This window comes from Oncorhynchus kisutch, linkage group LG12, assembly GCF_002021735.2.
Source record: "Oncorhynchus kisutch isolate 150728-3 linkage group LG12, Okis_V2, whole genome shotgun sequence".
Classification (NCBI taxonomy): Eukaryota; Metazoa; Chordata; class Actinopteri; order Salmoniformes; family Salmonidae; genus Oncorhynchus; species Oncorhynchus kisutch.
Genome location: NC_034185.2, coordinates 37186983 through 37258447, shown reverse-complemented (window position 1 = coordinate 37258447; position 71465 = coordinate 37186983). Strand labels below are relative to the sequence as shown.

The 71465-nt window shown below is 42.7% G+C and overlaps 4 protein-coding genes across 6 annotated transcripts; 2 read left to right on the top strand and 2 right to left on the bottom strand.

Annotated features, from left to right (window-relative positions):
• Positions 1–15579: 15579 nt before the first annotated feature.
• On the bottom strand, positions 15580–20541 carry LOC109900951 (ADP-ribosylation factor 6). 3 transcript variants are annotated; one of them, XM_020496867.2, is made up of 4 exons: positions 20452–20541; positions 20201–20278; positions 18315–18495; positions 15580–18142 (listed from the first exon to the last, which is right to left on the bottom strand). In XM_020496867.2, the coding sequence occupies exon 4, from the start codon at positions 17337–17339 to the stop codon at positions 16812–16814; it is 528 nt and encodes a 175-aa protein (XP_020352456.1). In that variant the 5' UTR covers positions 17340–18142; positions 18315–18495; positions 20201–20278; positions 20452–20541; the 3' UTR covers positions 15580–16811. The 3 variants fall into 3 exon arrangements, with proteins under 3 accessions (XP_020352456.1, XP_031693337.1, XP_020352457.1); XM_031837477.1 differs by lacking the exon at positions 18315–18495; XM_020496868.2 differs by lacking the exons at positions 20201–20278; positions 20452–20541 and having other exon boundaries at positions 18319–18463.
• A 13537-nt stretch (positions 20542–34078) lies between these two features.
• On the top strand, positions 34079–49411 carry LOC109900950 (pre-mRNA-processing factor 39). The gene is made up of 15 exons (XM_020496866.2): positions 34079–34231; positions 40533–40681; positions 40936–41490; positions 41639–41764; positions 41964–42082; positions 43043–43210; positions 43410–43593; positions 44096–44203; positions 44552–44716; positions 45196–45322; positions 47521–47789; positions 47937–48121; positions 48268–48342; positions 48502–48604; positions 48816–49411. Exons 1-15 carry the CDS (start codon positions 34219–34221, stop codon positions 48906–48908), a joined length of 2439 nt encoding a protein of 812 aa, XP_020352455.1. The 5' UTR covers positions 34079–34218; the 3' UTR covers positions 48909–49411.
• Positions 49412–51590: 2179 nt separating this feature from the next.
• Positions 51591–53812, top strand: LOC109900949 (ubiquitin-like protein FUBI). Its single transcript, XM_020496865.2, has 5 exons — positions 51591–51773; positions 52429–52510; positions 52682–52826; positions 53337–53392; positions 53579–53812. The coding sequence occupies exons 2-5, from the start codon at positions 52436–52438 to the stop codon at positions 53702–53704; spliced, it is 402 nt and encodes a 133-aa protein (XP_020352454.1). The 5' UTR covers positions 51591–51773; positions 52429–52435; the 3' UTR covers positions 53705–53812.
• Positions 53813–55453: 1641 nt separating this feature from the next.
• On the bottom strand, positions 55454–61479 carry LOC109900948 (peptidyl-prolyl cis-trans isomerase FKBP3). Its single transcript, XM_020496864.2, has 7 exons — positions 61341–61479; positions 57434–57535; positions 57224–57322; positions 56893–57028; positions 56673–56740; positions 56296–56393; positions 55454–55993 (listed from the first exon to the last, which is right to left on the bottom strand). The coding sequence occupies exons 1-7, from the start codon at positions 61443–61445 to the stop codon at positions 55939–55941; spliced, it is 663 nt and encodes a 220-aa protein (XP_020352453.1). The 5' UTR covers positions 61446–61479; the 3' UTR covers positions 55454–55938.
• Positions 61480–71465: the final 9986 nt, after the last annotated feature.

Sequence of the window (71465 nt, the reverse complement as noted above, 5' to 3'; positions counted from 1 at the left end):
AGATGCGATAGATCCCAAATTAATACAACCACTAGCATTAAAACACATGTTTTTATGCAATGTGGCTGACGTAACAGATCCGAACGTTTACGTTAAAATGTTGATAAACGACTAGGCTATTTCTTCACATTATACTACATAGTAGTAGGCTATAAGCGCAAATGTTTCATTCGCGGAAAACACCAATTATGCATGTAATGCTTTTATTATAAAAGTGCATTTTTATGGTGGAAATTAGCTTCCCCAAACTTGAAACTCACGTGCTGTTTATATATTTGCCAGTTAGGCTCTACACTCCTTGTAAAGCGGATTAATGTGCTTCATTTATTAAGTTATTTGGCCGCTTTAGATGTGATACAAACCTTATTAAAACATTTAGGCCAATGGGCTAGGCTACATGAGGTGTGCGACTATGATTCGAAAAAGTCGCAAAAATAGGCATCACAAGTGATAATATATTATTTATTTATTTAACTAGGCAAGTCAGTTAAGAAAAAAATCTTATTTACAATGATGGCCTACCCTGGCGAAACCCTAACCAGGACGACGCTGGGCCAATTGTGCACTGCCATATGGGACTCCCAATCACGGCCGGTTGTGATACAGCCTGGAATCGAACCACGGTCTGTAGTGACGCCTCTAACACTGAGATGCAGTGCCTTAGACCACTGCGGCACTCGGAAGCCCATAATTCACAAGTGATAGGCTAATATTGTCACCCATCTGACTTTCCTTGATTTCATTTTTAATACGTATACTAAATAATATATGTGTGACATTTGTTTTGATTTAGAATGGACCATTATCATGCACCTGTATCAAAACAAGGGCAGCGGGAAAAAAGACATGTCATCTTTGCACTTAAATAGCGAATGGAGGACGCTTTTCCCCATGGTTTATTTTCATGCCAGCCAGGTAAACTGTACTCCTGTTGTAAATATAAGCAATGTGCTTAAAATCTCGTAAGGATCCGCCACTTTTTTTCAATTGACTAAAATGACATCCCCAAATCTAACTGCCTGTAGCTCAGGACCTGAAGCAAGGACATGCATATTCTTGATACCATTTGAAAAGAAACACTTTGAAGTTTGTGGAAATGTTAAATTAATGTAGGAGAATTTAACACATTAGATCTGGTAAAAGATAATGCAAAGAAAAAAAACATGCGTTTGTTTGTATTTTTTTTTAAATGCAAGAGAAAGGTCATAATGTATTATTCCAGCCCAGGCACAATTTAGATTTTGGCCACTGGATGGCAGCAGTGTATGTGCAACGTTTTAGACTGATCCAATGAACCATTGCATTTCTGTTCAAAATGTTGTATCAAGACTGCCCAAATGTGCCTAATTGGTTTATTAATACATTTTCAAGTTCATAACTGTGCACTCTCCTCAAACAATAGCATGCATGGTATTCTTTCACTGTGATAGCTACTGTAAATTGGACAGTGCAGTCAGATAAACAAGATTTTAAGCTTTCTGCCAAGATCAGATATGTCTATGTCCTGGGAAATGTTCTTGTTACTTAATGCTAATCACATTAGCCTACGTTAGTTCAACCGTCCCACGGGGGACCCACCGATCCTGTTTAATATTAGGAAAGTTGAGAAATAAATATAGTAGGCCTAGCTTATAGAAAGCTGATGGGATGCTTGTTTTTTTTATTAGCGGCCATCACTCTGTTTTCTCTCGCAATTGCATAGCCTATAGAAATGTTGCACAACATGAGTGTTTGATTAGATTTTCGAATGCATTCTCATTGATGTCAGAGTGATTAGGGTGCTGAGTATCAGGTAGTTAGCTAGTTTGGTAGGCTACTAATGACCAGCAGCATCAGAGTTTGGAGAAGCTTAATTATGTGACTAAATGGTCATGTGGAATTTGACTTCCTTCATGACCACCGGTGTGGCGGTAATATGGTCACCTAGTCACACCCTTTATGCACACATCCAGTTGATGTTGAGGTCTTGGAGGATGTTTTGAACCACACACAAAGCTTTCAGTTTTAGATGCATTTAAGACCAGTTCATTATTAATAATCCATTCTGATACTGAATGACTCGTTATTTTAAATTTCAGTGATCTCACTGGCTTTGGGTGCTGACATGTAGAGTGTGGAATCATCCGCATACATAGTCATTCTATCTTTGTGTAAGACCAGAGGCAAATCATTTGTAAAATTAGAGAATAGTAATGGCCCAAGACAACTGACCTGAGGGACAACTCACTGTACATACAGTGCATTCCACATTTTGTTACGTTACAGCCTTATTCTAAAATTAATCAAATATTTTTCCCCCCTCAATCTACACACAATACCCCATAACGATAAAGCGAAAACAGGTTAAAACATAATTATTCAGACCCTTTGCTATGAGACAAAAAATTTAGCTCAGGTGCATCCCGTTTCCATTGATCATCCTTGAGATGTTTCTACAACTTGATTGGAGTCCACCAGTCGTAAATTCAATTGATTGGCCATGATTTCAAATCAAATTAAATTTGATTTGTCACATGCGCCAAATACAACAGGTACCTTACCGTGAGATGCTTACTTACAAACCCTTAACCAACAATGCAGTTCAAGAAATAGAGTTAAGAAACTATTTACTAAATAAAGTAAAGTAAAAAAATATAATAAAAGTAACACAATAAAATAACAATACCGAGGCAATATACAAGGGGCATCAATGTGCGGGGGTGCAGGTAAGCCGAGGTAATTTGTACATGTAGGTAGGGTAATTTGTACATGTAGGTAATTTGTACATGTAGGTATGCATAGATAATAAACCGTGAGTAGCAGTAGTCTAAAAACAAGGGTCAACGTAAATAGTCCGGGTGGCCATTTGATTAATTGTTCAGCATGGCTTGGGGGTAGAAGTTGTTAAGGAAGCTTTTGGCAAGCGCTCCAGTACCGCTTGCCGTGTGGTAGCAGAGAGAACAGTCTATGACTTGGGTGACTGGAGTCTTCGAACATGTTTTGGGCCTTCTCACACCGTATATAGGTCCTGAATGGCAGGAAGCTTGGATGCCAAGCTGTTGCCATACCAGGCGTTGATGCAACCGGTCAGGATGCTGTCGATTTTTTGAGGATCTGGGGACCCATAGCAAATCTTTTCAGTCTCCCGAGGGGGAAAAGGTGTTGTCGTGCCCTCTTAATGACTGTCTTAGTGTGTTTAGACTAGAGGTCGACCGATTATGATTTTTCAACGCCGATACCGATTATTTGATGACCCAAAAAAGCAGATACCGATTAATCGGCCGATTTTATTTGTAATAATGACAATTACAACAATACTGAATTAACTTAATATAAAACATAAATAAAATAAATTTAGCCTCAAATAAATAATGGAACATTTTCAATTTGGTTTAAATAATGCAAAAACAGTGTTGGAGAACAAAGTAATATGTGTTATGTAAAAATGTGTGCCATGTAAAAAAGCTAACGTTTAAGTTCCTTGCTCAGAACATGAGAACATATGAAAGTTGGTGGTTCCTTTAAACATGAGACTTCAATATTCCAAGGTAAGAGGTTTTAGTTAATATAGTATTTAAAGGACTATTTCTCTCTATACCATTGGTATTTCATATACCTTTGACTATTGGATGTTCTTGTAGGCACTGTAGTATTGCCAGTGTTAACAGTATAGCTTCCGTCCCCCTCCTTGCCCCTACCTGGGCTCGAACCAGGAACACATAGACAACAGCCACACTCAAAGCATCGTTACCCATCGCTCCACAAAAGCCGCGGCCCTTGCAGCGCAAGGGAAATAACTACTCCAAATCTAAAAGCGAGTGACGTTTGAAACAGTATTAGCGCACACCCAGCTAACTAGCTCGCCATTTCACATTGGTTACACCAGCCATTAGGCTGATAGGCTTGAAGTCATAAACAGCGCTGTGCTTGTGAAGAGCTGCTGGCAAAACGCACAAAAGTGCTGTTTGAATGAATGATTACAGGCCTGCTGCTGCTCAGTCCGACTGCTCTATCAAATCAGACTTAATTATAACATAATAACACACAGAAATACGAGCCTTTGGTCATTAATATGATCGAATCCGGAAACTATCATTTCGAAAACAAAACTTTATTATTTCAGTGAAATACGGAACCGTTCTGTATTTTATCTAACGGGTGGCATCTCTAAGTCTAAATATTCTTGTTACATTGCACAACCTTCAATGTATGTCATAATTACAAAAATTCTGGCAAATTAGTTCGCTATGAGCCAGGCAGCCCAAACTCTGCGTGCAATGAACGCAAGAGAAATGACACAATTTCACCTGGTTAATATTGCCTGCTAAACTGGATTAGTAGTTATAACTAGTGATTATGATTGATTGTTTTTTATAAGATAAGTTTAATGCTAGCTAGCAATTTACATTGGCTTCTACTGCATTCACGTAACAGGCAGGCTACTCGTGGAGTGCAATGGTTAGAGCGTTGGACTAGTTAACTGTGCGGTTGCAAGATTGGAACTCCTGAGCTGACAAGGTGAAAATCTGTCGTTCTGCCCCTGAACAAGGCAGTTAACCCACAGTTCCTAGGCCGTCATTGAAAATAAGAATGTGTTCTTAACTGATTTGCCTCGTTAAATAACAGGTATAAAAAAAAACATTATATATATATATTTTTTTAAATAATCGGAAATCGGCGGCCAAAAATACAGATTTCCAATTGTTATGAAAACTTGAAATCGGCCCTAATTAATCGGCCATTCCGATTAATCGGTCGACCTCTAGTTTGGACCATGATAGTTTGTTGGTAATGTGGACACCAAGGAACTTGAAACTCTCGACCCGCTCCACTTCAGCCCCTTCGATATGAATTGGGGCGTGTTTGGCCCTCCTTTTCATGTCGTCCACTATCAGTTGTCCCCTCTCTTCCCACCAGCTTGCAACTCAGTCAAGATGATGTGTTCAGGCTCCACATGACATTTGTGACATACAGTATATCTCAATAGAGACACAGAAGAGGCCAGATCCACTGGCTGGCATTTCAATGCACAGAATTGGAGGCGATTTTGTGTAAAAGAAGTCAAATTAAAATGGATCGAATTACAGGGGTTTTCACCGCATTGCCACTGCCCACTGATGAACCACCCCGTAACAAAGGTCAACGGTTGTATGTACGGTATGTCAAACGGACACCAAAAACTTTGACATTGATCCACATCTCTTTTTCTGGTCACCCCAATAATTCTTCAATGTGGAATTGGAATCCTTGATTACAGTGTAGAATGCAGATAGCACCCAGGAGTGGAGTCACAGAGAGAGACTGTCTGGAAACCATATTTGGTGATATGATTTGAGATCTGACTGTGTGCCTTATTATTGTGATAGTAAGGAATGCATTACTTTTTGCTATCGCTATGCAGCCAGCTGTTTGGATGCAGATTTATTTCAGTCCTAGAACAAGAGCACAGAGCAGCCAGTGGACAGTTTGTTTTTGGAAACACACCTTTATACACACACACATTTACAGACACACCCATGCAAACGCACAAAGCATATACTTACTACTACCATGTTTTAACTACCAGTCATAATTAACATAAACACACAGATCACACATTCCCCCGCTCTTTCTCAATCTCACATTCTTTTTGTCATCCTCTCTCTCTTTCACACACACACACGCATACACGCACACAGTAATTATGTAATGGCTCTGGAAAGGGGGGGATGAAATATTTTGGGCGGCGAATCATGCTCCACATGCATCATCAATATGTTTCCTGGTTGTGGTTCAGTTATTGGCTGCTAATGCTGATCTAAATGATGAATGGGTCTTAATTTGGCAGACTATGGGAGAAGTAGTAATGATTCAATATTCCCCTCTGATTTAACTCAGTTCTCTTCTACAAAATGCCTAGCAGACTCAATTTCTAGTGTCTAATGCTTATGTCCCCCCTCCTCTCTCCCTCTCTCTCATGCCATACAGCAGGTGTCAGGCGATCACCAGGGAAACAAGTGCAAACAAAGTAAAGGTAACTGTATTTAGCAGTGCAGTGCTCTCACCTCGTGGCTGAGGGCTCACTAACCTAACAGAGCTTTGGATGCTTTTGGCTCTTCCTTCACATTTTATATGATTTGGAGGGTTATATGTGTGTCAGTAGTTCAGCTGATATGATATGGAGGGTTATATGTGTGTCAGTAGTTCAGCTGATATGATATGGAGGGTTATATGTGTGTCAGTAGTTCAGCTGATATGATATGGAGGGTTATATGTGTGTCAGTAGTTCAGCTGATATGATATGGAGGGTTATATGTGTTGTCAGTAGTTCAGCTGATATGATATGGAGGGTTATATGTGTGTCAGTAGTTCAGCTGATATGATATGGAGGGTTATATGTGTGTCAGTAGTTCAGCTGATATGATATGGAGGGTTATATGTGTTGTCAGTAGTTCAGCTGATAAGATATGGAGGGTTATATGTGTGTCAGTAGTTCAGCTGATATGATATGGAGGGTTATATGTGTTGTCAGTAGTTCAGCTGATATGATATGGAGGGTTATATGTGTTGTCAGTAGTTCAGCTGATATGATATGGAGGGTTATATGTGTTGTCAGTAGTTCAGCTGATATGATATGGAGGGTTATATGTGTGTCAGTAGTTCAGCTGATATGATATGGAGGGTTATATGTGTTGTCAGTAGTTCAGCTGATATGATATGGAGGGTTATATGTGTTGTCAGTAGTTCAGCTGATATGATATGGAGGGTTATATGTGTTGTCAGTAGTTCAGCTGATATGATATGGAGGGTTATATGTGTTGTCAGTAGTTCAGCTGATATGATATGGAGGGTTATATGTGTTGTCAGTAGTTCAGCTGATATGATATGGAGGGTTATATGTGTGTCAGTAGTTCAGCTGATATGATAAGGAGGGTTATATGTGTTGTCAGTAGTTCAGCTGATATGATATGGAGGGTTATATGGGTTGTCAGTAGTTCAGCTGATATGATATGGAGGGTTATATGTGTTGTCAGTAGTTCAGTTGATATGATGAGTCATTTGTCTGTTTGTATGTATGTGTGAGTGGCCCTTGCTGAGCAACGTCAGTCTCCCGCAAAGAGCAGGCATTATATAGCAGATGGCTCAGTAGATTCTTCAAGGTTGATCGTTCTCAATGGGCCCACAGACAACAGGCTCCTCTACAGGCTACACAAGGAAATGTAATTGTTTAGTGTAATTTTACAAAAACAATTATGCCGTTGATTGGTATTTCATAATTTTTTATTATAGACAATAGGCCACACAAGTACATATGCTCACAAACAGGCACGCACGCACCCACATACACACGCACACACACACAAAGTCCTTTCAGACAGAATGAGAGAGAGAGAGAGAGACGGAAAGCATAGAGTGAGGGGAAAAAAAGAGGGGGTGAAAGGAGGAGGACTCTAGAGCCAACAGGAAACAGCTTTGTGACAGTTGTGAAGAGCAGCAGTTTCACTCCAGTGCTCGGTGAAGTCACAGAAACAACCTTTGATCCCACAGCAGACGTGACCGGCGTGATCCGATCTTTAAAGCAAGGAGAAGCATGTCAATACACACACGTGTTCAATCAAAGTGACTCTCGTCGAATGGCACTAACATGGTTTAGTGTCCTTCTACTGTATAAAGATTTACTTAATAACCCTGAAACAAGAGAGAGTATACAGCAGTGGAAACTGCTGCCTTGAAATGATAAAACTGTGTGTTAATGTGTTACTCCGTGAACGTGTCTGGAATTTAAAATCTGTGGTCTTCAATGTGACCATTTACTATATTGACATCTAGGGGAAAGTAAGAGCTGCCAATGTGATGGGGGCAATGAGCTCACACACTGAGACAGACAAATATCCTTGTGGTTAAAAAGGACCTGTGGCTAGCCAACAAACTCTCCATAACATGTTTCCATAACAGACAACAGATGGCAACTACCAATACACAGTAGTTAGTTACATAACAAAAACAAGATATAACAAGATATCTCTTACTCAGCGTTGAAGATACTGTATCTGAGTTACCTCGAAAAGGTTCTCTACCTCTCAACAAAGACATCACAGCACTGTTGCATTCCATCTAGGAAAACAGCCAGTATTGTATGGAATGTAAGACTCCCCTGAGTCATCACCAGCCATGCCTGTGGGACAACAACTGCAGACTAGGCTAGAGTCAGCTGGGAGAAACAGACTGGGGACTGTGTGTGTGTGTGTGTGTGTGTGTGTGTGTGTGTGTGTGTGTGTGTGTGTGTGTGTGTGTGTGTGTGTGTGTCCAGGCTATTTAAGGATGCAGTGTTTATGTGAGGGTCTGTCTGCAGCAGGTGTGTGTGAGTGTGTGTTTGTGGATAGACCACAGGGAAAGCGACATTTAGAGTAATTGACTTCCTGTTCTCAGTTCCACAGTATCAATAATTTCATTCATAGTGAATAGAAGCCTCCATCGCTATAATCCAAGTGGCAGAGATCTGAGAACAACAATAATAGAGTGTATTAGTGTTATTGGGATGAAGGGAATCGCTGTGAATATGATATAACATAATATAACATTATTAATTAGTCTCACTTCACATATTGATTTATGTCGCATAATGTACAAGCCCGCCTCCTGACTCCACTCATTTTCCCTCTCTCCTATTGAGGACTGAATACGGGCTAGTCAACCAAGGGTCAATGTGTGAGTGTGCGTATGTGTGTGTGTGTGTGCAGAGGATTATAGTCGGCTGATTACACCATTCCGCATGGTCTTGCTGAGGTGGCAGAATTCCTCTTAAACTCCTTCCGCATAATTGCAGTCGCTTTGCCAATTAACAAAGACAAAACTGGACTGATATATTGGATCTGGATCGAGTAATTCCTAACTGTGGCATTGATTGTTTTATTTTCAGAAGTACTCAAGTAGATTAGAGAATGTCTGTCTTTTAGTAGAAGTAAGGGTTGATATCATAGTACTGTCTCTGGACCTCACAGGAGCCTAATTCCAATTCTCCTCTTTGGCTAATTTCCTCTGTAGCATTGGATTGATCCAATGTTTTATACTGTACCCTACACTGCAGGTGCACCTGAACCACAGGTGGAGAATCAAGACTGGGCTCCCTTAGGACCAACATAAAAGCTGTGAGTGAAGCTTCCTGTGAAACTGCATAGGGGAACAGGAAACACATCATTTCTTTTATATTTAGGACCTATAACAACACTTCAAAAATATATCTGTCCTTCCTCCCTTCCCTGGAAGTAATCACTCAGCATGATTGGATAAGCATTGTGTTCGCCTAACCAATTGGGTGATCAGTGACTCCAAGACTGCGTTTACACAGGCAGACCAATTATGATATTTTTGTTCACTAATTGCTATTGTGACCAATCAGATAAGCTCTGAAAAAGATCTAATGTGAAAAGATTTGAAGTGATTGGTCAAAAGACCAATTTGTGGAAGAAATATCAGAATTCTAGGAAGCTAGAAAGGAAAGGTACATTTTGTAATGAATATGAACAGGGCTCCGATTCCTCTCACATTCATTTTGGTCTGGCAGCTCGCATCACATCCTGTTTTAGAGGGCCAGGGGATGCATCCTTGCCTCAACATACTGCCACCAGATGCACTACGTCCTCTAGGCCCTGTATAATTGTTTGCATATGGTCAAAGGGAAAAGCTCTCTGTGACATTTTCTAAAGAGGCTAGTTGCAGCCTCAAGGCTGAGTGACTCTGTTAAAGCACAGCATGGTTGTTTTATAGAGCTGTGTAAAGCATCCACAGCTGACCAGACTGTGTGTGTGTGTGTGTCTCATTAGACTAAAGTGGCTTCCTGTCTTTCATCTGCAGTCATATAAAAAAAACACTGGGTATAGGTGAAATATTTCACCTATCTTGTGACTTTGCCGTCCGATTCCACGCTCAAGGCTACGGATAATGGAAAGGAGATGAGGAGAAAGGAATTCATTTAGAGTTTTCAGGATACTGGGTTTTCAGGGTACTTGCTTAGTTCTTGTCTCATATGTTAGACAGTTAGATGCTGTCTTCTGTTGCTCCTGAACAGGATGTCAGGGGAGTAGAGGAGGCAGATAATTACTATTCATTGAGCAGACTACCTGAAGGTGGAGTCTCGGTATATGTGCCTGTCACCATACAATAGGCCTTCCTTCCCACTGATTCTGATACTGAGTTCTTTCTGTTTGATGTTTTACACATCAGATTGATGTGTGTCTCTAAGAATGATAGAGTCAAAGGTTGGGACATAATTGAAAGGGATAGATGTAGGCCTACTCTCTAAAAAAATAAAATAACAGTAACCTCTAACCTCTAACTTCCCTAATGTCAAACTTGAAGCAAGGGAATAATAATGATCCATGTAAAGCGTTTATTTTTCCATCATCCGTTACCCTCAAATGTTTACAATGTAATATTTGGAGATCCAGAGACCTAGTTTACATCCAACTTCTCACTGTCCACACAGTGTTGGTGGTCCTCAAAGTGTTTTAGAGAACTTGTCGGGACACCACAACCAGTTTATGCTAGGCCCTGGTAGACGTGGTGCATATTTACATGATCCACTTCAAACACACATGCAAACAGATGTGTACAGGCACGTCTATACTAACGAAAAGCTCATCCAAACTCATTGAATACAATCTTGATGTATTCGCTGTTTGACGCAATGGAATAAATCAAGGTGATATTCTGTCAATGGGAGTTTAATTTCGTTACGTCGCTGTTCCAAGGACCCAACGCTGGCAACACTTCTCCTTTCACTTGAGTTGAGAATTCCAGTTCCTTGTTCTATAGAAAGACACAAACTAGAGCTCTGGGTACACAAAGGCATAGAAAGGTATACCAAATGCAAACTCAAAGCAGTTCAGCTAGAAGATTCAGAAAAGATACGTGTTTGAGTATGAAACAGAATCCGGTAGAGGTGTGTCTTGTCTCAACTGCTGCTTGGTTAATGCTGGTGTGGGGTTGGGGGTTCATGTGGGTGTGCGTTTGTGTGTGTGTCGTTTCACAGGTAGGCCCCAGATGTGCAAATAGACCCGGATGAACGTCATTAACACTTATTTGTAACTACAATGAAAGCAACAAACATCCCCTTAATAGCCTGTATTTTTGGATTGAAAATGTGTACTCCAGTTCAATATAATAAATCATGAATAACCAAAGTAACACTGTCTATGAATGAACAGTTCTGTTTTGTTCAAGGAAGAATTGTTGAGTGTGTGTGTGAGTGCGTGCATGTGTGTGGTTCAACACAGCAGCAGTAAGATTAATATCAGAGAGGAGGCCTGAGTAAACCAATTACAGGGAACTGGTAACAAGGTCCATTTAAACAGTATTGTTTGAGTTCACCCCCTCCAAATGAACGCAATAGATCGGTCCACCCCTACCCTGCGGCAGACAATAGTTTGGCTCAGGGCTAAATCCACCCGGCAAAACCCAAGCAGGTTTGTCTTTACTAACTACATACAGTTGAAATCGGAAGTTTACATACACTTAGGTTGGAGTCAAAATTGGAGTTAAAATTCGTTTTTCAACCACTCCACAAATTTCTTGTTAAGAAACTATAGTTTTGGCAAGTCGGTTAGGACATCTACTTTGTCTATGACACAAGTAATTTGTCAAACAATTGTTTACAGAAAGATTATTTCACAGATTCATTCACTGTATCACAATTCCAGTGGGTCAGAGGTTTACATACACTAAGTTGACTGTGTCTTTAAACAGCTTGGAAAATTTCAGAAAATTATGTAATGGCTTTAGAAGCTTCTGATAGGCTAATTGACATCAATTGAGTCAATTGGAGGTGTACCTGTGGATGTATTTCAAGGCCTACCTTCAAACTCAGTACCTCTTTGCTTGACATCATGTGAAAATCAAATGAAATATGCCAAAACTCAGAAAAAATATGGTAGACCACAAGTCTGGTTCATCCTTGGGAGCAATTTCCAAATGCCAAAGGAAGAAGTCACTGCTCCAAAACCACCATAAAAAAGCCTGACTACGGTTTGCAACTGCACATGAGGACAAAGATCGTACTTTTTGGAGAAATGTCCTCCGGGCTGATGAAACAAAAATATAATGTTTTAGCCATAATGACCATCGTTATGTTTGGAGGAAAAAGGGGGAGGCTTGCAAACTGAAGAACACCATCCCAACCGTGAAGCAAGGGGGTGGCAGCATCATGTTGTGGGGGTGCTTTTCTGCAGGAGGGACTGGTGCACTTCACAAAATAGATGGCATCATGACGAGGACAATTATGTGGATATATTGAAGCAACATCTCAAGACATCAGTCAGTCAGTTAAAGCTTAGTCGCAAATGGGTCTTCCAAATGGACAATGACCCCAAGCATACTTCCAAAGTTGTGGCAAAAGGGCTTAAGGACAACAAAGTCAAGGTATTGTAGTGGGCATCACAAAGCCCTGACCTCAATCCTATATAACATTTGTGGGCAGAACTGAAAAAGCGTGTGCGAGCAAGGAGGCGTACAAACCTGACTCAGTTACACCCACTCTGTCAGGAGGAATGGGCCTAAATTAACCCAATTTATTGTGGGAAGCTTGTGGAAGGCTACCTTAAACATTTGACCCAAATTAAACAATTTAAAGGCAATGCTACCAAATACTAATTGAGTGTATGTAAACTTCTGACCCACTGGGAATGTGATGAAAGAAATAAAAGCTCAAATAAATCCTTCTCTCCTCTATTATTCTGACATGTCACCTTCTTAAAATAAAGTGGTGATCCTAACTGATCTAAAACAGGGAATGTTTACAAGGATTAAATGTCAGGAATTGTGAAACTTACATATGTATTTGGCTAAGGTGTATGTAAACTTCCGACTTCAACTGTACATGCCTCAAATAACTTTCACTTCTAAACTCATCTTTAAGACATTAGAGGAAAGTGGGTTATTCAATAGTAGTTCCCCTAATCTTGCTGTAAAAAAATGTAGAACCAGAAAAGCAGGGAATATAGCTTCAATGTGTAAATGTGGCAGGTTTGTAACTAACTACATGTGTCTACTAGCTTCACGAAGAGGTCTTTATCATGAAGGTCTAAGTCTTAAAGTTCAAAAGCCATACTGAACGCAGCAGAACGCAAGCGGTTGAGTTTAACGTGTGGCTACAGGTGAGAATGACAGCAGAGGATGTTCACTGTTGGTCGGTGCTATCTGGGATCCTTGGGATGTCCCAACACTGATGTTACCCCATTTGAAGTTGAAATGTAAAATGGTCAAGTGTAGGGGTTAAGGTTAGGGTTTAGGATATGGACGTCGCAAGAATCCCAGATAGCACTAACTGTTAGCTATTGGCTATTTATTTTAGATCTGCCAGAGTGCAGTGACAGCTGTAGAGAGGCTTCTGAGCATCTCTAATTAAACACTACATGGCTGAGTCTCCATAGTCTAGAATGGCTTCTTCTCCTCATCTCCTCTCTGTCTTTGCTGATGTGAGATGGACTGGTGAAAGCAGTGTCCTGCTCAGCATTCAACATGGTGCTTCTCCAATGTTTTCTGTTTATTTCCAATGAAAATGAAGGTGCAGAGAGGAAAAACGGAGCGTAAGCCCCATTAGTCGATTGAAACACAGCCCGAGTTCAACTCCCCTCGCTGTGTATGCTGCGATCTCTAGTTTGCATACCAAGCAAATGGAGTCACTGCTTATTCAAACATTTGCCATACAGCGAGAGTGGAGATGTTTTACTTTTGTCTCTAGAATTGAGTTGCGTTTAAAGACCGTTGTAAAAGCATCCGTGGTGAAAGCAGATTTGATTTGATCTTTTATTGAACTAGGCAAGTCAGTTAAGAACAAATTCTTATCTTACAATGACTGCCTAACCCGGACGACGCTGGGCCAATTGTGCGCCGCCCTATGGCACTCCCGATCAAGGCTGGTTGTGATAAAGCCCAGGATCGAACCAGGGTCTGTAGTGACACCTCTAGCACTGTGATGCGTTGCCTTTGAACCATCCCAAGTGGCGCAGCGGTCTTGAGATAGCGGGCAGCTCCATTTGACCTCCCTGGTGTGGATTTCAGTTTAACTACACATCCTTCGTCCAGCCTGCCCGGGTCACAGGGAAGTCGATTTCAACACAACGATAGCCAGGTCAAACTCCAAACCAACAGACGCAGAACAAACAACACATTAGCCAACACTGTAGCCATGCCTCCATTTCATCAGAGAAAGGCATTCCTTCACAGAGACCCATAAGGGCTGGGCACTAGTTGCTGGATTATTGTGTGGTAATACATTTGCACAAACTGCATACGAAATGGAAAATATGTAATACCTTAACCTGCTCATCGTTTTTTTCCCCCTTTATCATAAAGGTCCCACTGAACGTTCATATACGCGCTCATCTATAAGCGCTAAACTGAAGCTTCACATTTGGCTGACTGCATGCTCTGGAACAACTGTGCCCCACCTCAAACAACGATCACACTGACATGCATGTCTCCCTCGAGCATTTTCTGCCTTCAGTCACTGATGTCATACCAATACTTCACCCTCCCTCTGTTTTTGGGGATGAACTTGTCCATAGACACTTATCTAATGTCAGTTTCCTTATTCCCCCACTCTAATGGTTAATGTTAGGATTTGGGAGCGGGTAAACTGATCCTAGATCTGTACCTACGGGCATAGTCTACCCAGGGCAAGCTGCCAGCCAGGCTGGCTGGGGCCTTTTGTGTGGCTGACACCCCCCTACGGTTCACATGAGCATGAAGGATGACATCACTCTCCAACCGAGACGCCAAGCAGGTTCTCATTGGTGTGAACACAAACGCATTACGGTACACTTGCCAAAACAGTAACTTACTTTGAGCAACTAAGGGCATGTTCAAATGTGACCAACCTTTTTTCCTTGCCTTATGTATTATTTACATTTGTGAATGTATAAAATTGAAAATGTCAACGTACATACTCAAATTCACTGTGTTTTTTTTGTTCTTGAGGACAAGGCTTTGAGTGACCCATTTTTTAAAAATTTACTTTAAAAATTTTTTTTATCTACCATCTCTGTACACAAGTAGACAGGTGCCAGTCAGTTCCATCCCGTCAATGTCTCTATCTGTGGCCATTTGAGGCTAATGGACAAGGTGGTGGGGGTTCAATCTGTCAGCAGTCTTCTACATTCAAACCAACACCAACTTAAGGACTAACTTTCTTAAACTTCAAGTGGGAAAATGTATTTTAGAAACTGAGTTTGACTATAACCCCTTACAAATTCACAAAAGAAAAACAGCTTGGGCATGATTTGCTTACACATCCCTAAATGTCAAAAAGCACTTTGGGTTAAATACACCAGAGACTCCTACTACAGTATTCTAATGGACTATGGGATACATAGAGAGGCCTTGAAAGTAAGGTCTAAGCTACCTGACAATCACAACCCGAAACCAGAGATCTCATCACTTATTCAAAGCCTGTGACTCACGCCATGAAAGAGAACAACGGAAACACACCAAACAGACTTCACAGTTCACACAACAATTTTTTTCACAGCCAAATTTTACTTCCTCTTTCGTGACATTCAAATAGTTTATGCATGTACATGTTAATCAACTTGTGTTGCAGGCATCATATTGAAAAAGCTCCACTTCCATGTTGATCTGGATATCTTTATTATTTAGTCAGCATAGCAAATTGAACAAAAAAATTAAACAAAGCATTTATCTATACTGACCAGAAAGTACAGTCTTGCCTGACACGAGCTGTACAGCTGATGTGAATGAGCAACGCAAAGGCCCCAGTTACTGGAGAGCAGAGCACCATTGAAGTGGTATGGTGGTGGGGGGGGGTTGAAAAGTAAACTTACTGGGGTCCAAGAGTCAGTCAAGAGTCAAGTGTGCACTTTTAGTCAAGGGGCCTATAGTATATGTCTTCCCATCCTCTCATGGATAGGGTAGTCCCCCCCACATAGACTCAGCTATGAGTGTGCTTTCCGCCATGCTGTCAGTCTGTTGGTGCACCTATAAACTCAGGGCTTCGCAAAAGCCAGCCAAGAACTGCAAATGGAAGCGCTTGGAAGAAGAGGCAAAACGAGATCAGTGGTAAAAGATTCTGATCCGAAAACAGAACAAAAATACAACAATATCCATCCATGTCAGTTTCCATATACTCCAGCATCCATATAGTGTCTTTTTAGAAAACTTCCCTAGCAGACATCATGGATGGAATCACTGTTTAAGGAGTTACGTACAAACACATTTTCTTCAATCTCAGCAAAAAAAAAAAAAAGTACTTCTTCATTAGGTCCTTACATGTCCATAATACATCATCTTAATTCTTTAAAAAAAAACATGGTGGCAGTTGAACTGATATGCTGATGCTGCCCCTTTGTTTCCAGCACAGATATGAATGGGTAACATCCTCAAAAGGGGCATTTCCCATCTTTTGGGTGGAAGTTGGGACATGAGAATACTGTATGAAAAGGCTTTCTAACGTATCTATAGAACCCTGCCATCCCCCAAAACATCATACAAGATATTTTGTTTTTGAATACACATCTTTCAAAGCTTCTGAAAGTAAAGTATTGAGTGACGAAGAACGTGAGCGAAGTATATTACAGAGCCAAGGCGGAAAAAGGTATGAAAGAAAAGCCAGCCAAAAAAAAAAACAATAGTATTTTTGTTTATAAAGAAAATGTGGGTTATAGGGAAGTCATTATCAAAGGAAAAAAGTAGAATCAAACTTTTCATTTAATCATCTGAGAAGTCATATTATTCATTAATTGCCTCAACTTGTAATTTTTTTCCATCTCTTGTTCATTTCACTTCTTTTTTGCTTGTTGTAACTAAACAGTCCAGGCTGAACATAGAAGTGATGAACATTAAGATTTGTAATTGGAGGTGAGCCAGGTCAGACCCTCGTATAGTCCATCACCGGTGGTAGCACACGATGGCTGAACATACCAATTCCTATCCCTGATCCGGGTCAGGCCCAGCTTCTCCTGGATCTCGTGGGGCTTCATGGCGTCGGGCAGGTCCTGCTTATTGGCGAAGATCAGGATGATGGCGTCTCGCATCTCCCGGTCGTTGATGATCCGGTGGAGCTCCTGGCGGGCCTCGTCTATCCGGTCCCTGTCGGCACAGTCCACCACGAAGATGAGACCCTGGGTGCCGGTGTAGTAGTGCCTCCACAGCGGCCGGATCTTGTCCTGGCCCCCGACGTCCCACACGTTGAACTTCACGTTTTTGTAGGTTACCGTCTCAACGTTGAAGCCGACAGTGGGAATGGTGGTGACGGACTGGCCCAGCTTCAGCTTGTAGAGGATGGTGGTCTTGCCAGCAGCATCAAGTCCAAGCATCAATATCCTCATCTCCTTGTTGCCAAAAATCTTTGAGAGCATTTTCCCCATATTGTAGTTTGTGCATGAACATCCACTTCCTTAGAAAAAAAATCTAAATTGCTTCCCTATGATTTCAAGAGAGCAGAAATTGATATTTTAAAAAAAGTTACAGGTTTCGTTTCTATTGCGGTAGCAGGTTGCCTGACAGCAGACGTCCACGTGACAGTCTATCAGCGGTAGGTTGACACAAGTATACTTTAAAAAAAAGACTGTGGCAGTTACAAACGACTGTTCCAGATACTATTGTGTCTAGAATGGCGGGCAAGCAATGGACAATTATTCACTGAAAGATACAAATATTCCGTTACCTTAAACAGCTGTCGGAAAATAACTAGGAACTATGAGAGGTGTGCAAAGGGAATTGAAGTGGTTGAGAATTTGACTTCTAGGTGCCGGGAGAGGGTGGGGAAATATTTTCATAATCCACAACACTATAATTCAGTCCTTTTGATTCAAACGATTGGCCTAGCAACCCGATATCATTTGAATCTAAATTTCAGGTCCCGGTGCGTACCTTGGTGTTTTCAATAATGTAGAAAGAAATACCAAAAATATAGCCTAATAGTTGCGTTTAAGAAAGTAGGCCCTCTCAAAAGCCCGTAGTAGTTCCGACTTCCTCCTTGTCTGCCGGCTGTCCCCTTGCCCTTATTCCAATCGGCGGATTCAAAATAACGATTCTATTCGGGAGTTCATTGTACCGGAGACAAATAAGATCACCCCCAGTCGTATCTTCGCCGGGACAACCAGGTCTAGAATGCTCAAAAGGTAATTGATTCATCCGACTTTCCGTTCTTCCTCTCTTCTCTCTCTCCCTGTAACACAAGAGCAATTCAGAAAAGGGAGGGGTGTCAGACAGACAGAGCACAACTTTAATCGGCTACCCTTATGTCAAAAGTGCACTGTTCCAGCCTGAAAATAGCGCGCAATATCATTTAAACGATTACACAAAAGGCGCCGCGTTGGAAAATGTGATAGGTAGCTTACCTACAACTGCGGCAACCCCCGGTCCCCAGGTTGATTCTCCCCGCTCTTGCCTCTCTCTTACAGTCGTTCAGTCAAAGCGGTGGCGGTGCTGTGTTACCGGAAAAGGTGCGGACCCAGATCACCCGCCACTTCCTCTCGATTGCTCATGCACTACGCCATTTGGCATGCGCACACCGAGAGACTTCAACAGCAAAACGAACGTATGATAGTTGAAATGGACGCCAGTTGTTGGGTATTATTACGAAAACAGTACGGTTTAATTTTGTGTTGTGATTATCTGGTTCTGTGTTTACAAATCTAGAAACCAATCTGATCTCCCTTTTGTCTACGTCATGTTCCGTGATAATGCGCCTCGTTATGACGTCATGGTTGTTCACTAGACTGAGTCTAAATAATGACACAAGTAATGCAAGATTTGTTGCAATGCCCAAATTTAGAGAATCAATATCAACTAACTACGTTTCCATCCAGTCTTTAACCGAGTAAAGTCAGACACACACACACACACACACACACACACACACAAAATCACTACAGCTGTGATGGAAAACGATAGGTTTGGTAGTTCATGCAGATTGCAGACAGATCATTTGTTCGTTTGACAAGGATCTTTTTGTGTTAAAATTAATGATGCGAGAAATGGTGGCAGAAACTTAGACATGAGATATACAGCACCAGTCAAAAGTTTGAAAACACCTGCTCATTCAAGGGTTATTTATTTTCTACATTGTAGAATAGTAGTGAATACATCAAAACTATGAAGTAACACATATTGAGTCATGTAACCAAAAAAAGTGTTAAAAATATATTTTATATTTGAGATTGTGCAAAGCAGCCACCCTTTGCCTTAATGACAGCTTTGCACACTCTTGCCATTCTCTCAACCAGCTTCATGAGGTAGTCACCTGGAATGCATTACAATTAATAGGTGTGCCTTAATTTGTGGAATTTCTTTTGTTAATGAGTTTGAGCCAACCAGTAGTGTTTTAACAAGGTAGGGGTTGTACACAGAAGATAGCCTTCTGTGGTAAAATGGCAAGAACATCTCAAATAAGCAAAGAGAAATGACCGTCCATCATTACTTTAAAAACATGGTCAGTCAATTTGGAAAATTTCATGACCTTCGAAAGTTTAAGTGCAGTCGCAAAAGCCATATGATTAAACTGGCTCTCATGAGGACTTCATGGTCAAACTCAGTCAGTGATTTATTTAAAATTCAAGGCACACTTAACCAGCATGGCTACCACAGCATTCCGCAACGATACGCTATCCCATCTGTTTTGCGCTTAGTGGGACTACAATGAGCTTTAAACAGGGCAATGACCCAACACACCTCTAGGCTGTGTAAGGGCTATTTGACCAAGAAGGAGAGTGATGGAGTGCTGAATCACACTACCTGACCTCAACCCAATCAAGATGGTTTGGAATGAGTTGGACAGCAGAGTGTAGGGAAAGCAGCCAACAAGTGCTCAGCATATGTGGGAAGATATTCAAGACTGTTGGAAAAGCATTCCAGGTGAAGCTGGTTGAGAGAATGCCATGAGTGTGCAGAGCTGTCATCAAGGCAAAGGATGGCTACTTTGAAGAATCTAAAATATATTTTGATTTGTAAAAATAAATTAAACCCTTGAATGAGTAGGTGTGTCCAAACTTTTGACTGTTACGTAGGCCTCTTGGAGGGAACACAACACCCTGCTACATCTCAACTCCCCGTGGAGTGAATAAGTATGTGATCGTAGATGCGGGGAAGGAAGACAGAAGCAGAGAAAAATACAGTTTACAGGGAATAATAAGGGAATGTATTATTCCTAAACACAGTAAAGTGGGGAAAAGGGGCTGGACAGAACCAAAGCAAAGCAAAGAAAAGTTAACACCCCCTCTCCTACCTTCACACTCCTTAGCCAACCTTTAGCACCACCTGGTGCCCTAACCAAAGTTCAGGGGGTGGTCTGCCCAGGTCTTACCTAGTGTGCAGAGACAGATTAAATACTACAGGTTATGTAGGCCAGCAGGCCTCAACACTCCCAAGGTGCGTTTCCCTTCCCCCCCAGGAACAAATGAAACAGAATGATTACCAAAACTTTAAGTGAAAAATGTCATTAACCAAAAACACTAAGTCCTATTCGCATACACATACCTCTGAAGGAGCGGCTACAAAAATATATTAAACCACTTTTACTGCCCACTGCCACAACAGCCAACACAAGACATAAAAATAAGCTCTCTTCCATGACAAATCAACACTGGCTTTTATCAAGCTGGAGAAGGAGTTAGTAATTGAAGAGACAGCTGTATCTCTGACGAGAGGGAGGGGTCAGAGCTCCAATCAGCGATGGGGCTGACCAACCAGCTGCTTTAGGGATCCAGGAAGCCATTTTCTGAAATACACACACATACAAACCCACAACACAGAAACTGGGGAAAGTAACAACTGGGGCCTGTTGCACAAAAGTAGAATTAAGACATCCGGGATAAATGACTCAGCTGAGCTCAATGAAGCCAAAACATGTGCGTCCAGGCTTAATTGGTTGCACAAAGACCAAGCCAGGATGAGCAGACACGGATTCATTAAGCCAGGTGAAACCAATCCTGGATAGGTGCGCGCTCACGGCTCACTCAAATAGACCCCGCCACAGATCACAGATTAACTGATTTACCATGGTAACTAGAGCCGCGTACTTTTCCCCGTCGGAAGCACAAATCCTCATGGAGGCATACGAGGAGGTAAAAGATATAATTAAGAAGAAAGGCAACACCGCCACAGTGATAAAGCAAAGAGAAAAAGCGTGGCAAAGTATTGCAGACCGCCTGAATGCGTAAGTAGTGCACAATTACACACTCACCGCTCCGCTGAAACATCACAATTACAATTCAAACATTTAATTCACATCTCCAAAAATGCAGTTGTACTGTAATTATGAAACGGTTACATTTTTTATTGAAATGCACTGCAGATATGAGTGAAATTGTGTAAAGTAACTCCATCACACTGTATAAAGCTATGATACATTTTTTGATATTTTTACTGAAAACAAGACAAAAATACCAAGTAATTTTTTGCAGTGTGACTCCATTAAATGTGTGTGTGTGTGTGTGTGTGGTGTGTGTGTGTGTGTAGATTAAACATGAACGGGCCAAAACGGACATGGCAGCAGGTCAAAATCAAATACAAGAACATTCTGCAGAATGGTATGGTCCCTGACTAATATTTAACAAAGCACAAGCATATATTGTACCCAGAAGGTGCCTGCTCACACATTGTCTGTACTGTTTTAGCAGTGAAAAAGAATACCCACAGACAAGGCACGGGTGGTGGGTCACCAAAGGCTGACCTTACCCCAGCAGAGGACATGGCCTTGGCGCTAAATAAAGGCAGGCCCGTCTTAGAGGGGATCTCTGGGGGGAAAGAGACGAGCATAGGTTCCTCCCAAGATGCCACCCGCTTCATTCAAGGTATGTCCTTCCATCTCTACATGGGATACAACCACATTCATATTGAATCAATTTGGACTGTCTGACTTTGGTTTACCTATTGCCTTGCAGTGTCTGGCAGCACTGTGTTCCTGTTAGAGCCACCAGCACAAGCACCAGACCAGATCCAGTGAGTACTCCATCAAAGGCATACTGTAGGCCTGGCATGTCTTGTCTACTAGCTTCAATATGAATCCGATTTAAATGTGATAGGGTGAAGGCCCCAGTGCAACAGCACATGATGGAGACGATGATGAGGAGGAGACCATCTCTCTGGATTCCAGAAGGCATGAGGTATCATGTTAAGACTGAAAGTACTATTTACTCTACAATGGTGAGGAGTCCTCATCAAAATCAAAAAATCTAATTTCTTTTACAGGACCCAGATGCTATACAGTGGGAAAACCAGCCTGGCAACATAGTGCGTATTAATAAAAGGACACCACATCCTGCCAAATTCCAGCTGCGCTAATTGTATTGTGTTCACAGAGCTCACAAGCTATCAGAAAGTTGTATGGCAACCACCTCCGGCGCCAAATAGAACTGGCAGACATAGACATTCAGTACAAGAAGAAAAAGATGGAAAATCTTGCACTGGAGTTCGAAATAAAAAAGAGGACAATTAGGAAACTGGACCTTGAAATAAAAAAACTTGAGAGGGAGGTGAGATATGCCTTCAATGTACACTGTATGCTAACTGTAACACAAATGTATTAATCATTATTTTTCTTTCCTCCCCCAGCTCCAAGAAGATGACACAGCTCAAAATAAAAATTAGGTATATTCTCGTAAAGTCAAGTGAGCCATGACATATGAGCTCTTATTGTGAGCACACAGGACGGTGGCATCTTTCTAAGTTTTTTTTTATTTTCCCAGCAATCAGTACAACCAAGTCATCGTTATAAGGCATCGCCCTCTTTTGCCCACCCCCCCAGCACCAGGTGTGGCCACTAGCCTATATGAAGGCCCAAAATTGTGTGTTCCTTTCTGCTCTGACAATGGCATGCCCATTCGTGCGAGATGTGGTGGATGAAGAAGCACTTGTGCTGAGGAGAGCCTTCAGGCGAGAAAGGGTCTTCAGGGACCGGTTGGACCCACTGGCCTTCCCTGATGACCATCTATATGAAAGATACAGGTTTTCTGCAGATGGCATCAGGTATCTATGCAGACTACTGGGTCCCAGGATTAAGCACCGCACTGCACGGAGACATGCACTGAGTGTGGAGCAAATGGTTTGTGTGGCCTTGCGCTTTTTTGCTAGTGGAGCCTTCCTGTACTCAGTGGGGGATGCAGAACAGCTGAACAAGGCCACAATTTGCCGCACAATAAGGAGTGTGTGTCTGGCTATCAAAGCATTAGCAGATGTCTTCATCTCCTTCCCTGGCCACAGAAGACTCTGTGACATCAAAGAGGAGTTCTATAGGATTGCAGGTAAGAGGATCTACAAATTACAGGACAACTGTTAACACATAGTAGGATACTCATTACTTTGTGTGACAGGTTTCCCCAATGTCATTGGTGCAGTGGACTGCACACACATAAGGATAAAAGCCCCCTCAGGTGCCCATGAGGCCGATTTTTGTGAATAGGAAATCCTTTCACAGCATTAATGTTCAGGTGAACATAACTTTTTGATATTGTCCATTGACGAACACTCTGCATTGCCAGTGATGTGCATTGATTGGTGTAATATTCCTCATCTTATGATTTCAGATGGTCTGCAATGCTGACTGTGTGATCAGCAATGTTGTGGCAAAATGGCCTGGCTCAGTCCATGACTCCAGAATCTTTCGGGCCTCTGAAATCTATCAGTGCCTATCACAAGGTAAGCCACACAACCCCTATTTATAACCATCATGGCTGTGTCAAGAATATCACTGTGTTTATGAGGTAGTAATGATGAGATTTTGTGTTGACAGGTGACTTCTCTGGTGTGTTGCTGGGAGACAGGGGGTATGGCTGCCAGCCTTTTCTCCTGACACCTTTCACAGACCCCCAGGAAGCACAGCAGGCCTACAACCATGCCCATGCCAGGACCAGGGCCAGAGTTGAAATGACCTTTGGCCTCCTGAAGGCACGCTTTCACTGCCTTCACAAATTAAGGGTCAGCCCTGTTAGGGCATGTGATATTACTGTGGCTTGTGCTGTCCTCCACAATGTGGCCTGCCTGAGGAAGGAGAGGGCCCCCAGAGTGCCACCAGCCATGGACTGGGACAATCCGGCAATCTTCCCTGATGACGACAGTGGTCGGCTGCTGAGGGACCAATATGTGTTGAATTATTTTAGTTAGTATGTGTGCTTTCAATTTTGGTTAAATATGTCCTGCGGTGGCAGAGGAATTTGGTTTTTTTTGGGTTCGTTTTTTGATGAATTTGGCCTCTTATGATTGTGCGGTATACTGTGTGTAATACAAGGCTGCAGGGAGGCTACTGCATCCATTCATTTGTCTGTTCAGTTGATGTGTATGGATTTGTCCTGCATTTATTTTAGTGTGCAGACATGCAGGGTGTGTTATATACAGACCTTTGAATGTGTATGTATAATATGCTTGGATTCTGTGCTTTCCATCTTGTAGAGTCACTGACTTCAGTTTCGAAAGGAGCTGATGGTTTACCTGCTTTGTTTTGTCCTTATTCAATAAAGGAACATAATGTTACACATTGTGTTTTTATATTCATATGGAATGTGTATTTGTTTATATGACAGAGTACTAGGGCCACACTGAAAAAGGATAAAGTCATAAATTTATGAGGCTGGTTCTTTCTGCAGAAAAGCTACATATTGTTTTGATACTTATGACAATGTGATACTTAATATTCTGGCACATCAGCATGTCTTTGTTTATGAAACCATACTGAAGTACAATTTCACAAAATGCCCCACATCTGTCATTTTAACAACTGTCCTCCTTTAAAACAACTGGTTACAATATTATGACTTGTGTTTTTTTCCCCTCTGTGGCCCTAATATTCTATCATTTTATATATAGCCTTATAGTCTATGGGAAACTGTACATTATCTAATGATAGCAACATCATCTAAAAATCATCTTTTATCCAAAATCATTGAAATTAATGATCACAAATGTTTAAATAACAGTGGGTCTAGTTATATGTGATAATGTATAGTGAGCAGTGAAATAACTATTGGTTTCCATTTGTGGTGACTGCTGACTGACATTAGGGATGAGATTAAATAGATCCTGGAATTTAGCCTGGTCTGGAGCAGGCTAGCTCCACAGAATAAATCTCCATGGTAATTTATACCATAACATATCCTCCTGCCCCCTATCCATCTTTAGTGCAACCGGATTACGGATCAATTGAGCCAGGATCACCAAGATATCCTGGCTTAATCCCTTATCCTAGTTTTGTGCAACAGGCCCCTGGTACTGTAAATTTATATGGTGTGTGTTCCTCTTCCTATGACTCGGGAAACCATGCAGTTTATTAGGCTACAGGTGAAATAAGTTATGATGAACTGTAACGATGTACGCTGAGAGTCGAGAGGCAAGTACAGGGAGTGAATGGTTAGTAAATAAATGGTACATAAAACAAGAACCACAAACACACTGACATGAAAACAGAGTCAATAACACCTGAGGAAAGAACCAAAGGGAGTGACAAGTATAGGGAAGGTAATCAAGGAGGTGATGGAGTCTCGGTGAGTGTCATGAGGCGCTGCCTGGTGACCTAGAGGCCGGAGAGGGAGCACACGTGACATGAACTTAACAGGTTGATGAAAGTGCAAGGTGATGAGCTTAATGCTCCTTTCCAATAAATATTCTTAGTCTTATTCTGGTAGCATTCAAATATTGCTCTTTTATACATAATATTCTCACCAGCACTATTTCTGAGAAGCTGTTGGCTAGAGCGCAAGTGCCAATACGACATTTTGTGAGAAAACCATCAGTAGAGTTAAATGTGATGGAAACACATTTAACATGTACTTTTTTATTTGGTACATGGGAATTTAACCGCACAAAGTAATTTGTCATCACACACAGCCTTTAATCTACAACAAGTCAATTTGACTAGATTTGTCACGTGTGCTCCTTCGGCCTCTAGGTCACCAGGCTGCTCCAAATGGAGCACACCGCACACCATGGTTATGCGCATAATGACACTCACCTGGACTCCATCACCTCCTTGATTACATGCCCTATATATGTGTCACTCTTTGGTTCCTTCCCCAATCAACATGGTTTCGGTTTCATGTCTGTGCGTTGTTGGTGTTTTATATTATGTTTCGCTTATTGATAAATCACTGACTCGCTTCCCGATTCTCGGCACACATCCTTTTAAGGTTCAGTTTGCTTCTACCAGAACTTGGATAGGAGAAGCGAACTTACATACTCCCTTAAAAACACCTTCGCTTGAAGAATGAGGGGGGGAGCAGTAATATTACTATTTGTCCCTCTTGAGACACTGTAGTAACAACATAGCTAGTGACACTTACTCAAATTAGTTAGAATTAAAAGATGAGCTATGCAGAAATCATTCCACCATTTCCTGGTTGCAAAAAATAGTTTGCTTAATTTCAGTTGGTGACAAAACCGCTGTGAAATATACACTGCTCAAAAAAAATAAAGGGAACACTAAAACAACACAATGTAACTCCAAGTCAATCACACTTCTGTGAAATCAAACTGTCCACTTAGGAAGCAACACTGACTGACAAATTTCACATGCTGTTGTGCAAATGGAATAGACAACAGGTGGAAATTATAGGCACTTAGCAAGACACCCCCAATAAAGGAGTGGTTCTGCAGGTGATAACCACAGACCACTTCTCAGTACCTATGCTTCCTGGCTGATGTTTTGGTCACTTTTGAATGCTGGCGGTGCTTTCACTCTAGTGGTAGCATGAGACGGAGTCTACAAGGATGGCACATCAATGCACATCTGTCAGCGTAGTGTCCAGAGCATGGAGGTGCTACCAGGAGACAGGCTAGTACATCAGGAGACGTGGAGGAGGCCGTAGGAGGGCAACAACCCAGCAGCAGGACCGCTACCTCCACCTTTGTGCAAGGAGGAGCAGGAGGAGCACTGTTAGCGCCCTGCAAAATGACCTCCAGCAGGCCACAAATGTGCATGTGTCTGCTCAAACGGTCAGAAACAGACTCCATGAGGGTGGTATGAGGGCCCGACGTCCAACACCGTGCAGGACATTTGGCATTTGCCAGAGAACACCAAGATTGGCAAATTCACCACTGGCGCCCTGTGCTCTTCACAGATGAATGTAGGTTCACACTGAGCACATGTGACAGTCTGGAGACGCCATGGAGAACGTTTTGCTGCCTGCAACATCCTCCAGCATGACCGGTTTGGCGGTGGGTCAGTCATGGTGTGGGGTGGCATTTCTTTGGGGGGCCGCACAGCCCTCCATGTGCTCGCCAGAGGTAGCCTGACTGCCATTAGGTACCGAGATGAGATCCTCAGACCCCTTGTGAGACCAAATGCTGGTGCGGTTGGCCCTGGGTTCTTCCTAATGCAAGACAATGCTAGACCTCATGTGGCTGGAGTGTGTCAGCAGTTCCTGCAAGAGGAAGGCATTGATGCTATGGACTGGCCCGCCCGTTCCCCAGACCTGAATCCAATTGAGCACATCTGGGACATCATGTCTCGCTCCATCCACCAAAGCCACATTGCACCACAGACTGTCCAGGAGTTGGTGGATGCTTTAGTCCAGGTCTGGGAGGAGATCCCTCAAGAGACCGTCCGCCACCTCATCAGGAACATGCCCAGGCGTTGTAGGGAGGTCATACAGGCACATGGAGGCCACACACACTACTGAGCCTCATTTTGACTTGTTTTAAGGACATTACATCAAAGTTGGATCAGCCTGTAGTGTGGTTTTCCACTTTAATTTTGAGTGTGACTCCAAATCCAGACCTCCATGGGTTGATAAATTTGATTTCCATCGATAATTTTTGTGTGATTTTGTTGTCAGCACATTCAACTATGTAAAGAAAAAAGTATTTAATAAGAATATTTCATTAATTCAGATCTAGGATCTGTTATTTTAGTGTTCCCTTTATTTTTTTGAGCAGTGTATTTTCCACAACCAAAAAAATATTGTATTTTTAGCTTTTGCAAACTGGTGTACAAAACCGAAAGTAAAAGATGCAGAAACTAAACTTAAGAACGGGAAGCATAGAAATAAAACAGATCTACTACTTCTTAGACTCACTTTCAATGAGAATGACAGATAACTCATTTCCATGTGAAGTTGGTCAGGTCGCCCAAAATGTTTTTGCAGCTCAAGACATTGTAACTTGAAAGTTTTTGCCAAAATGTTTGCAATTTTATATCCAAGATGTTTGGTACAGTATTTCCCAAGTGAAAAACTGCATGAAAATTAGTCATCTCGTTGAATGACAAACACTTAATTGAAGAATCCAGTCCATAGCCCACTCCTACTTGTAGTACTGTTGACCAATCTCTGACGAAAAGGCGTATACTACAGAAATTGTCTGAATATTTTTTGTGCGCACCACCAGCCAAAAAACAAACACCCGAACACCAAAATTAACAAAAAAGGTCAATTTTGTCACAACATAAAGTTCCTTTGGAAAGTCAACCATATTTTGTTACGTTAGAAATTGATTTAATTGTTTCTTTCCCCTCAATGTACACAAAATACGGCATAATGAAAGGTTTTTAGAAAAAAGTTTTATAAAATAAAATTATCCTGAATTTCGTGGTATCCAATTGGTAGTTAGTCTTGCCTCATCGTTGCAACTCCCATACGAACTCGGGAGAGGCGAAGGTCGAGAGCTGTGCGTCTTCCGAAACACAACCCAACCAAGCCGCACTGCTTCTTGACACAATGCCCACGTCACCGGGAAGGCAGCCACACCAGTGTCGGAGGAAACACCGTACACCTGGCGACCGTGTCAGCGTGCACTGTGCCTGGCCCGCCACAGGAGTCGCTATTGTGCGATGGGACAAGGATAACCCTGCCGGCCAAACCCTCCCCTAACCTGGACTCAAACCCAGAATCTGTAGTGGTACAGTTGGCACTGTGATGCAGTGCCTTAGACCACCGCGTCACTCAGGAGGCCATTTAAAAAAAATCTTTGCAAATTTATTACAAATAAAAAATGGAAATATACTCAGTACTTTGTTGAAGCACCTTTTGATGTGGTATTCGCTGGCAGTCTTCTTGGGTATGACGCAACAAGTTTGGCACACTTGTATTTGGGGAGTTTCTCCCATTCTTCTTCTCTGCAGATGCTTTCAAACTCTGTCAGGTTGGATAGGGAGCATTGCTGCACAGTTACTTTCAGGTATCTCCAGAGATGTTAGATCAGGTTCAAGTTTGGCACACTTGTATTTGGGGAGTTTCTCCCATTCTTCTTCTCTGCAGATGCTTTCAAACTCTGTCAGGTTGGATAGGGAGCATTGCTGCACAGTTACTTTCAGGTATCTCCAGAGATGTTAGATCAGGTTCAAGTCCGGGCTCTGGCTGGGTCACTCAAGGACATTCGGAGACTTGTCCCGAAGCCACTCCTGTGTTGTCTTGGCTGTGTGCTTAGGGTCATTGTCCTGTTGGAAGGTGAACCCTTACTCCAGTCTGAGGTCCTGATTGCTCTGGAGCAGGTTTTCATCAAGATCGCTCTGTATTTTGCTCCGTTTATCTTTTCCTTGATCCTGACTAGTCGCCCAGCCCCTGAAAAACATCCCCACAGCATGATGCATGCCACCACCATGCTTCACTGTAGGGATGGTGCCAGGTTTCCTCCAGACGTGACGGTTGGCATTCAGGCCAAAGAATCTTGTTTCATAGTCTGAGAGTCTTTAGGTGCCTTTTGGCAAACTCAAAGCGGGCTGTCATGTGCAGCCTCCTTTTACTGAGGAGTGGCTTCCGTCTGGCCCCTCTACCACAAAGGCCTGATTGGAGGAGTGCTGCAGAGATGGTTGTCCTTCTGGAAGTTTCTCCCATCTCCACAAAAGGAACTCTAGAGCTCTGTCAGAGTGACCATCGGGTTCTTGGTCACCTCCCTGACCAAGGCCCGTCTCCCTTGATTGCTTAGTTTGGCCGGGCGGCCAGCTCTAGAAAGATTTTGGTGGTTCCAAACATCTTCCATTTCAGAATGATGGAGGCCCCTGTGTTCTTGGGACCTTCAATGCTGCAGAAATGTTTTGGTACCCTTCCCCAGAGCTGTGCCTCTCCACAATCCTGTCTCGGCGCATCTACAGACAATTCCTTCGACCTCATGGCTTGGTTTTTGCTCTGATATGCAGTAACAACTGTGGGACCTTATATTGACAGTTGTGTGTCTTTCCAAATCACGTCCAATCAATTGAATTTACCACAGGTGGATAACAATCGAGTTATAGAAACATCTCAAGGAGGATCATTGGAAACAGGATGCACCTGAGCTCAATTTCAAAGTCTCATTGCAAAAGGTCTAAATATTTATGTAAATAAGTTATTTGTTTTATTTTTAATACATTCGCTAAAATAAAATAAACAGTGTTTGCTTTGTCATTATGGGGTATTGTGTGTAGATTGCTGAGGATTTAGATTTTTTTTATTTTTTTTAAATAAGGCTGTAATGTAACAAAATGTGGAAAAATTCAAGGGGTTTGAATAATTTCAGAAGGCGCTGTATGTGTGTCAAGTATACTCCCTCTCTGGCCCCTAGGTCACCAGACTGCTGATTATTACGCACTCCTCCCTAGGCGTTATTGTGTCGGTTTTATGTCGTTGCCCTGTTTGTGGTTCTTGTTTTGTTCATTTATTACATGTATTCACTCCCTGAACCTGCTTCCCGACTCTCAGTGTACATTGTTACAGAATAACGCCTCACCCAAGAGAAGCATCAGGGAGTGTTTTTGTATTTTTGTGTTGGAGATGTTGGGTCTGGGTTCCGCTGCCGGAGCAACCGAGGATGCCTCAGCCTGCTCGTCAGGCTTTTCACGCCTCAGCTGGTACATCGGGTGTCAAGACTTGGTTGGCGGGTCATGCGTCTGTTGCTGACTCTACCGAGGATGCCTCAGCTAGCTCGTCAGGTTTTCAAGACTCGGTAGGCTCGGCAGGTTCCCGCGCTTTGGCAGAGGTGGCCGATCCGTTCCTGATCCCCGGGACGTCCCTGCGGCTGGAGCCGTGCGTCAGGGAGGGGGTACTGTCACGCACATTCCCTCTGGCCTCTAGGTCACCAGACTGCGTTATTGTTTCTGCATCGGTTTCATGCCGGTTCGCTGTTAGTGGTTCTTGTTTTGTTTGTTAATCGTGTTCACGCTCTGAACTTGTTCCCGACTCTCTGCATACATCGTTACAATGTGTGAACTGTTTTGACTTGGAAGCTTGCTTCCAACTCTGAAATGCATCCACATTTTCTGTGTGTTTGTAGCTTACCTAGATGACACATTCCAATCTCATTAGATCATAGACATTATTTATAACCAGGAACCTGATGCACAATTAAAGGGGAATTACACCAAAAAAAGAGACCTAAAATGGTCTAAAATTTCCGTTGTTTCTCTATGAATAATTGTAATATTTTGTGTGAAAAAAGTCCAGGAGAGAAAAACCAGAATGCAGGAAAATACGTAATATAATTTTATGGGGCCCCTTTAGAGTTGTTTATTAACCATTATTTTACCAGGCATATTGACAGAAAATACATATCTTCTACACCAAGGACCCAGGGAAGAGTTGCAGGGTAGAGGAGAAGAGAAGAATGTGCCTATTTGAAAGCGATAAAATAAATGGTGTAGCGACTGCACTTGAAGAAACATTCAAAATTCTTGAAATGTTCCAAATTGTCTGACCTTCATATCTTAAAGTAATGATGGACTGTCATTTCTATTTGCTTATTTGAGTTGTTCTTGCCATAATATGGACTTAGCCCTATTTGGTAAAAGACCATCTTCCGTATACCAACCCTACCTTGTCACAACAACTGATTGGCTCAAACACATTAAGAAGGAAAGAAATTCCACAAATAACAAGGCACACCTGTTAATTGAAATGCATTCCAGGTGACTACCTCATGAAGTTTGTTGAGAGAATGCCAAGAGTGTGTAAAATTTTTCATCAAGGCAAAGGGTGGCTACTTTGAAGAATCTCAAATATAAAATATGTTTTGAATTGTTTTACACTTTTTTGGTTACTACTAGTGTTATTTCATAGTTATGATGCCTTCACTATTATGCTACAATGTAGAAAATAGTCAAAATAAAGAAATAGCCTAGAATGAGTAGGTGTCTCCCTCAATGTGAGCAAGACAAAAAGGAGTTGATCGTGGACTACAGAAAAAGTAGGCCGAACACGCCACCATTCTCATTGAAGGGGCTGTAGTGGAGAGGGTCGAGAGTTTCAAGTTCATTGGTGTCCACATCACCAACAAACTATCATGGTCCAAAAACACACCACGACAGTCGTGAAGAGGGCACTAGAACACCTATTCCCCCTCAAGAGACTGAAAAGATTTGGCATGGATCCTCAGATCGTCAAAAGGTTCTCCAGCTGCACCATCTAGAGCATGGTTGCATCACTACCTGGTATGGCAACTGCACAGCCTCCGACTGCAAGGCACTACAGAAGGTAATACGTACAGCCCAGTACATCACTGGGGCCAAGCTTCCTGCCATCCAGGACCTCTATACCAGGCGGTGTCAGAGGAAGGCCCTAAAAATTGTCAAAGACTCCAGCCACCCTAGTCATAGACTTTTCTCTCTGCTACCGCACGGCAAGCTGTACCGGAGCGCTAAGACTTCTGAACATCTAATCAAATGGCTACCCGGACTATTTGCATTGTCCCCCCTCTTTTACACTGCTGCTACTCTGTTATTATCTTTGCATAGTCACTTTAATAACTCTAACCACATGTACATATTGCCACATTTACCTCGACTAACAGGTGCCCCTGCACACTGACTCTGTACCGGTACCACCTGTATATAGCCTCGCTGTTGTTATTTCCCTGCTGCTCTTTAATTATTTGTTACTTTTATTTTTTTTAGGTATTGTTCTTAACTGCATTATTGGTTAAGGGCTTGTAAGTAAGCATTTCACTGTAAGGTCTACACCTGTGACAAATAAAATTGGATTTGAGTCGTGCATGGCCACGCAGTCGTGGGTGAACAGGGAGTACAGGAAGGGTCTAAGCATCTACCCCTGAGGGGCCCCAGTTTTGAGGATCAGCATAGCAGATGTGTTGTTGCCTAGCCTTACCTCCTGGGGGCGGACTGTCAGGAAGTCCATGATCCAGGTGCAGAGGGAGGTGTTTATTCCCAGCGTCCTTAGCTTAGTGATGAGCTTTGTGGGCACTATGGTGTTTAACGCTGAGCTGGAGTCAATGAATAGCATTCTCACATAGGTGTTCCTTTTGTCCAGATGGGAAAGGGCAGTGTGAAGTGCGATTGAGATGGCATCATCTGTGGATCTGTTGGGGCGGTATGCAAATTGGTGTGGGTCTAGGGATTCCGGGATGATGGTGTTGATGTGAGACATGACCAGCCTTTCAAAGCACTTCATGTTTACTGACGTGAGTGCTACGGGGTGGTAGTCACTTAGGCAGGTTACCTTCACTTTCTTGGGAACAGGGACTATGGTGGTCTGCTTGAAACATGTAGGTCAGGGAGAGGTTAAATGTCCGTGAATACACTTGCTCATCTAAGTTGGATTTCTTCTATTATTTCGAATCTAGACCTTAGTCAAATCTATGCTCCTATTCCAATTCTTCTACAGTTCAATGATAAATTAATGTTTGTTTTTTAAATCATGTAAAATAGTGGCAACAAAGCCAATGACAAATAGGTATATTATTATCTTATTCTTATTCACCATTTTGCATAAATCCGTGATTGCAGCCTCTACTGGCTACGTTTGTTGGATTCATTACGAAGTAGCCAGACAAACACAAGTCGACAGATATACAGTGTAAACATTCTTGGTTTACTTTGGGCTTGTTCGACATTGGAGCCGACTGACTACTCAACAAAGAACATTGTATCATATATAACTACTCTTTATTTTTTGTAGATCAGTCAGTCACAATTTAGCCATGATACATTACGGTTTTGATCCTCTCGAACACAGCCATTATCTTAGTGGATCCACCCCCCTACAGTACGCATGGGTCGTCACTAGTTACTACAGCCACAAATACATTATGGCTAAACTCCGCCTCTTTCTACAATGAATCTTCTTAAAATCTGATTTTAAACACAACATGAAATACACTGCTAACCTTATACCTGACCGAAACCTTAAACCAAAAGCAAATATTTACGATATAGCCATTTTGACTTTGTGTTTGTGGTAACTATTGAGAACGTTACGCATGCGCACATTCTGTCTGCCCTTCCGAAGCCTCCTCAAAGTTGTCGCTGAAGAATGAGAGTAGAAACGCGGCTACATGTTGTTGGTTAGATACGTTTAAAGTAACAGAAATACACATTTGTCTAAACTGAATTTCATGGAAGATACTGGTAAGTTGGAAAAAAATATTTATACATGTTTTCCCCTGAACTTGTTAACACTCCGCTTGCTGTAATGTGAAGATGGTGGTGGACGTGTGCGGTCTGGCTAGCTAGCAGCTAACGTCGTTAGGCCCAACCCAATGCAGGGTTGAAGACATCACTACGCTGTGGTACTGTTTAAGACTTTCAGCCAATTATTGGATTAAAATTAAACGGTCGCCTTTCCGTACTATCATTACAATGACACACAGCATATGTGAACTTTATTAACGTCTTATTTTCGAGGATATACAGTCAGTGGGGAAGTTAGGTATTTAGATCCGTTTGAATTAACTAGCTACGGTTAGTTAGGTTACTAAGCCAACTTCACTGTTGTGTTTACCGCGTCGTGCTTCAATGGGGTCTGGCTAGCTATCATTACAAGTGGGCTAGCTAGATAGTTAGATATTTTGGTCGTTGATTGAGCAATTAAAATGTTTAGTTAGATATGATAGCTGACGTTACTATACGCCATCACGCGCGCCTGTGCTAGCTAACATGCTAGCTATGTTCCTTAACACGGAAGTACGCATGCTTGCACAAGTCGATGTGACTGAAGAAGTCAGGAGTTGCGGTCGGTGGGGATTCTTTGGTTTACAACGACTTGAATAAAGTTGAGCATGACTTGAATGGTTCAGGCTACTAATCTGGAGTATGTATGAAATGTATTTTGTTATATATCACTTATTTATATATCACTTATTTATATATGTAAACTGAAAACAGGTAACAAAATAATTAATGTTTAGCCAGGGTTATAGGTTCCTGTGGCATCTCTAGTAATATATTAGTTTTAGTGCATTACTAGAGATGCCACAGGAACCTATAACCCTGCCTAAACATCAAATTGTTACCATGGTTTCTCCATGGACTTTCAGTCTGACCAAAGACTCAATAGTCTTTACAGGCCAGAATGTTGAATACAAATATTTATCGTACTTAACCGGTTGTACATGCTCTTGGTCCTTTTTGGTGGTAGGACGTGGAGATAATGTTGTTTACCCAAATTTTTGCGTTACTGTGCATTCGAGAAGTGTTCAGACCCCTTCACCTTTTCCAGATTTTACAGTGTTATTCTAAAATTGAATTTGTTTTCTCATCATTATACACACAATACCCCATAATGCCTATGCGAAAGTAGGTTTTGGGTAATTTTAGCAACAAAAAAATACCTTTGCTATGAGACTAGAAATTGTGCTCAGGTGAATCCTGTTTCCATTGATCATCCATGAGATGTTTCTACAACTTGACTGAAGTTCACCTGTGGTTCATTTAATTGATTGGACATGATTTGGATAGGCACTCAACTGTCAATATAAGGTCCCATCAGAGCAAAAACCAAGCCATGAGTTCAAAGGAATTATCTATAGAGCTTCAAGACAGGATTTAGTCAAGACACAGATCTGCGGAAGGGTACCAAAAATGTTCTGCAGCATTGAATGTCTCCCAAGTACAGTTGCTTTCATCATTGTCAAATGGAAGAAGTTTGGAACCAGCAAGACTCTTCTTAGAGTTGGCCACCCAGTCAAACTGAGTAATTGGGGGAGTCGGGCCTTGGTATTGGGGGGGGGGGGGTGACCAAAACCCTGATGGTCACTCTGACCGCGCTCCAGAGTTCCACTGGCGATGGGAGCATTTTCCAGAAGGACAACCGTCTCTGCAGCACTCCACCAATCAGGCCTTTATGGTAGAGGTGCCAGACGGAAGCCATTCCTCAGTAAATGGAGGCTGCACATGATAGCCCGCTTTGAGTTTGCCAAAAGGCACCTAAAGACTCTTACCATGAGAAACAAGATCTTTAGGCCTGAATGCCAACTGTCACGTCTGGAGGAAACCTGGCACCATCCCTACGGTGAAGCATGGTGGTGGCAGCATCATGCTGTGGGGATGCTTTTCAGCAGCAGAGGCTAGGAGACGAGTCGGGATAGAGGAACAGAGTGGGGGTGAAGGTTCACCTTCCAACAGGACAACGACCCTAAGCACACAGCCAAGCCAACACAGGAGTGGCTTCGGGACAAGTCTCTGAATGTCCTTGAGTGGCCCAGCCAGAGCCTGCACTTGAACCTGATCGAACATCTCTGAAGAAACCTGAAAGTAGCTGTGCAGCGACGCTCCTCATTCAACCTGACAGAGCTTGAGAGGATCTGCAGAGAAGAATGGGAGAAACTCCCTAAATACAGGTGTGCCGAGATTGTAGCATCATACCCAAGAAGATTCAAGCCTGTAATTGCTGACAAAGGTGCTTCAACAAAGTACTGATTAAAGGATCTGAATACCTATGTAAATGTAACTTCAGTAAAAAAAAATGCCAACATTTATAATCTGTATTTTTGTATTGTGTGTAGATTGTGGGGGGGGGGGCTATTTAATCCATTTTAGAATAAGGATCTGAAAAAAGTGAAAGGATCTGAATACTTTCTGACTGCATTCTGACTGCATATTTTCAATCTCTTGAGGCATTGCACGTGATGCACAATTTATGTATACAATAGACAAATGTAGGGGACTGAAGCATGTTTCCTCGCAATCAGCTGGAAGATTTGGCATTCCTGTCTGTGGTTTGGTTAGACTTAACCATATTGTGCAGGTGGTTGTATAAGTGCGAATTTCATTTGTATTAAAAATTCTAAAACGGAAATACAAACCTATATACAGATCAGCGTACTGAAAGTCATGTTGATAACACTTCCCTGTAGATATTTTGTACCATATTACCTCTATGTTGCCGAAATCAGGGGACAACAAGTGAAGTTGGAATTAAGTTTGTTCAGCATTCTTACTTGTAATGGACTGTTCAGGGATGCTGAGCCTACATGTTAGTATTTCACTCTTGGATTCTAAAGGAGGCTACCCATAATCCAGTCATGTCAATGTGATCTTTGGTGTTGCTTTTTATGTCAACACTGTCTGGATCCACTTCTTACTCCAAGTGCTGGGTGACCATATCGTATTAACTAAAATTCATGTGCTGGAGCGTTTTTGCAAGTATCAAGGTTTTCTTTTTCCCGGAAAAGGACTCCGAAACACTTGGACATTATTTTACTGTAATAGTTGAGAATCCTTTCTAACGATACCTTTTCTTTTTTTTGTCTCAACTCCCAAAATGTAGAACAGAAAACATGGTTGTGGAAAGTGTATGCCCAGTTTCTGTCTCACAGCGTACTGCTAGAAGCATTTTAGCCACATACTTATGTGCTAGATGTCTTGTCTAAATGTGCAATGAGCATAAGATGCATTTATATAAGACATTGGCAACTCGTTCTCATTCTGAGAACATATTTTTATACAGATAGGCAACTTGATTTCAGTGTCTAAACAAAGTGAACAGGCTACGTTGTTCGTGATGAACAGGTGTATTCGTAAGTTTAACTATTCTACCTTGTTGGCAAGCAAGTAGATCCAAGTTGGCTAGACTTTAAATATAACGTTTAGCTGGTTACTCACTTGAGTGTTTATGGGACCTGTGTTCATTTTCTATAATGCCTGCTGCAAGAAGTTGGTCATCATTAGTGGCTGTGCATGGTTCTGGTTAAATTTGTAACAAAAATGGAATTTTCATAGACTTTAAAGCCAGATCAGTGATTATTGCAAAAAGCAGATCCAATTTATTTTGTTAAAATAATTACAATATTAGTGAGTCTTATGGTTGTGGAAAGACTATTTAGCCAAGGTATAATTTTACAAGCCCTGAATTAGTTACATTATTCCTGGCTGCAGTGTATTGACCTTTCATTGTATTAACCTGTCTAGGTTCTGCTAGCGGAACCCCTCGCCAAACAGCCAATGAAATTGCAGGGCGCCAAATACAAATCAACAGAAATCTCAGAAATCAAATTTCCCAAACATACAAGTATTAGGCACCATTTTAACGATACATTCTTGTTAATCCAGCCACAGTGTCTGATTTCAAAAATGCTTTACAGCGAAAGCTCCACTAACTATTGTTAGGTCACCAACTCACAGAAAAATCCAGCCATTTTTCCAGCCAAAGAGAGGAGTTACAAAAAGCAGAAATTGAGAAAATTAATCATTAACCTTTGATCTTCATCAGATGACACTCAGGACTTCATGTTACACAATAATGTATGTTTTGTTCAGTAAAGTTCATATTTATATCCAACAATCTTATTTTACATTGGCGTGTTACGTTCAGTAGTTCTAAAACATGCAGTGGTATTGCAGAGAGCCACATGAATTCACAGAAATACTCATTATAAATGTTGATAAATTCAAGTGTTATGCATGGAACTTTAGATACACTTCTCCTTAATGCAACCGCTGTGTCAGATTTCAAAAAACTTTACGGAAAAAGCATCATCTGAGAACGGCGCTCAGAGCCCAAATCAGCCTGAGAAATATCCGCCATGTTGGGTAGTCAAAGGTATTCCATAAATAGCATTATAAATATTCACTTACTTTTGATGATCTTCACCAGAATGCACTCCCAGGAATCGGTTCCACAATAAATGCTTGTTTTGTTCGATACGGTCCATTTTTGTCCAAAAAGCTACTTTTGTTAGCACGTTTGGTAAACAAAGCCAAGAAGCGCGTTCCCTAGTTGCAGACGAAATGTCAAAGTTCCGTTACTGTCCGTAGAAACATGTCAAACGATGTATGGGATCAATCTTTAGGATGTTTTTAACATACAACTTCAATAATATTCCAACCGGAGAATTCCTTTGTCTTTAGAAAAGCAAAGGAACGCAGCTACCTATCATGTGAAATGCCCATGACCAGCACGTGACTGCTGGCAGACCTCTTACTCATTCCTCTCTTTCGGTCCCACTCCACAGTAGAATCCTCAATCAAGTTTCTAAAGATGGTTGACATCTAGTGGAAGCCTTAAGAAGTGCAACATACCCAATATCCCACTGTGTATTCAATAGGGGCTGGGTTGAAAATCGACCAACCTTCCTGTTTGTATTTCTTCTCAGGTTTTTACCTGCCATATGAGTTCTGTTATACTCACAGACAGCATTCAAACAGTTTTAGAAACATCAGTATTTTCTATCCAATACTACTACTAATAATATGCATATATTAGCAACTGGGACTGAGGACCTCTGGGCACCTTTTATCCAAGCTACTCAATACTGCCCCTGCAGCCATAAGAAGTTATTGCACACTTCAGAGTAGGTGTTCCCTAATGGAAATATGCAAATGCATGATAGAAGACGCCAGTTGAATCTCCAACTCCTTCCTTGTTCTGCCCACTGATTCATTTGTTCCCGTTGGAAACGACAGGCTGTGGTCATTCTTGGGTTAGTTGTAAAAAATGGTAGAATTCTGCTCTGGCTTAAAATATTCAGTTTTTTCCTTTACAACAAAGGTGCTGCTGTTGTGTTTTAATACTTTTATTTTATTTTTATGTTGTATTTCTACTAAATGTCTTGGTATTTTACAAACAGTACTTTTTTATGGAAAGAGTGGTCTGCGTGCAGGCTGCACGAAGCAGCTCGATTTATTTGGTTGACAGTTCTGGTTGCCTTGTGATGGACTTTAGTCCGGCTTCAGAAGTGGCGTTCCTTTACAGACAAGTAAAATGTCTGTTCATATCACCAGTGAAGCTTTTGTGCTGGCATAAAACAATAAAACGTAGGGTAGCCTACCCTAACAGACACATGTGCTGCAGCCGAGGCACTTTCAAGGGGCCACATTCCATTACGCCTGAAAAGCGTAATCGATACATGCTACCGGTAGCCCACTGTGATTTCATGCCGCAAAAATTTGAGTAGGCTACACTGTGCTTGATCACACACTTGCATCAATAGTGAAGAGACAGCGCAGGCAAGCCAGTGTGACGGAGAGATTGAGAGAGGCAGAAGAAGAAGCGTGCTCATATGTTTTGGTAATCTGCATCTCGCAATATCTTGTCTTGCATGCTTTGCAAATTCACCAAGTAGCCTGAAGTTTGGCCTCTTCCTCTTTTGTTTTTGAATTACACAATCTCCACAGGCCTTCATAGTCTATCGGCTATAACACGTCAAAAAATATATTTTTGGTGTGTAACTGAACTGTGATTTTAATTAAGTGCAGTGGGGGAAGATACCGTTTTTTTGGTTAGGGGTTTATATTTACGTTATAGATCCCAACTTTGTTTTAATGTTCAAACTCCTAGTATGTACATTTTCTGGGATTTCATGAAACATGGGACCAGCCATATCACCCAGTCATACGTGATTCCACATACATTTTTTATAATACTAACTAATAATTACTGTCCCTTCTCGATCTTGTGATATTGACGTGCAATATGTTTTCCTCTCCCCAGACCTGCACCTCACAGACGAGCCCATGACGGGGATGTTGGACACAGACAGCCCTGAGAGTGTGGAGTCCCCAGCCATGGAAGGCAACGGAGAGGACTTCCTCCCTGACCTGCCTGTCCTCACGCATGCTGCTGAATGGACCATGGATCAGGTCAGTGTGGGAAATGCACGTGGGGTTTGACCTCTTTTGCCCTGGACGTAGTTGTAATGACAAGGCCAATGTATCCCTTTTGTTATTATTCTGTACAACAACATGGCAAATGCTATTTTGTCTGCCTGCATTACTAGTAGGTCTAAACACCAACACTTTCATCTTTCAACAGTGGTGCTCTCTCAAACATGAGGCAGTCCCTTGCCTATTTTCTTAGTTGCTTGTTGGTAATAATTTCCTTCCCCCTTGACCAGGATCCCCATAACCTCACCACGGTTATCCACGACTCGGACTCAGAGTCAGATCAGTCGTCGCCAGAGGTAATAGAGCAGCACCAGGTCCAGCAGTCTGATCTAGGATCTGTTGAACAGGCGGTGCAGCACTTCCAGCTAGCGAGCGCTGAACTCTTCCAAGAGGAGCGTCGAGAGCATGAGGATTCAGATGAGCAGTCTCGTTCTCCACAGGCAGAACAACAGAACCAAATGGAGGCATCGTCAGACGAGAGTCAGGATGGACACAACAACACAGCCACAGAGCCTTTGATACAGAGCGAGAAGTTGTCCGACACTGGAGAACAGCAACCAGATCCAGTCAGAGCCCAGCCACCAATGGTTGCAGAAGATAGTAGCCCAGCTAACATGGAACTTGAAGAATCCAAAGAGACAGAGCAGGTGGAACCTGTTGAGGAACCAGCTGTCCCTACAGAGCCTCTTATCCCTTCTGAGTATGAGAAGCTGGCCAAAGGGTGTGAGGAAAACCCTGAAGACTTCAATGGTTGGGTCTACCTGCTGCAGTATGTGGAGCAAGAGGTGAGTGTGGAAAAGTCCTGACATTTTTATGTTGACCCTTGCTTGTATTGTGACTAGGTTTTATCTGCTGTATTGAATACTACATGTAAACATTGAGGTTTTTCTGTCAGGAAGCAAGTTGGAAATGTAATTTTTTTTGCCGCCTCAGAATCATCTTGGTGTGGTGAGGAAGGCGTTTGATGCGTTTTTCTTGCGCTACCCCTACTGCTACGGCTACTGGAAAAAGTTAGCTGACACTGAGAAGAAACATGGCAATGCACAGGTGGCAGAGGAGGTAAGTCTCTTTGTGGCTGGGCTCATGTAGTGGTGTTTAATTGTGTAAATGGACATCTTCTCCTATCCTCTGTCCTGATCTGAAAGGGCTTGACAGGGTTAGGGGCTGGAGCTTTGTGCTGTCTACTGTTTGGGTCCTTGCTGTGACAGTCATTCATTCAGTAATTTTCACACTGGTTGTTTTTGCCTCCCATCCCCAGGTGTACCGGCGGGGTGTGCATGCCATCCCCCTCAGTGTGGACCTGTGGCTCCACTACCTGTCCTTCATCAAGGACAACGCTGACCCTGAAGACCCAGAGACACCGTCACGCATTAGAGCGTGAGTAAAGAGCTTTGTCCTCACTGAAAAGTGAAACGCCGGGGGCCTCCCGGGTGGCGCAGTGGTCTAGGGCACTGCATTGCAGCGCTAGCTGTGCCACCAGAGACTATGGGTTCGCGCCCAGGCTCTGTCGCAGCCGGCCGCGACTGGGAGGTCCGTGGGGCGACAAACAATTGGCCTAGCGTCATCCGGGTTACGGAGTGTTTGGCCGGTAGGGATATCCTTGTCTCATCGCGCACCAGCGACTCCTATGGCGGGCCAGGCGCAGTGCACGCTAACCAAGGTCGCCAGGTGCACGGTGTTTCCTCCGACACATTGGTGTGGCTGGCTTCCGTGTTGGATGCGCGCTTTGTTAAGTGTTGTGTTTTGACTTTCGACCTTAGTCTCTCCCGAGCCCGTATAGGAGTTGAGACGAGAGTAACTACTAATAATTGGATACTACAAAAATTGAGGACAAAGGGGGTGTAAAATATAAAATATTAAAAAAAACACACCTGTGTGTTAGAACCTTGTGACTCTTCCAAAACCAAGTGTTTTACAGGTCATAGTGTATTGTTAACAGGGTTCGGGAGTAATTTGTTTTCCAAGAAAGAACTAATCAGATGCTTTTGAATAATATTATTAATATTCAGAAAATATGTTTGCAAAAAAAATGTATTGACACCTTTTTGTTTTCTCAACGATCTTCAATTCAGCATTGAAAAAAAGTGCAAGTTTAATTTTGTTCCACCTGAGCTAGTCTGACCACAAGTCAAAGACCACTATGATGACAGGCATGGATCCTTTTTGTCTTCTTCTAATGCCTTTTTAAAGGGACAGCAATCAGATTACGTTACTAAGGTTGGGTAACCCAACAGTTACCTGTCCACATTTATCAGTAATGTAACTAACGGATTACATTTAGAAAGTAACCTACCCAACCCTGATTGTTAATCATGTCGTCTGTGTCCTATCGTACAGTGCGTATGAGCATGCTGTGTTGGCAGCAGGGACAGACTTCCGCTCTGACCGTCTGTGGGAGGCCTACATCAACTGGGAGACGGAGCAGGAGAGATTGGCCAACGTCACGGCCATCTACGATCGTATCCTGGGCATACCCACCCAGCTATACTCACAGCACCTCCAGAGGTATGACTGGTCAGCTCATTCATAATGGGTTTTTGATAAACCGTCCATGAGGGTTATGGTCAACATCTCAGGTAGTGGGTAGCTAGAAATCAAACACAGACATGAGTTCTAACCTTGTCAGCCACACTTACTTTCAGGGGCACTATTTTCTGGTAGTACCTTTTGTCCTCTTAGTGATGTACTGATTGTCATTCTTCAGGTTCAAAGAGCATGTGCAGAACAACAACCCCAAACACTTCCTGTCAGAGGAGGAGTTTGTCCAGCTCAGGGTGGAGCTAGCCAAAGCCAATGCAGTCACAGTCAATGAGGATGGAGAGGAAGCAACACCCGCGGAGCCTGAGGGGCTCCCAGCCGGCACCGAGGACCTCCCAGATCCTGCTAAGGTACGACTCTGCTGCCTCACCTTCAGGGGGGTTGATGTACCACAACATGCCAGAGTTAGGAAGGAGGCCCTTGTCTCTTTATCATCACCCATGGAGACATCATCCATGGGGTGAAACACAAATCTGTGCAGGTGTCTTTCCGTCAGCAGCCAAGCCAATGAGTACGTGGGCATCATCCAGTCAGGGATTTGGAATGGACAAATCGTGGCTGGCTGGCCTAGTCGAGTGGCCCCTCGTCCTCTCCAGTCCCCAGCACCAGGACTGGCCTACAGACAGGGTGGATATGGTACATATCCTGCCCCGGGGTGGGCCTCGTTCTCTGGGTAGGCCACCTTCGACAGGCAGAGCCCCTGCTTGTCTCTGGCTCTCTTTCAGCCTCAGGGTGATGTAAATAACCTTGGCAGCAGGACATGCAGTTTGCACATCAGTGGAGAATGAGATGGTTACAAGATTGTGTTTTAAAGTCAAGCAGTTAATGTTGAGTGTCTTGTGTTATGTTTAGAGAGTGACGGAGATTGAGAACATGCGCCACAAGGTGATCGAGTCGCGTCAGGAGGTGTTCAACCAAAACGAGCAGGAGGTCAGCAAGCGCTGGGCCTTCGAGGAGGGGGTGAGTACTGACATCTGTCTTTAATGATCAGAATATCATCCAATTGTATTTCATATTGTTAAAAGGAATAGTTCACCTCAAAGTTTTCATACCTCTAAAGTGGGCTTTGTCAAGCTGGGTGGAGATGGAATTGGATGGTGCCACTCTTTCCCATTCATTTGGGATTGAGGCCTACAGATGTCTACACAATAGATGGAATACGAGGTATGAAAATATTTGACAAATGTTGATTTTTGGGGTGAACTATCCCTCAATTTCCTTCCATTGTTAATAACGTTACTTTTGAAATGGTTGTACATTTTGGTCCGCTGCCATTTTGAATGCTGTGTTTCCCTTTTCCCCTCGTAGATAAAACGGCCCTACTTCCACGTTAAAGCCCTGGAGAAGACCCAGCTCAGCAACTGGAAGGAGTATCTGGAATTTGAGATCGAGAATGGCACTCCCGAACGCGTGGTCGTTTTGTTCGAACGCTGCCTCATCGCCTGTGCTCTCTACGAGGACTTCTGGATGAAGGTAACCCAACCATAACCTTTGACCTTCAACCCCACCTCAAAAATAATGACCCCCGCACTTCCCCCATCAACGATTGCATCACTTCCTGACAACAGTAAATCGTCCTGAACATCTCTTCTTTGCGTGTAACGTTGATCTGTTAACCACTGTATCTGTTGTATTAGGGGATGGCCAGCTTTGCCACACAAGATTTGACTCCAGCATTTGCCAACTACTACGTTGCATCTTCTCCGTCTCCCACTACCTTACAGAAACTTATCTTATTGGTTCCATGAAGGTGCTGATGGGTTTACAAAGAACATTTCTAAAAACACGATCTTGTCAATGAAGAAATTCACTGGTTGAGCAAACCGGAAATAAGTGTTTTAAAATGTTGTTGTCACCTTCCCTTCCTCGTCTTCTCTCCACCTCCTGCTCTCCATCCACCCCGTCCTCTCCTCTTTCTCCAACCCTCCTCATTCTCTTGCTTCACACTGAAGTACGCAAAATATCTAGAGAGCTACAGCATTGAGGGAGTGAGACATGTGTACAGGAAGGCGTGTACCATCCACCTATCCAAGAAGCCCAACATTCACCTGCTGTGGGCCGCGTTCGAGGAGCAGCAGGGTGAGTGGTGTTTCTAGTTCCCACTTAACATTACATTCACATAAAGCTGTGACGGTTATGGAGTTTTGGGTAAGGATTAATTGTCAAGCAAATTACCATGGTTGTCAATTTTGTTAAATGGTTTTGAGCTTGTAAAGTACCATAATGCATCTATGAAAATTGGCTACTACATGCATACTTAATGAATGCAACACAGCTTTGGTAACCCCCTCCCGTCTAAATGAAATGTTTTTGAGCATCTCCTCCCGACTGTGCCATTTTTGCTTGTAAAAGAATATGTACCAACCTTACCATCTTCCTGTACAGTTGAAGTCGGAAGTTTACATACACTTAGTTTGGAGTCATTAACTCGTTTTTCAACCACTCCACAAATGTATTGTTAACGAACTATAGTTTTGGCAAGTCGGTTAGGACATTTACTTTGTGCATGACAAGTAATTTTTGTAACAATTGTTTACAGACACAATGAATAATCTATCATAATTCCAATGGGTCAGAGGTTTACATACACTAAGTTAACTGTGTCTTTAAACAGCTTGGAAAATTTCAGAAAATGATGTCATGGCTTTAGAAGCTTCTGATAGGCTAATTGACATAATTTGAGTCAATTGAAGGTGTACCTGTGGATGTATTTCAAGGCCTACCTTCAAACTCAGTGCCTCTTTGCTTGACATCATGACAAAATCAAAAGAAATCTGCCAAGATCTCAGAAAATAAACTGTAGACCTTAAGTCTGGTTCATCCTTGGGAGCAATTTCCAGAAGCCTGAAGGTACCAGGTTCATCTGTACAAACATTAGTATGCAAGTATAAACACCATAAGACCACGCAGCCGTCATACCTCTCAGGAAGGAGACGCTTTCTGTCTCCTAGAGAGGAACGTACTTTAGTGCAAATCAATCCCAGAACAACAGCAAAGGGACCTTGTGACGATGCTGCAGGAAACGGGTACAAAAGTATCTATATATCCACAGTAAAACGAGCCCTATATCGACATGACCTGAAAGGCCGTTCAGCAAGGATGAAGCCACTGCTCCAAAACCGCCATAAAAAAGCCAGACTGCGGTTTACAACTGCACATGGGGTCACAGATCATACTTTTTGGAGAAATGTCCTCTGGTCTGTTGAAACAAAAATAGAACTTTGGCCATAATGACCATTTGTTATTTTTGGAGAAAAAAGGGGGAGGCTTGCAAGCCGAAGAACACCGTCCCAACTGTGAAGCACGGAGGTGGCAGCATCATGTTGTGGGGGTGCTTTGCTGCAGGAGGGACTTGTGCACTTCACAAAATAGATGGCATCACGAGGGAGGAAAATGATGTGGATATATTGAAGCAACATCTCAAGACATCAGTCAGGAAGTTAAAGCTTGGTCTCAAATGAGTCTTCCAAATGAACAATGACCCCAAGCATACTTCCAAAGTTGTGGCAAAATGGCTTAAGGACAACAAAGCCAAGGTATTGGAGTGGCCATCACAAAGCCCTGACCACAATCTTATAGAAAATGTGTGGGCAGAACAGAAAGTGTGTGAGAGCATGGAGGCCTACAAACCTGACTTAGTTACACCAGCTTTGTCAGGAGGAATGGGCCAAAATTCAGCCAACTTATTGTGGAAGGCTACCCAAAACATTTGACCCAAGTTAAACAATTTAAAGGCAATGTTACCAAATACTAATTGAGTGTATGTAAACTTCTGACCCACTAGAAATGTGATGAAGGAAATAAAAGCAGAAATAAATCATTCTCTCTACTATTATTCTGACATTACACATTCTTAAAATAAAATGTTGATCCTAAGACAGGGAATTTTTACTAGAATTAAATGTATTTGGCTAAGGTGTATGTAAACTTCCGACCTCAACTGTAAAAAAAAAAAATTATGACTATTAGGTTAACTTTGTCTATTTGAAAATAGAAATGAATCCCCACCCTATTAAAATGAATGTATTAAGACAATTCTGACAACAATTGTGGTTAATGGTGGTTGTCCATAGTTGTTGGTTATATGATTATTGTGCCAGCCCCACGATTCACACACCTCACTTGTCAGACCTTTACCTGATGTGATTTACAGACAAGTGCATTTGACTAACGAGGCTGAGATGATCACGTAATAGAAGTTCAAAAGCCTTGGTAGCCTCTCTATACAGACTAGTAAGAAACATTCAACCCCGTTTTTGTGTTTTGTTTTCCTGCAGGGAACATAGAGGAGGCGCGCGGCATCCTGAAGTCTCTGGAGGAGGTGGTACCGGGCCTGGCCATGGTGCGTCTGCGGCGGGTCAGCCTGGAACGTCGCCACGGCAACCTGGAGGAGGCAGAGGCCCTGCTGAGCGAGGCGATGGCATCGGGGAAGAACGCCAGCGAGACGTCATTCTACGCCGTGAAGCTGGCCCGGCAGCTGCTGAAGGTGCAGAGGAGCCTCACCAAGGCCCGCAAGGTGTTGCTGGAAACCATAGACAAGGACCAGGTAAGATCAGAGCTAGATGAATGGAATCACTTGTTTCAGGATCTGGATATTGAGATACAGTACATGGTGTCAAAGGGAGTTTGATTCAGAGAAAAAGTGTTTAGAGAAACCATTTGAGTTCATTAATCTGTGTGTGTGTGTCTCCAGACGAGTCCTAAGCTGTACCTGAACCTGCTAGAGCTGGAGTACAGTGGGGACGTGCAGCAGAATGAGGCTGAAATCTTGGCCTGCTTCGACCGCGCCCTGAGCAGCCCGCTGCCCCTCGACTGCCGCCTCACCTTCTCTCAGCGCAAGGTCGAGTTCCTCGAGGACTTTGGCAGCGACATCAATAAGTCAGTTCACCTACAGTACCTACACCCTCAAACAATGAGTACATTTTCACTGACCAGTGTTCTGATTAGTTAATTAATGACAATGAATCCATATGGCATGCTTGCACTCCTAATCTCAACCATGTACTCTTTTTCCATCCTCACAGGTTAGTGACTGCATACGATGAACACCAGAAGCTTCTGAAAGAACATGAGTCGACAAAGAGGAAAGCAGAGAATGGGTAAGATTTGAATTTGTTCACTTCTCTCACTGTTTAACATTTACGACATTGAGTACAACACAGTAGGATGCTTCATAGCAGGTTGTGAATCGCCATACCTGAATTGATTTAGTTGGGTGCTCTTGATTGACATGAACCTGTTCCTTCGTGTCCCTGCAGCTCCCAGGAGCCCGAGTCGAAGAGACAGCGTACAGATGACCACCCAGGCTCAGGGCACATGATGCAGGGAGACAACTCTGCCTACAACTACAACTGGTACCAAGTGAGTCAAACATTGTTATACACGTCACCTTGCAATACAAATTGCAAATGTTATACCATCCCTGACAAAGGCGTTCCATGACAATTGGTTCTCACTATGTTTTTTTTTTATTTTTTTTTTTTTTTATGGGAGGACGATAGGGTTGAACTCCATCTGATGACGCTGACAGGAATGCCAACTAACCCTGTCTTTCCTTGCTTTCCTTCTACAGCAACAGTACAATAACTGGGGCCAGCATTCCTGGGGACAGTACAACCAGTATGCCCAGCAGTATAACCAGTACTACCCCCCTCCACCAACATGATGTTTCAAAGACCGATGGACAGAGATCCTTCTGAAGGAAGAAATTCAGAGGAAGCATCCTTTCTACCCAGCCCAACCTCTCAGCTCAGCTCCTCTTTGATTTGTTGTTTGTCCTTTTGTTTCCATTGGCCATTTGACATATTCATTGTAATCACCATCTCACCATTCATTGACTGGCTGTTTTTTGTGTTCTTTACGCATGTGTTGGTAATGCGGACTTAAGATTATTATTTGTTTTCCACCCACAGTCAAAATTACGCCAAATTATATGTTTTTCATTTTAGATTGGTTCCTCTTCGATATCTCTGTGTGGGGAAACTAGTTATGTTTGATACAGATTATAGATTCGTATGGAGGTAGTGGTACCTGCTGTGCTCCGAGTCCTCCCTCACCCCTTCTCTGCTTTCCTAAGATTAAGGGTTTTGTTTTCTGGGACAAGAACAGAAATGAATGAAGATTCTTTTTTTTTTGTGACTTAATTTCATAATAAAGACATTATCCTATTTCTTGTTTTGTTCCCTGAATTAACCAATTTTATACAATATTATTATCACTGCAATTGCAGCGTAACCGTTAAGATTGGAGAGCAAATGACCTGTACCTACCCAATCATAAGTTTCTGTAATTGACATGTACTTACTCCTTGTACACATTTTATAGATGAAAGCATAGGTCATACTCAGCAGACATCAACCATGGTCATGGGGTGGTACAGTAGGATGTGGTGTATGCTGGCTTTTGTCCCAAGTCCAACCCACCACTACAAAGCTGATGTAGTTTATGGTCTTAATCAAGCAGTTCTAATTGGATTTTTATGTTGTGGATGGGAGTGACCTCAGCCAGTGCACTACATAAACTCAGCAAAAAAACAAAAACAAAAACTTTTTCATGACCCTGTCTTTCAAAGATAATTTGTAAAAATCCAAATAACTTCACAGATCTTCATTGTAAAGGGTTTAAACACCGTTTCCCATGCTGGTTCAATGAACCATAAACAATCATGAACATGCACCTGTGGAACGGTCGTTAAGACACTTAACAGTTTACAGACTGTAGGCAATTAAGGTCACAGTTATGAAAACTTAGGACACTAGAGGCCTTCTACTGACTCTAAAAAAAACACCAAAAGAAAGATGCCCAGGGTCCTGCTCATCTGTGTGAACGTGCCTTAGGCATGCTGCAAGGAGGTATGAGGACTGCAGATGTGGCCAGGGAAATAAATGGAAATGTCCGTACTGTGAGACGTTGAAGACAGGACGGACAGATCGTCCTCGCAGTGGTAGACCACGTGTAACAGCTGCACAGGATCGGTACGTCCGAACATCACACCTGCGAGACCGGTACAGGATGGCAACAACTGGCTGAGTTACACCAGGAATGCACAATCCCTCCATCAGTGCTCAGACTGTCCGCAATAGGCTGAGAGAGGCTGGGCTTGTAGGCCTGTTGTAAGGCAGGTCCTCACCAGACATCACCGGCAACAACGTTACCTATGGGCACAAACCCACCGTTTCTGGACAAAAAGTGCTCTTCTCTGACAAGTCTCGGTTTTGTCTCACCAGGGGTGATGGTCGGATTCGCATTTATCGTTGAAGGAATGATTGTTATGCCGAGGCATGTACTCTGGAGCGGCTTTGATTTGGAGGGTCCGTCATGGTCTGGGGCGGTGTGTCACATCATCATTGGACTGAGCTTGTTCTCATTGTAGGCAATCTCAAAGCTATGCGTTATAGGGAAGATATCCTCCCCCCTCATGTGGTACCCTACCTGCAGGCTCATCCTGACATGACCCTCCAGCATGACAATGCCACCAGACATACTGCTCATTCTGTGTGTGATTTCCTGCAAGACAGGAATATCAGTGTTCTGCCATGGCCAGCCCGGATCTATTGCAGCTGGTGGCCACACCAGATTCTGTTACTTTTGATTTTGACTCCCCCCTTTGTTCAGGGACACATTATTATATTTCTGTAAGTCACATGTCTGTGGAACTTGTTCAGTTTATGTCTCAGTTGTTGAATCTTGTTATGTAAATACAAATATTTACACATGTTAAGTTTGCTGAAAACAAATGCAGTTGACAGTAAGAGGACATTTCTCTCTTTGCGGAGTTTAGAAATGAGGAATTGCAGTACTAGAAGGGTTTCTAAGAACCGTGTCCCTTATCGTGGTCCCGAGGTCATCCATATTGATCAACCATGGTTTGCCAGTGCTGTGATAAGATATTGTTTAAAACATGAATTTGAAGAATTTATCTGCACTGTTAGAAACTGCTAGCCAGACAGTTTTAGAGGAATGATTCCATGCATTTTTTCAAATGAACTGCCAACATTCCATTTGAACAATGCTGTCAATCCACAACCATACAATCAGTTAATGATAGGACTTAGACGAGTTGTAAATGCAACAAGTCCTGATATTGTATCGTATAATAGGACTCACAGCTTTCCAGTAATTGATGGTCTGTTCACTATATTTTAGAGGCTCTTATGCAGAACATTTGTTTAAGACCCGTATAAACTCTGTAATTATGACTATCTTAGGTTGACTAATATTCCATTACACCATTTCTGATACATCACATGCCTTTTACTTTTCTTCATAATTAAATGCAGGAAAAGCATCACCTATGCCTCTACTGCCATTCATTCCCAACTAGACCCGTTTGGAATTTCTCCCTGACCAAGATGGCTGCCATTCACGCTGCAATACGCAAAATTGAGATATTTGTGAAACGACTCCTCTAGTAATTTAATAGGATCTCCATGGTTCTCTTCTTGTCGACGTCACACATTGACACATGCGCACCGCCGACGCTCCCTCAGTCCTTTTTTAACATAGTGTTGAACGACTAGCATCAAACGAGGTAAGGCCTGTGCAAAATGAGAGGAAATGTTGCATTTTATACACTTTAGAGACAACATATCAGGTCGGAATATTTGTCGTAAGTACTTTACCATCCACCACGAACAATAGTTTTTTTGGATTGCCTTATATTTGGCAACTTTCATAATTTTTCCGAAACCGCATGCCTCGTGGCTAGCTTACGCTAACTAACGTTAATTACGGGACTCGCTAAGCAAACAAGTATGGATGCCTAGCTAGCGAGCTATAATTTTGTAGTATAATACAAATATGGTCGTATAATCAAACTTATTTTCAAATATTTGTCATGTTGCTGATTTTCAAACTTATTGCCGGGCTAACTACAACTTAAGCTAACGTTAGCCAGGGAACTTTATCATTCCTCAACCTTACTGCAATGCTAGCTATTTAACTAATTAGCATTGCTCTCGTTCATGCAAAGTTGTAGTTATTGGCTCCTAAATGGCTATCTATTGATTTGTAGATATCTACAAATAGTTTGACATATTGCCTGCTTAAGTTGTCTTTTCAATCCTAGCTCAGTCATGATTGCTTTTTAGAGGGGATTCAAGTCACATGTGGACTAATGATGACACCCCACTTCCTGCCTGCTGTTTTATACTGGAAGCTAACTGGCCATCTCTTCCTATCCACAGCATCAAGATGCAGCTCTTCTTGCGTGCCCAGAACACTCACACCCTTGAGGTGACAGGACAGGAGACTGTCAGAGATCTCAAGGTGAGGCCAAGCAAGGGTACATCAATGAAAATGTTAATTGTGGTGTAATGGTAACTGGTGTACTGTTTGGAGTCTACAATACCACAGCCACAAATAGTATTCTGCATTCTCTTGTCTGGATTGTTACATGTATGTAAATTGTCTGGATCAAACCATTGTGTGTGGTTTCAGGTCCATGTCCAGAGTCTGGAGGGTCTCCTAGTGGAGGACCAGGTGTTGTTGCTGGCCGGCTCCCCCCTGGAGGATGCTTCCTCTCTGGTGGAATGTGGCATCTCTGAGCACTGCACCCTGGAGGTGGCCGGCAGACTGCTGGGAGGTCAGTTCTCAAAATGATGGCGCATCAAATATGGCCTGATTTTGAATACTTTGAAAATGCTTCCTTCCCACCTTGAAAGTAATCACACAAGAGGATTGGATTGTTGAAAGAAATAGGGTGGACACCTTGCTTTGACCTATTAATAGGATTTCTGGTACATTTGTTTTTATTGTCAATTGCACAAACAGTCCAACCGAAACTTGACTTCTGCTTGTAACAGAACCTGTCTGAATCTGGGAAGTTCGGGGGGGCTACCACATTGGGGAGCTGTTGTAGGGGGTTAAGTGTCTTGCTCAAGGGCAGAACAATAGATTATTCACCTTGTTGACTCAGATTTGAAAAGGCAACCTTTTGGTTACTGGTGCAATGCTCTAACTGCTAGACCACCTGCTGCACATACAGTTCCAGATCAGTAGTTTACTTAAAGATACAATGAATTTCTATTGTCATTTAGTTCCATTGCTGTATGTTCACTCGGAATAATCACACTTTGGTTTCTCTCTCCACCAGGAAAGGTCCATGGCTCCCTGGCCCGTGCCGGTAAAGTGAGGGGACAGACACCCAAGGTCAGCAGACACTTTCTGCATTTAAAATATATATATTTAGATTGTTAGATGGCTATGATTTTATAGATGATCTTGTGGCAGTTGTAACATTGTCTTGATTGTTTGAAAGTCGTCATAGCTTCTGGATTAGTGTCTGCTAAATGTAATGTATTTCTGCAGAGTAGTGACCACTCTTTATCACTTCAGGTTGACAAACAGGAGAAGAAGAAAAAGAAGACTGGTCGTGCCAAGCGCCGCATCCAGTACAACAGGCGCTTCGTCAATGTTGTGCCCACCTTCGGCAAGAAGAAAGGCCCCAACGCCAACTCCTAAAAACACTGTCCCCCAGGAGAATGCTTGTGATCACACCCTTTCATTTTAACCCACTGAAAGGTTTTCCTCCTGTACAGAATAAAAATTTGGCTTAGACTAAAAGAACAACTTGTGTCCTTTCTTGGGTGATTATGCATTTTGAGACAGGGTTGCTTGATAATCTAAATGGCTGGTAATAGAAAGGATTGTTTGGACCAGTGATTGAGCCTGGCTGCAGTACTGCTGGTTTGCTGTTGTATCTGATAATTGCACTCACCGTGTCCCAAATCTAAATCTGTCCCTGATTAGAGGGAAAACATTTAAATAAGCAGTTGAACTGGCTTGGAGGTCAATGTGAATTTTCCTGTTCTAGTTTCTAATGGTTTATTTGGAAATGTAATGTTTTATTAGTTTGTAAAAGCTACATATGGTGTATAACCAAACTCAACTCTGGCCCTTGAAGCCAGTTTCACAGGATTTAAAAAAAAAGAAGTTTATTCCCCTCTAATCGGGACTGATTTAAACTTGAGACAACAGGCGGGTGCAATTCAGGTAGAACCGAACCAGCGGAATCTGGACCTCCATAGGGTAAGAGTTGAAACTGGCTTCAAGGTCCCGAGTTGAGTTTGAGTATACGCCGGTCCAACGAAATGCTTACAGGTTCTATATCGACACTGTTAATATATTTGATTTCTTGTTGCGAAGTAAATGGATCAGAAGTATAATACAGGTAGGAACATTATGTACATGTATCAGAGGATAGGAGGAAAGTGTAGCATTACTGATGGCTTGGAGAATGACCGGATCCTGTTGGTATCAGAGCATGAGGTCTGATACCATCTGCCTAACACTAAGGGCTGAACAGCTCCTTGATGCTGCGGGACTTCCTCAAGCCCTGTTTCAAGTGGGTGGGAACCTGGACCGTCTTCACCACCCGCTGGAGGGCCTTGCGGTTGTGGATGGAGCAATTCCCTTACCAGGCCATGATGCTCTCGATGGTGCAGTGGTATTTGGAGGACACTGGTTGGCATGCCAAATTTCTTCAGCTGCCTTAGGAAGTAGAGGCGCTGTTGGTCCATGTCAAGTCCTCTGATGTGGACACTATAAGGAACATCAAACTGGAAATACCAACACCATGTGATAGTCCAAGAGGAGTTATATATAGTTCTGACAGCTATCCAAAGTGACTTGAGCGTAGACTTCTCATGTGTATAAATCTTCATACTAAAAATAGTATTTCAAGTATACATTTCCAAAAAGAACTGGGCCATGTTCAGCAGGAGTCAAAGCACAACGTTTGTCAACAGAACCAGTGCTGTTTAAAAAAATATATATTGTGGACCAGATGGCAATTGTGCGCTACTACATGAAACTGCCCACCTTCAGGTTAAAAATGACAGGTATGACATCTGATGACATACCATTGGCGCTTTCAAGTTAAGTTGTCACATGCACAAGTGAAATGCCTTTCTTGCTAGCTCTAAACCCAACAATGCATTAATAATGTAACACTCAAAGTAATTTAAATTAGAAACAAGAGGAACAAGAAAGCAAGCATACTATATACAGGGCCATTCAGTTCAGTGTTCAGTGAAAAGAAATGCAAGAAATGCGTCTCACTGTACTTGTGCATGTGACATTGAAACTTGATCATACGTCTGATTTCAAGTGCAGGAACTTGCTTCCAAACCATTCACTGATGCCCAGTTTTCTTGACCATTCAAACACGTACTGAAGGTGCACAATAAAACAAGATTTCAGATGCATATGTCAATTTAGTCTCCAAAATTGGTTTAATCTTTACAAGAACATTATACATGCAATAAAAACAAACAAAAACCAGGAATAAAACAGAATATCCTGAGAGGCTTTCCTCTGCGGTGTGTAACTTGTCAGAAAGGATGCCCCGCCTGTACAGTGTTGCCCGGTCGTCACTATCTGGCCATGCTGGAAAGGGCAGAAGTAAAGCACCTACCTAACTCAGCACAAATAACCCTAACCTGGTCCCACGTCTGTTCCTGCTTCAGACAATATGCCAAACATGCCAAGACAATGATAAAGGACTTGGCTTAAGCAGAAAAAGACTTGAAACAACCAGACTAAAACCTTTAAACGTAAATTAAGACCATATATTACAGGTTCTTCAAAGTTCTGACAATGAAAGCCACTTCTGTCCTTTTGCGCATGGCCATCTGGTGACTACCGCGTTTTCCCCGTCCACGGAGAGAAGTGCGCCCTGGAGTTGGTTTCTGCCGTTAATCGACAGCCACCAGCTCGACCTCGAAGATCAGCTTTGCGTTGGGTGGGATTCTGGTGGTGGGAGAGTTAAGGGAAGCACACAGGAAACAGTTGCATATCGATTCGAAGAGGGAGACATTCATTTTATAGTTCCACTTTAAAAGACTTGGTGGTTAGAAATCCAGCTCAAATTCAATTAGTATTGGCAAATCTACGATAGAGCCACCGTACAGGAGAAGACTCCTCTCGGAGGATTGGCAATCGTCATGACCATCACTGGTGGTGTAAAACATAGCAGAAAGTGAAGCCTCAACTTTAATCTCCTAGTTAAATATTAGCCCATAGTTCCCATGATGTTCCAATGTAAAGGATACTTTGAGTCAGGAAGTCCCTTCTTCCCGTAGGCCCATTCTGGTTCAATCTCCAGTTTGGCCGTCTCACCTTTGCTCATTGTTAGGATGCCTTCATCCCACTGCGGGAGAAAAAACATTTCTCATAAGACTTAGTGATAACTGTTGCAATCTATTTTTCACAAGGGAAATGGTTGCAATAAGGCACATACATACATATATATATATATATTAGATTTAACCTTTAACTAGGCAAGTCAGTTAATTGTGCCCCGCCCTATGGGACTCCCAATCACAGTCGGATGTGATACAGCCTGGATTTGAAACCACTGAGATGCAGTGCCATAGACCGCTGCGTCACTCAGAAGCCCGAAATATAACATCAACCTCCCCTCTCTTACCCCTCTGATGACCCGGCCCAGGCCAACTTTGAAGCTCAGTGGCTTGCTCTGTTTCTTCTTTCTGGCAGCTGGAGAGGGGAGGGCAGAGGAAACAGTAAAATCACTATTGGCATCAATGAGAGAAAGGCAATTGAGGAGAAGGGAGTGCGTGTGACAGAGTGACAATATGTGTGTTTGAGACAGAGATAGTCTGCATGTGTGTGTAAGAGAGAACACTTACTTGCAGGGATGTTGGTGTCGAACACCGTGCCGTCCTCCAGGGAGCCTGTGTACCAACAGCTCACATTGTCTCCCTTCTTAGGGAAGTTAGTCTTGTCTCCTTTCTTCAGCACAGACTTGAAGAACTTAGGAGGACCCTGTGAATTGAAATGCATAACACAAGTGACCATTTTAACAATACAATTATTCCGACCGCCAGTGGAGATTGGATGTGGATGTAGTGGAGATGCAATAACTTCCGAGATTTGTTCCAACTTGAAATGCAAAATGTAGCACTTTTACCCCGCTGCTTATTTCAGCGGGAAAAGCTTTTCAAACATTGGGTCGTTTACCTCGTCCGCGACTTCCACGACTTCTTTGGGCTTGTCGTCAATCTTCACATTTTTCACATGCTCCGTCACATCTTCAATGGGTTCCGACCCTAAAAACCTCTGGTAGTTGCACAAACAAAAAAACAATGTCGTCATTCATAATGGACATCTTATAATGTCATGCCATATGCTTGTAAAATATGCATCACTCCAGCCATGTTGTCCACCTACCTTGCTCTCGAACAAGTCGTTGTAGGCAATAATCAGTTGCTCTTTCTTTGCCGTTTTTGCAACATTCTTGATATTTCCCATCAGCTTGTGCTCGGCAAGAAACTGGAAAACAAAAGTAATGACGTCAAAGAGGGTAGTTGTGGCATGAAATCAACACTCAACCCTTTGGTGCAAATTGACGCTCTGGCATTATTCTTTCCCAAAATTGGCGACCAAAAAACAAGCCTGACTCATGGGACACAGTGACGTCGATTTAGGTGTTAGCGAGCCCATTCATAGACTAACTACCTTTTGTGTCTATTAATGAAGGTATCTTCTGGACAGGGAAGTTAAGAGCCCCGACTGCACTTAAACACGCACAGCTTGTAGTACGTTTTTGGAAACATAAGGAAAATATTTTTCATATCAGTGCAACATTTTTTTATTTTCTTCAAAACAAAAAAGTTCAACATGAAACTACTAAAAACTTTTAAGGTTTGGGTTCCCACAGATATATTACAGCATGTTTATGCAAAACAGACGGAAGACAGAGGACTAACGCTTTGAACACACCGACAGCGTCCTTGCACTAAGTAGTACGCGCTACAGAGGGGTCGAACCACCTGCCATCCAGGAACTCTATACCAGGCGGTGTAAGAGGAAGGCCCTAAAAATGGTCAAAGACACAAGTCATAAACTGTTTGCTGTGCTACCGTACAGCAAACGGTACCGGAGGGCTAAGTCTGGGACCAAAAGGCTCATGAACAGCTTCTACCCCCAAGCAAACAGCTACCCTTACTATCAGCATTGACCCTTTTTGCAGTAACTCTTGACTCTACCACCACACTCACACTGACATATACACTGCTGCTATTGTCTATTATCTATCCTGTTTCCTAGTCACTTTACCCCTACCTATATGTACATATCTACAGAGCATTCAGAAAGTATTCAGACTTTTTCCACATTTTGCTACATTATGTTAAAGCCTTATTCTAAAATGTATTCATTTGTATTTTTCTCTCTCTCCAATCTACACACAATACCCCAAAATGACAAAGCAGAAACAGGTCTCTATACATTTTTGCAAAGATAAATAAACTCAGCAAAAAAAGAAACGCCCTCTCACCGCCAACTGCGTTTATTTTCAGCAAACTTATTAACTTGTGTAAATATTTGTATGAACATAAGATTCAACAACTGAGACATAAACTGAACAAGTTCCACAGACAAGTGACGAACAGAAATGTAATAATGTGTCCCTGAACAAAGGGGGGGGGGGGGTCAAAATCAAGAGTAAGAGTCAGTATCTGGTGGGGCCACCAGCTGCATTAAGTACTGCAGTGCATCTCCTCATGGACTGCACCAGATTTGCCAGTTATTGCTGTGGGATGTTACCCCACTCTTCCACCAGGGCACCTGCATGTTCCCAGACATTTCTGGGGGGAATGGCCCTAGCCCTCACCCTCCGATCCAACAAGTCCCAGACGTGCTCAATGGGATTGAGATCTGGGCTCTTCGCTGGCCATGGCAGAACACTGACATTCCTGTCTTGCAGGAAATCACACACAGAACGAGAAGTATGGCTGGTGGCATTGTCATGCTGGAGGGTCATGTCAGGATGAGGAAGGGTACCACATGAGGGAGGAGGATGTCTTCCCTGTAACGCACAGCATTGAGATTGCCTGCAATGACATCAAGCTCAGTTCGATGATGTTGTGACACACTGCCCCAGACCATGACGGACCCTCCACCTCCAAATCGATCGCTCCAGAGTACAGGCCTCGGTGTAACGCTCATTCTTTTGACGTTAAACGCATAAATCACCCCTGGTGAGACAAAACCACGACTCGTCAGTGAAGAGGACTTTTTGCCAGTCCTGTCTGGTCCAGCGACGGTGGGTTTGTGCCCATTGGCGACGTTGTTGCCGGTGATGTCTGGTGAGGACCTGCCTTACAACAGGCTTACATGCCCTCAGTCCAGCCTCTCTCAGCCTATTGCGGACAGTCTGAGCACTGATGGAGGGTTTGTGCGTTCCTGGTGTAACTCGAGCAGTTGTTGTTGCCACCCTTTACCTGTCCCGCAGGTGTGATGTTCGGATGTACCGATCCTGTGCAGGTGTTGTTACATGTGGTCTGCCACTGTGGTGCTGTCTTAAGCATCTCACAGTACAGACATTGGAAGTTATTGCCCTGGCCACATCAGGGACCCTGGGCATCTTTTTATTGGTGTTTTTCAGAATCAGTAGAAAGGCCTCATTCGTGTCCTAAGTTTCCATAACTGTGACCTTAATTGCCTACCGTCTGTAAACTGTTAGTGTCTTAACGACCGTTCAACTGGTGCATGTTCATACATTGTTTATGGTTCATTGAACTTCTGTGAAGTTATTTGGATTTTTACGAATGATCTTTTAAAGACAGGGTCCTGAAAAAGGGATGTTTTTGTTGTTGTTGCTGAGTTAATAATAAAAAGCGTAAATATCACATTTACATAATGTGTATGTTTGGCAGCAGTTACAGCCTCGAGTCTTCTTGGGTATGACACTGTAAGCTTGGCACACCTGTATTTGGGGAGTTTCTCCCATTCTTCTCAAGCTGTCAGGATGGATGGGGAGCGTCACTGCACAGCTATTTACAGATCTATCCAGAGATGCTCAATCGGGTTCAAGTCCACACTCTGGCTGGGCCACTCAAGGACATTGAGACACTTCCCAAAGCCACTCCTGCGTTGTCTTGGCTGTGTGCCTAGGTTCATTGTCCTGTTGGAAGGTGAACCTTCACCCAAGTCTGAAATCCTGAGCGCTCTGGAGGTTTTCATCAAGGATCTCTCTGTACTTTGCTCTGTTCATCTTTCCCTCCATTCTGACTAGTCACCCAGGAAGAGTATTGGTGGTTCCAGACTTCTTCCATTTAAGAATGATAGAGGTCACTGTGTTCTTGGGGACCTTCAATGCTGCATAATTTTTTTGGTAAGCTTCCCCAGATCTGTGCCTCAACACAATCCTGTCTCAGAGCTCTACGGACAATTCCTTCATCCTCATGGCTTTGTTTTCGCTCTGACATACACTGTCAACTGTGGGACCTTATATAGACAGTGCCTTCCAAATCATGTCCAATAAATTGAATTGACCACAGGTGGACTCCAATCAAGTTGTAGAAACAGGATACACCGGAGGTCAATTTCGAGTCTCATAGCAAAGGGTCTGAATACTTATATATAAATAGGTAAAAAAATATATATTACAATTCTAAAAACCAGTTCTCTCTTTATTGCTATGGGGTATTGTGCGTAGATTGAGAAGGAAAAATATATTTAATCCATTTTACAATAAGGCTGTAAACTTAACAAAATGTGGAAAAAGTCAAGGAGTCTGAATACTTTCCAAATGCACTGTACCTACCTAAATATACCCTATGTATATAGCCAAGCTATCACTGCTCATTGTGTATTTATTCCATGTTTTTTCCCCAATTATTATTATAAATTATTTTTTAAATATATTCTGCATTGTTGGGGAAGGCCTATACGTGTAAGCATATTACTGTTTAGCCTACACCTTGATTTGAGGTGTTAGCCAGACTAACCCAAAACACCATCTCTGATTCGTAGCTTGTTGTTTAAGGTCTGGTGCAACAACACATTTGCTACCGGTTGGCCCAACGGCGAAGAATATATTCAAAGTTAAATAAGTAGTCGTATCAAAAAAACTTGACACAGCATGGTGATATACAGAACGAATGGGACTAAACATGCATGCCATTTTGAACTGTTACATGCTAGGCTAACAAGCTAGCATCAAGCTAAATTGGCAGTGGTGCACCAATGCGGAGGTAACTGATATCACCATGCGTGCGCACTAAAAGTGAGCAATGGCGTTTTAGTTAGCGCTGTTAAATCAATGCATGCATTGATCAAACATAAAACATACCGAGTGGGCCGCATTGTCCTGAATGAACTTAATAACGTCTTTTTTGGATAGATCATCACTTTTGAGCTGCTCATCGCTCCACTCTCTGGTCAATTCAGCCGCCATTTTACAAGGCGCACTGCTGAACTTTCACCTCGGTTGTGGGAGGACCGGAGGCGCAATCTCGTTGGGACACTTTTCACGCCACTTCGATACAAAGTGATTTTCGTAGCAGGTTAGGAGAGCATTTTCGCTAACCCTAACACCAACCATAACCTCCGTCTAACCTGCTGCTTAAATTCTCCTAACCTGCAACAAAACAGTATTCTTTTTGCGGTTTGGCTTGCCTTGGTGTAAAGGGAGATCGTCATCATTAGTGCTCTGCTTAATAAATACATTTTACAGGACCAGAAAATAACTATTTAGACTTTGATTGCAAAATCTGACAAAGAAATCTGACATTAGATGCAGTTCTTTGTAATTTTTCATTTAAAAAAATGAAAATACAAAGTGCATATTCATGTTGAATATTGCAACTTAATAATGTTCATTTAATGAAACCACCTGTAAGAAAATTGCAAGTGAAAATGTGATCAATTATATATATGGACATGTTCTTCAAGACCATGCATGGGGTTGCAATATATTGTAAATCAAATTCCTTCCGATGCCACCTTGTGGTAGAGATGTGTGAGAGAAACCATATCAGTCCTTTTCCCGGCTTTGCCTGTGTTCTGAACTCATTTTTCCACAACTGAAGTGTAATAACGAGTCCCACCTTAGTCTGTATAATCAGTGAATCCCTTACAAAAATATGTACAACATTTTGGTGGTACATCTTTGTATAGCAGTTAATAAGTTGTATTCCGTCAAGAGGCAGAGCTATAGACAGACAACAGTTTTTTTATTCATCTTTTGTAAAAACAAAAAATAGACAAACGTTAGAGACTACTTTTGCATTGACTCCTTTCTACTACAGTTTGTAGCTGAAATAATAGTCAAGAAACCATGAACACAATACCTGAGGTTTATAAATACCTGGTTTAGGCCTGACTGATATAACACATGTGTCTGTCTACTGATGAAAGTATAAAATGATATGAACATAGGAGTGAGAACTATCAACAAACTGATTAAACAGCATGATCATTACACAGCTGGGTGGTGAGGAGTATTTATGCCTGTAATAAAGCCCTTTGAGGGGAAAAACTCATTCTGATTGGCTGGGCTTCCAAGTGGGTGGGCCTATGCCCTGCTAGGCCTATGCACTCCCCTGCCCACTAATGTGAAATCCATAGATTAGGGATTCATTTATTTATTTAAATTGACTGATTTCCTTATATGAACTGTAAATCAGTAAAGTCTTTGAAATAATTGCATGATGCGTTTATATTTTTGTTCAGTATACATCGACTGGCAAAAAAACAATAACGACAACCAGGGATTTAATGAATGCAATGAAATGTAAACACAGCTTTAAAGCATCAATAAAATATACGGTCAACAACAATATACTTTGTTAGCCTGGCTACCAAGATATCTTGTTTATTATAGCATATACATACACACTACATAACCAAAAGTATGTGAACATCTGCTTGTCGAGCATCTCATTCCAAAATCATGGGCATTGATATGGAGTTGGTCCTGCTATAACAGCCTCCACTCTTCTGGGAAGGCTTTCCAGTAGATGTTGGAACATTGCTACGGGGACTTGCTTCCATTCAGCCACAAGAGCTTTAGTGAGGTGGGCCACTGATGTTGGACGATTAGGACTGGCTCGCAGTCGCCGTTCCAATTCAGCCCAAAGGTGTTCGATGGGGTTGAGGTCAGGTCTCTGTGCAGACCAGTCAAGTTCTTCCACACCGATCTCGACCAACCATTTCTGTATGGACATCACTTTGTGCATGGGGGCATTGTCATGCTGAAACAGGAAAGGGCCTTCCCCAAACTGTTGCCACAAAGTCTAAAATGTAATTGTATGCTGTAGCGTTAAGATTTCCCTTCACTGGAACTAAGGGGCCTAGCCCGAACCATGAAAAGCAGCCCTAGACCATTATTGCTTGTCCACCAAACTTTACAGTTGGCACTATGCATTGGGGCAGGTAGCGTTCTCCTTGCATCTGCCAAACCCAGATTAGTCCGTCGGACTGCCAGATGATGAAGCGTGATTCATCACTCCAGAGAACACGTTTCCACTGCTCCAGAGACCAATGGTGGCAAGCTTTTCACCACTCCAGCCAAAGCTTGGCATTGCACATGATGATCTTAGGTTTGTGAGCGGCTGCTCGGCCATATTTTTCAGGCTTGTTTGGCATATACTGTAGGAAGGGACAGCATCCTCTGAATGGAACAATCACCCGCGAGTGAATCCGCTTTTCAGATCAGCGCAGAGCCACGGGTGTGCACATCTCTTTGCTAGTTAGCCAGTTATTAGCTGGATGATAGATAAGTATTGGTCAGCAATGTGGAGTTACTGCTTCTTACAAGAGCACAAAACGTGTAGGCTACATTTCAACATGTCTGTGAAAAGTCAGTCAGGTAAAAAGCTTGTCTTAATTAAAGGGGCAGGGTTGTATTTTGAGAAAGGCCTGAATATGCAAATAAGTCAATAGACAGAGGGGTAGCGTACATGGTCGAATTCTCTGTGTGGTAATAATAATACATTCTATTTTGTGGTTTCTTACAACACAATGCAATGCAATTTACAGTCACATATTTGGCCAATGGTGTTACAGACCAAGTAAACAATAATGAATTAATGTCTGGCCCTTCATAATGTAAAAACGTTTTTTTAAATTAAAGTCTCATGCAATGTAGGCCTGCATTGAACACCTCATATAGGCTATTGTAGGCTATATCATAGAAATCAAAAGCTATTTCCATGTGAAAATGTTCTGGGATTTGCTCCATTGGTTTTGTTGGTAGACCTATATTATGCTCAAATAGCCACAATAGCCTATTGGCTACTGTCTAAAACTGTAAGGGTACAGCCTCAGTGTTCACTGCTAATTAGAATTAGAGTGAACATTGGTCGCAGCCACCCCTTTTGCCCTCAGAACAGCATCAATTCATCGGGCAAGTTGGCTGGATGTCCTTTAGGTGATGGACCATTCATTAAAAACCTTGCAGCATTGCACCTACCACCATACCCCGTTCAAAGGCACTTAAAAATGTGTCTTGCCCATTCACCATCTGAATGGCACACATACACAATCCACATGCCTCAATTGTCTTCTCGTAGATTCGCTTCTCATACAGTACATTCTCACACTGCACAATGCATAAGGCAGATTGGTGGATAAATGGACTCAGAGGGGCATAGAGAGGGACAATGAGGGTGGAACAGAGAGATGGGGTGAGGGACAGGGGGAAGGAAAAAGTGAGACAAATGGAGAGAGCGCGGAAGAGAGAGAAATGACAGACGAGATATACAGTAACCTCCGTAATTATTGGAACAGTGAAGCATTTTTTCTTCTTTTGGCTCTATTCTCCAAAAGTTTGGATTGGAAATCAAATCCTCTTCATCCATAGCGGGTGAACCGTTTAGAAATTACAGAACGTTTTGTACATAGTCCCCCCATTTTAGGGCACCAAAAGAATTGGGACAAATTCAAATTGGCAGTAATAAAGCCTCTTGAAAAAGCCAAAACTTGACCCAGAAAATATAAAAAAAACTAATCGGCCTATATCGAATCTTCCATTCCTCTCAAAAATGTTAGAAAAAGCTTTTGCGCAGCACCTCACTGCCTTCCTGAAGACAAACAATGTATACGAAATGCTTCAGTCTGGTTTTAGACCCCATCATAGCACCGAGACTGCACTTGTGAAGGTGGTAAATGACCCTTTAATGGCATCAGACCGAGGCTCTGCATCTGTCCTCGTGCTCCTAGACCTTAGTGCTGCTTTTGATACCATCGATCACCACATTCTTTTGGAAAGATTGGAAACCCAAATTGTTCTACACGGACAAGTTCTGGCCTGGTTTAGATCTTATCTGTCAGAAAGATATCAGTTTGTCTCTGTGAATGGTTTGTCCTCTGACACATCAACTGTACATTTCGGTGTTCCTCAAGGTTCCGTTTTAGGACCACTATTGTTTTCACTATATATTTTCCCTCTTGGGGATGTCATTCGAAAACATAATGTTAACTTTCACTGCTATGCGGATGACACACAGCTGTACATTTCAATGAAACATGGTGAAGCCCCAAAATTGCCCTCGCTAGAAGCCTGTGTTTCAGATATAAGGAAGTGGATGGCTGCAAACGTTCTACTTTTAAAGTTGGACAAAACAGAGATGTTGTTCTAGGTCCCAAGAAACAAACAGATCTTCTGTTGAATCTGACAATTAATCTTGATGGTTGTACTGTCAGGCATATGTGTATAGGTGGCAGGGAAGTCAGGCGCAGGAGAGTCAAACGGAGTGTAAAATGGAGTCTTTTAATAATGTCATAAAAACATGCTCCATAACACTAAACAGGAAAAAAGAAGATAAACAAATATGGGTACGAAGACCCGTCGCGCACCTATACAACAAAAACACTACACTGACAATAAACAATCTCTGACAAAGACATGAGGGGAAACAGAGGGTTAAATACACAACAGGTAATGAATGGGATTGAAAACAGGTGTGTGGGAAGACAAGACAAAACCAATGGAAAATGAAAAATGGATCAATGATGGCTAGAAGACCGGTGACATCGAACGCCGAGCACCACCCGAACAAGGAGAGGCAACGACTTCGGCAGAAGTCGTGACATGTACAGTCGTCTCAAATAAAACTGTGAAGGACCTCAGTGTTACTCTGGACCCTGATCTCTCTTTTGACAAACATATCAAGACTGTTTCAAGGACAGCTTTTTTCCATCTATGTAATATTGCAAAAATCAGAAACTTTCTGTCCAAAAATTATGCAGAAAAATTTATCCATGCTTTTGTTACTTCTAGGTTAGACTACTGCAAAGCTCTACTTTCCGGCTACCCGGATAAAGCACTAAAAAAACTTCAGTTAGTGCTAAATACAGCTGCTAGAATCCTGACTAGAAACAAAACATTTGATCATATTACTCCAGTGCTAGCCTCCCTACACTGGCTTCCTGTTAAGGCAAGGGCTGATTTCAAGGTTTTACTGCTAACCTACAAAACATTACATGGGCTTGCTCCTACCTATCTTTCTGATTTGGTCCTGCCGTACATACCTACACGTACGCTACGGTCACAAGACGCAGGCCTCATAATTGTCCCTAGAATTTCTAAGCAAACAACTGGAGGTAGGGCTTTCTCCTATAGAGCTCCATTTTTATGGAATGGTCTGCCAACCCATGTGAGAGACGCAGACTCGTTCTCAAACTTTAAGTCTTTACTGAAGACTCATCTCTTCAGTGGGTCATATGATTGAGTGTAGTCAGGCCCAGGAGTGTGAAGGTGAACGGAAAGGCTCTGGAGCAACGATCTGCCCTCTCTGCCTGGCCTGTTCCCCTCTTTCCACTGGGATTCTCTGCCTCTAACCCTATTACAGGGGCTGAGTTGGTGCTCTTTCATGCCGTCCCTAGGAGGGGTGCGTCACTTAAGTGGGTTGAGTCACTGACGTGATCTTCCTGTCTGGGTTGGCGCCCCCCCTTGGGTTGTGCCGTTGCGGAGATCTTTGTGGGCTATACTCGGCCTTGTCTCAGGATGGTAAGTTGGTGGTTGAAGATATCCCTCTAGTGGTGTGGGGGCTGTGCTTTGGCAAAATGGGTGGAGTTATATCCTTCCTATTTGGCCCTGTCCGGGGGTATCATCGGATGGGGCCACAGTGTCTCTTGACCCCTCCTGTCTCAGCCTCCAGTGTTTATGCTGCAGTAGTTTATGTGTCGGGGGGCTAGGGTCAGTTTGTTATATCTGGAGTACGTCTCCTGTCTTATCCGGTGTCCTGTGTGAATTTAAGTATGCTCTCTCTAATTATCTCTTTCTTTCTCTCTCTCGGAGGACCTGAGCCCTAGGACCATGTCTCAGGACTACCTGGCATGATGACTTCTTGCTGTCCCCAGTCCACCTGGCAGTGCTGCTGCTCCAGTTTCAACTGTTCTGCCTGCGGCTATGGAACCCTGACCTGTTCACCGGACGTGCTACCTGTCCCAGACTTGCTGTTTTCAACTCTCTAGAGACAGCAGGAGTGGTAGAGATACTCTTAATGATCGGCTATGAAAAGCCAACTGACATTTACTCCTGAGGTGCTGACATGCTGCACCCTCGACAACTACTGTGATTATTATTATTTGACCATGCTGGTCATTTATAAACATTAGAATATCTTGGCCATGTTCTGTTATAATCTCCACCTGGCACAGCCAGAAGAGGACTGGCCACCCCTCATAGCCTGGTTCCTCTCTAGGTTTCTTCCTAGGTTTTGGCCTTTGTAGGGAGTTTTTCCTAGCCACCGTGCTTCTACACCTGCATTGTTTGCTGTTTGGTGTTTTAGGCTGGGTTTCTGAAACACAGGGATAAATACCTACTGTAGTGCTGTAGTGCACTGGGGTCTGTGTAAAAGAAAAACAGTGTTGATGGGAATCATTTGATTACAATGGAAATTGTTTAGAAAAACGAGTAGACTTAGACAATTTCAAAATAGAAGATTTTGCCTGGGCTCAAATCAGTGTATTGAGTGTTAGCCTACATTCCTGGCAAAGCATGTTCTCAGTGAGTGATCGAAGATGAGTGAGCTGACGTTTAGGAAGCAATGAGAGCCCTAAGGAAGCACATCATAGGAACATTTAGCTAAAGAGGATGTGACAGAGACAGGTTTTCTAGCAGTTTGGGTGACATCTGCAGGATCCACAGCACACTCAATAGGACTCACATTTACTCTGGAGTCTCCGTACACTTGAACACTGATCTATGCTCAAATATGACACACAAAATAACTCAAGTCATCTTTCGCAACCACTATTCTCTCTGACTTCAAGCTTTGTTTTCCGTGTGGCCTATGACCTACTTTTTGTATAGGAGGAAAACAGCTAGGCTAAGAGACTTATTTTGTACATATTTTCACTAAAACCAAAACAATCTATTTAGCTGCTTAGCTCTGAGCTCTGGTTACAAATGAAAACCACTCAAAAATCTGATTATAACCCTCTATTTTGAGACTAGAAAAGGGCAGATATGTAAGCCTATCTGAACTGCCTAGCCTGTTAGGCGTACCCCTATTTCACCAACTAACATGGCGTTAGCCTATTGCCTTATCAATGTGTAGGTGTTATATTCTCCTCCATTTTACAACAGTGGTGTACGTTTGACATGTTGCGGAACGGTTTGTGTTGAATGACGTGCTTTCCCAAAACGTTCTTGAACAGACTTTGAGGTACGTGGGTGTGGCGTGGTGTGGTCATTGAAGCAATGACTGACGCATTTAAAGTGCAGCGGCCATGCTGTCAGTGTTCCCCCAGTCATGAACCCCTCCTGTTTTTAACTAGTCATTCAGAACAGCACCTTTTCCATTTAATTGAACGTTTTTTTTTCTCGTACTGAACGCAGCTCACACAGCTAACTGCTGTGGACCCTTTTGTTCTTTGAAAGCTGATTCATTCTGAAAGTGTGAGTTGTTTCTATCCCCTAGTGTTGTGAACAAAGTTCAGACCTGCAAATAACCTAAAACGATGACAATGCGAGTTCACATTTCCAGGTCCCTTTGCTTGTTATGCTGCCTCACTCATGCCATATTGATGGTCTGTTCATTCAAATGTCTCCATCATGCCACATAACATGTGCCCCGTACAAATGAGTAGGCTTGATGAGAAATTATGTTTATCTTGTGTTGCTGGTGACAGTCCAAGACATGTCATTGTGGCGGGAGGGACACAGATCCTTGCGCATACAGGCCAAAGTGCTACATTTAGCATACAGCCTCCCGAGCCGTTCAATTTTTTATAAACCTCAAGGATAGACCAAATGGATTAGGAAGTTTGAGTACTTTTCTCAGGCGAGCAATCTTTATTTAAAGTGCATTTAAAGAAAAATATATAAATATAGTTGAAGATTGTAAATCTGGGACATTAAAATACATTTCTAACTAAATTATTTCTGTATCCATGCAGATATCAGACATATGCATAATCAGCAAATATCATCCCAAAAAATATGGAACAAAACATTTAGTACAGAGTTTAGTAAAAATCAGGCAGTTAACACACTGTTCCCCGGTAGGACATCATTGTACATAAGAATTTGTTCTTAATTGACTTGCCTCGTTAAATAAAAAAAATGGTAATTGTAATTGGTATGACTTACCCGTCTCGCTGGTTGTGTCATATCAACTTTGACCTTCCTCATTCTTTCGGCCAGAGCTCAGTAAAGCCGACCTAGCTTAGTGGTGGCGCCTGCTAGCTCAACATGCTACAACGGAGAGGGACCACTTACCTTATTAATACGATCAATATGAGGGCAGGTGGCTGGATTTGTTATGATCAGATAGCGTTGAGAAGATAATGAAAAGTAACACTCAATAGCTCTTCCAGGTATTCATTGAATGACTAAACCGAGTGAACTGACATTTCGGCACGCTGGAGATATCAGGGAGTATTATAGCTAAGATTTATCACACTGGAGTTAAGTCTTTATTACCTTCATCAGAGTGAAGCACCAACTACATCCTGCTGGGCACAGACATCAATTTTACTTGGCGCTCTTGTACCTCTTGCCATGCGGTAGCAAAGAGAACAGTCTATGACTTGGGCGACTGGAGTCTTGACAATTTTTGGGGCCTTCCTTTGACAACGCCTAGTATATAGGTCCTGGATGTCAGGAAGCTTGGACCCAGTGATGTACTGGACCATACGCACTACCCTTTGTAGTGCCTTGCAGTTGGATGCCAAGCAGTTGCCATACCAAGCGGTTATGCAGCCAATCAAGATGCTCTCGACGGTGCAGCTGTAGAACCTTTTGAGGACCTAAGGAGCCCATTCCAAATCCTGAAGCGGAAGAGGCGTTGTCGTGCCTTCTTCACGACTGTGTTGGTGTGTGCAGACCATGATAATCCCTTAGTGATGTGGACACGAGGAGCTTGAAGCTCTCGACATGCTCCACCACAGCCACGTCGATGTGGATGAGGGCGTGCTCAGCCCTCCGTTTCCTGTAGTCCACGATTAGCTCCTTTGTCTTGCTGACATTGAGGGAGAGGTTATTGTCTTGGCACCACACTGCCAGGTCACTGACCTCCTTCGTATAGGGCTGTCTCTTTTGTCGACGTCGGTGACCAGGCCAACCACCGTCGTGTCGTCAGAAAACTTAATGATGGTGTTGGAGTCGTGTTTGGCCACTCAGTCGTGGGTGAACAGGGACTCCAGGAGGAGACTAAGCATGCACCCCTGAGGGGCCCCGGTGTTGAGGGCCAGCGTGGCAGATATGTGTGTGTCCAATATGGGTCCAATATGTACATTAAAAACACTGTTTGTGTGTGTGTTGATGTCCCTAGCATTGCCAAAATAAATTGAACTGTGACTGGATTAGTCATTCACTAATCAGGGCCTTGATGGGCTTGGCAACAGTAACAAGAGGTGATGTGTAACGAAACTAGGGTGCACGTGACCTGGATAAAATGTCAGATTCCTTTGGGAGAAAGTTTCTTTGTGACCATCAGGTGACATCCCTGGGACAAACCAAGAACTAGGCAAAAACCTCCAGGGGACCATGACACAACGTCCCACAAATGTTCAGGAGACCTTTAGGGGACCATGACACAATAGCCAAAGAAAGTTCTAAAAATGTCCTCTGGGACATCCCCGTGACCAACCGGGAACTAGACAAAACCTCCAGGTGACCATGACACAACGTCCTGATGACTTTAGCCTACCATTTCATGGCGTCCTACCGACTCATTATTGTTTATAGGGCATACAAGTTTTATAAATGTCACAGGTGTGACGAATGCTCTTAATTACTGTGCCTGATTCTGCCCATGTGCGTTTAAGTGAGAGCTAGTTTATTGCTTGATTCATTGAGTGATGTGATTGGCTCACTGTGCTTCCCCACCCATTTATAACCTTTCTTTTGGTTGTGGTGCAGCTGCCCAGGGAAAGGTGCAGGTGAGAGGGAAGCAGTTGTGGCAGAGCTGCTTAGGAAGCGTTGTTTATTTTGTATGAAATTATGCTTTAAGTTAATGATAAT

Excerpts from the sequence above, each read along its gene's own strand:
- LOC109900950 (XM_020496866.2), top strand. Across the intron at positions 42,083-43,042 it reads ACACCGTCACGCATTAGAGC|TGCGTATGAGCATGCTGTGT; the intron begins GTGAGTAAAGAG and ends CCTATCGTACAG. Across the intron at positions 44,717-45,195 it reads ACGAGGACTTCTGGATGAAG|TACGCAAAATATCTAGAGAG; the intron begins GTAACCCAACCA and ends TTCACACTGAAG.
- LOC109900948 (XM_020496864.2), bottom strand. The coding sequence starts at position 61,445 with ATGGCGGCTGAATTGACCAGAGAGTGGAGCGATGAGCAGCTCAAAAGT. Across the intron at positions 56,741-56,892 it reads CGACACCAACATCCCTGCAA|CTGCCAGAAAGAAGAAACAG; the intron begins GTAAGTGTTCTC and ends TCCCCTCTCCAG. Across the intron at positions 56,394-56,672 it reads TGGGCCGGGTCATCAGAGGG|TGGGATGAAGGCATCCTAAC; the intron begins GTAAGAGAGGGG and ends TTTCTCCCGCAG.
- LOC109900951 (XM_020496867.2), bottom strand. The coding sequence starts at position 17,339 with ATGGGGAAAATGCTCTCAAAGATTTTTGGCAACAAGGAGATGAGGATA.
- LOC109900949 (XM_020496865.2), top strand. The coding sequence starts at position 52,436 with ATGCAGCTCTTCTTGCGTGCCCAGAACACTCACACCCTTGAGGTGACA. Across the intron at positions 52,827-53,336 it reads GGCCGGCAGACTGCTGGGAG|GAAAGGTCCATGGCTCCCTG; the intron begins GTCAGTTCTCAA and ends TCTCTCCACCAG. Across the intron at positions 53,393-53,578 it reads TGAGGGGACAGACACCCAAG|GTTGACAAACAGGAGAAGAA; the intron begins GTCAGCAGACAC and ends TTATCACTTCAG.